Source organism: Onychomys torridus, chromosome 18 (assembly GCF_903995425.1).
Source record: "Onychomys torridus chromosome 18, mOncTor1.1, whole genome shotgun sequence".
NCBI lineage: Eukaryota > Metazoa > Chordata > Mammalia > Rodentia > Cricetidae > Onychomys > Onychomys torridus.
The window spans coordinates 54,193,444-54,265,532 of NC_050460.1; the positions used below are offsets into that span (position 1 = coordinate 54,193,444).

Genomic DNA, 72,089 nt, shown 5'->3' on the forward strand with positions numbered 1-72,089 from the left:
AGGTCTGGGGAAGTTAGTTGTTTAGGAAGCTATTCATTTGCTTCTTTCAAATTTCTGTCATTCTTGCTGTTTAGAGTACTGATTTGGACTGTATTCTTATTCTCTGCTCTCACCTCTTCTGTGAGGAAGGCATCCTGACAGGTCACAAACAACAGTGTTGTGGCAGGCCTGATGATGTAGCTCTTGGTGGAGTGCGAGCCCAGTGTGGAAGAAGCTCTAGGTTTGCCCCAGCACCCTGCAAATCTCCAGAGGTAGACAGTGGTGAATGCTGGTACTCAGCTGGCTTCCTCCTTCCTATCTGGCAGTTACAGTGGGTTTCTTCCACCTCAACTAAACTAACCCAGAACGTCCCTCTATGTAGAGACTCTTTATCTCCAAGGTGATTCTAGATCCTGTGAAGTTGACAGTCAATGTAAAACATCACACTACCTGAGAAGTATTCGGAAATCTCATTTCTTTTCCACACAGAAATCACAGGGTCAGTGTAGCATGTTGAGCACCTAATAAAGTTATTATAAAGATTTCGAGATCCATGGACAAACTTAGTCAAAATGAATAAACTTTCCATGTTTAGCTATTTTAATGGCATTATTAGTACATGAACATTTTTCTTTTTAGAGACACACATTTACATTTTATAAATTAAATGATAACAATAGCTGAAGTAAGCTTTAAGTGAAGAGATGGGAGGAAATGAGCTGATTTTTTGTTTGTTTGTTTTGTTTTGTTTTTTTCGAGACAGGGTTTCTCTGTGTAGCTTTGCACCTTTCCTGGAACTCACTCTGTAGACCAGGCTGGCCTCCAACTCACAGAGATCTGCCTGGCTCTGCCTCCCGAGTGCTGGGATTAAAGGCGTGAGCCGCCACCACCCAGCACTGATTATTTTTAAAGGTAAATGAAACAGGTATTTTTTATATATATTTAAGTCTTGTCCTTATAAAATTATTTAAAGTATTATTATCTTTATAATTTACTTGAAAGAACATCTGGAATGACGTAATAAGATGGACAAAATAATTTTAAATCATCAGGTGTCCTAGTTGATTCTCTGTTGCTATGAGAAAACTTACACAAGATGGAGCTTATGTGGCTTCTGCTTCCAGGTCACAGGCATCATTGAGAAGTGTCAGGGGCAAGAGCTTAAAACAGAAACTGAAAGCAGAAACCGTGGAGGAATGATGCTTCCTGCTTCCCGGCTCACTCTGTTCTGTACTGTTTCTGCTTACCCAAGTTTCTTACACAGCCCAGACCTACTTGATGATATCTGTGGGCTAGACTTCAATTTCTCTCACGGAGGTGCCCAGAGGGCAAGTAGAAACTGTAGTGGTCACGCCCACAAGGCGGGGCAGACTGCGCCATACCTTTGCTAGATCCTACAACCTATCCCTTCATTTGTAAGTTACCCCACAAAATAAACCTCCCTTTTAACTACAAGGAGTGGCCTTAATGATTTCACCAATAAGAAACCCTCTGTTTAAGTCCCCTCTTCACAGTGACTCTAAGTTCTGTCGAGTTGACAATAAAACCTGACCAGAACATCAACATGTATGTCATTTTAAAGTTGAGTTCTACTATATATAAACAAGCACCGGAGTAGTTTTGCAGGCATCTTGAGGAGACAAACCTTTGGGGCACACACTGACACAGACATTTTTAAAGGTACCAAGATCTCTTCAGCAAGAAGAAAGTAGTTTCACTCTCCTGTGTTACTCATTTGCTGGATTCTGTGGGAGAATCTGTCCAGTGCTATGGTGAAAGATCCCCAGTATGCTCAAAGCACAAAAACATGACCAACCACAGCCAATGTTCAGAATTATTTTATGTGTGAGATAACCTGGAGCTGACTGGTGCCCTCCAGCAATGATGCATGAGGTTCAGTTCTTACAGAAGCCTCTGAATAGTCTTATTTGAATTGTGGCTACTTCTGAAGGTAACCTCTCTTGAACCTCCTCATAGCCTTCACCATGTGGAAAACAGGAGCCTAATCTCATAGCTGCAACAGCCACAGCTGTGCTCAGAGACCTGTAATGGGTCACATTCCTCAGCCCTGCGTCTGGAGGAGGGCCCATGTTTGAGTTTTATGTTATTTGACCTTCATATTTATATACTAGTTCCACAAACATCTAGAGTCTAGTCTGTGCTTACTAAAACATTACTGAATATTTGTTGAGCGATCTTTACCCCTTTGTTGTCAAGTTATGTACTAGTTGTTGTGATAGGAAGTAGGTGTATTAAGTCAGAGGGTTAGTAGTTTATAATTCAGGTATTATGGCCTTCCAGGTAACTTATCAAATTCCAGTTATTGCTTGGTTTTACAACACCTGTGTTATCTGAAACATGTTCACTGAGAACTTAGCACCAATGGGACTCTGTTACTAAGTGGAAGCCTTTCAGAAATGACTGGGTTGTGAGAGAGAAGAACATCTTTACTCTCTTTACAAAATCCCAGGAAGTTGCCTTGTGAGGACATTTCAGATATCATCCTTAATCATATCTGAAAATTCCCCTTTCCATGAAGTATAAAACATCCACAGGTTGTGAATTTCTGGTTGGGCACATCCTTGGACACCCATTATTTACTTTATGCCTGAAGCACATTTATCTTAGAACAAATAATGTGTTACTTACCATGAAACTGCAAATCTTTCTGAGAGAGGATTATGAGAATCCCCATGTCAGAGTTGTTTCCCAGCATGTTTTCTTAAGACTATCAAGCTGATAGCCTGAATGTTAACCAAGAGTTATGATTATTTTCTATCGCGTACTGGTCAAATGGTTCTGTGTTATACAGTAAATAAAGTAGAGGCGCTGTCTGTGAAATTATGCTGTGTATATAGACAAACTGCATATATAACATAGATACATGTACTGTGCCCTCACATGGAGCCACACACTTTCACTTCTTTACTACTTTCCAATCATTTATATATTTAAGGAAGAGGCAATTCTGTTATGAAAGTTTTTGATGCATTTTCTTCTTAATGTATTAAAAAATGGACTTACTTTAAAATGTGTATCAGTGCAACAGAGTGTACCCATGCCTTTTGTGGAATATTAGCCCTGGAAGACAATCTTAGTTGCACTCACAAATAATCTTTCTGAGAGATAGAAACAAAAGCAATGTGTTTTCTTAGGCTCATTCCTTTAGGCAGGTAAGTGTTGGCAGAACAAATCCATAGAACATAGCTGAGAGCAGAATGATGTCATTTAGACATAATATTTTACTGAAATGTCTTATTTCTGCAGTTGAGACATGCCATTTCTGAAACTGCGCTGCAAATCTTTTTACAAATTGCCAATGAACCACCAATAAAAGCTCAAGAGAACAACAGAGAAAAGGAGATGATCCCCTTGCCTCCATCTCCCCAGTGCTAGGATTATAGAGTTTCATTACCACACAAGCTTTGGAATGGCTTTTAAATATCTTCTGTTCAATCTGAAGAGAAGGGTCTGTAGTAATGAGTTCTTCCTGATTTCCAGAGGACCCAAGTATGGTTCTCAGCATCTAGATCTGGCCACACACAGCCATCTATCACTCCAAAAGGACCTGACACCTTTTCCAGTCCACAAGCACCCTCACATATGTGGTACACACATTGTCTCTCTCTGTGTCACACACACACACACACACACACACACACACACACACACGCACACACGTGATATTAATAATAAAATAATAACAAACCTTTAAAATATTTTATATGAAGACTGGAAAGGTATAAAAGGACCAACCATCTTGTTGCAGATCTCTCATGTTATGTGTTATGTACTGATTGCCATGATGGTCCAGTCTAGAAGCAACATTGCATGCATGTTTATGTGTGGAAAAAGGAATGAGGGGGCCATTTACACCTTCACAACTCTGCCTTAGTTTTCCCTTCCTCAGTATGTTTACAATAGAGCTTTACATAAAAGTCGAAAATATAATTAGGAAAGACGGGAGGGGGGGGGAGGAGACACAGAATGTGTATAAGGATATGACCACTCAAGAAACTGACTCCTGTAACTTCTGCTCCAGTCTTATTTTGTTACTGTTTTTTAAAAAGTGTACTCGACATTAATGAAAATTGTTAGACTTTTCATAAAACTACGTTAAAACATGGACAAGTACTTTGAAGCTGCAAAGCAGTCTGACCCACTACATAACAGCTTCTCTCTTGAGGAAAGACAAAAATATTTTGTAGGAAAATGAGAAAAATGGGTCTCATTTGAACAGAGAACGTTTCTACAAGCATTTGACTTTAAAGAGAGTTAGAGCATGTAGCCAAAGGAATAGAAGATCTATTTGTTGTCATGAATTACCCACTCGCTGTAGGCCTCATCTCCAGCTGCAACTTAAGGCGCATTGATGAAATTATGACCATGGTAGCATTTTCAAACCCACAGAGATCAATTTTATGATTTGGAAATCTGGTGTGGCAAATCCACAGTGATTAACATCATGGTGATGAATATTGGGATAAGCCTGCTCATCACAGCTCCAGAACGACTCTTCATCATACCTTCTAATTTGGTAAATACAAAATAGATTTGACTGATTCCACAGTAAAATCCTCATCCAGCACTGACTACACTGAACTCAGAAAAATGCTGAGCAAAGCGCTACTGCCATTCACAAGCTCTCCTCACATCAGCACACAAGAATGTGTTGGAAGGTTCTTGGTTTGTCCCTCTGCCCCCAAATTCTTGCTTCTTAGTCTACACGGTTTACTTTTATATTCATTTAGACTTCTTTTGTCTCTCTGGTAAATCTTTACTCATTCTTTAGGAATCGGGTTTAGCATTTATCTATCATTCTGCAGCTTACATCTTACTAGTATTTGAAAGGAGCACCCCGTGTTAACTTGTGGTGGTGATATGGATAAACTAACATGCAAGTTGGTGACCTTTGATCTTTATGGCTTGAGTGGGTCTAGTGTAGGCTTGACTAGGACAGGAAGATGGGCCAGTAAGACTTGCTCAGGCTTCATCTATAGAGTAGTTTCTTTGGTTTTAAGCACACTGCCTTATACTTGACATTTTATATAACAAATCTCCCTCATTCCCATCTCCCATTTTTAGTTGAAGCCATTATTATCTCTTTCACCCCTGCCATAAGTAAAGATGACATCTGGCTCACAGGGAGTATCTCTCTCCCCAGAGTTTATAGAGAAACATGTCCCTTCTTGATGAACCCCATCTTTCCCACAGCCTACTAGTTCCATATGACCCAGCTCTTGACTTTAGCTCTTCTCATGTTCCCCCCCCCTGCACATGCTCAAACAACTCTGTAAATATGTCGGGACTTCTATTGAACATAGTTTTACCCGTGGTTTTCACACCTGCTATGCTCTGGCCCTCACTTATACTTCCTTCTCATTATTCACCTGTCTGGCATTTTCTTATCCTTCAAGGATCTATCCTTAAATTCTACCATGAAGAAGCCTTCCCTGACCACCTGGTATAATGTAGTTCCCTTGGCACTTACTTATATAGATCCCTGTTGCTTTCTTTATTACTTGCACTTTTGTGTTTGTTTACCTATTTCCTTACCACAAATCTGTTACTATATCCTAACATGGTCCCCAGCATGAACAAATTTAACACATCTTAAAATAATATTCCACAACATCAGTGTCTACTAATCACATCAGTGTAGAGTGAGCATATCAGAGTGCAGTACATAATTTTTAAGTGTCTTCAATACCCCTAAAAAGGAAGAAAGGCAGTATTTTTTTTATCTCATCCAAGAGACATGTTCAGTTATTAATTAGTGAAAACTTGCAAAACTACAGAAGAAAACTTCCTGTTCCTAAATGTAGTATCACTGGACTCAACAAGGATGTTGTGTTGGCTGTAATTCCAACAGTCCAAAGTGAGGGAGAATTGAAACAAAGAAAAGACAAGTTTCACATTGTTCCTTATTGATTGTTATTATGTCTGGGGTGAAGTAACTATTGATGTGAACTTGGTGTTAGGCAAGAACTTGAAAAAAAATCAGAGGCGAACACAGGATTTCAAATCCATTTTAACTCCGACTCTAATTTTCCTTTGAGGAAATCCAGGAGGAAGTGGGATGGGGAGGAAGTACAGAGTAGAGGGAGAGGCAGAGAGGGGAAGAAAAAGGCAGGACGGAAAGGAGAAGGGAGAAGAAGAGAGAAATGAGAGATATCTTTTGTGTTTTTCTTTTCCTGACATGTCTGTAGTGTATGTTATCCCTGGCATACCTTACTCATTATCTTTGGTCCTTTGAGTTGGTGATTTTTTTTTAACCTTTGAATGATTATAGTGGCAATTGAAGTGACAATCATTAGCATTTCCAAGCTTTGATATAATGGAAATAAATATTTAAGCACAAATAGCAAAAGGAAAAGAAGGTTTTATATGAAGTTGGACATTAGAGGAACTAAAAAGTGTCCTTGGTTTCCCATAGCTAGAGGGAAGCTTGCAGCAGATGCTTTTACTGGCTGCTTCAAGTTCTATAGTCATGGCCCAGAATTTCAGACGATGTGTCACACTAGGTTCCACTCTGATATTTGAAGAGAAAATGCTAGCGATACATAAAAAAGTTCAGACACTATCCGTTCTTAGAGTTTTGGGTGCTGAAAAGGTCAGTGAGATTGTTTCCTTTATCTTACACTTAAACCATTTCAGCCTGTGCAAGTAATGCTTCTGAAATCGGGCAGCTGGGTGAAGTGGATAAGAAGCTAGGTACCAGTCCCTTGGTAATTCATTGTGTTCTCTCCCTCAAACTCAGTATTGCCTTCTTACAGGGTCAAAGCCAAGGTTAATCTCTCAAAGCCCTAAGGTAATCATAGGCATCACTGCAAACCCTGGCCTCCACCTCCTCTTCCTTACCTCTAAGGCTTGAGTACTCCCAAGAGTTTTGTCCATGCCTTTCCTTCCTTCTGTTCTTATTTTCATTGTGTTTCTATTGATCTAGAAACCTACAAATGTGATGGGTAAGAACGTCATTGCGAAATACAAGATGGCAAAGACAAGTTTCAGTTACATTAGTGCAAAGAGAGGACTCCTTAAGTTCTACTTTGGATTTATTTTCCTTAGGAGAAATACCTGCATTTCCCATTCCCCTTTGTTATTCACTTAGGGACTGTGACATGTATTTCCTGTAGTTCTTTCATTAAAAAAAAAAACAAACAAAAAACAAAACATAGTACAGTTTAGGAAGTAATGTTCCATTGTGTGTTATTGCGTTGAAAAGTTAAATACGGTCAACATTTCTTTATTTTTTATTCTAGTTAACTGCATGTCCCACTTGCAGAGACTCTACTGGGCTTTGGTCCTTCTCATTGAGAAGTTGCTTCAGTTGATGCATTTTTTGCCTAATATACAGAAGCATTTGGATGTCAGTCTCAAAAGACAAAAGAGGTTTTGGTCCCTGTATTAGCTTTTTATCTTTGTGTCCTTCAATAATGCATTTCTTGGTAAAATAAATTAAATGAGATAATCAAATTGCACTTCCTGAAAAGTAAGAAATCCAACTTCATTCTCCAAGACCAAGAAGAGCACAATTCTAAAGTGATTTTAAGTAGCATAATCAAGTGTCTCCCTGGTAGAGATGTGACTTTCAAGATAAGGTGGGAATCCTACTTTGTCCCACAACACAATGAATCCTATTGACACTATGTTACCTGAAATAAACTAGTCACAGGAAAAAAATATTTTCTGATTCTATTTATGTGAGTATATCACAAGTGTCAAACTTTTAGAAATTGGATGTGTTGCTAGGGCTGAAGGAATGGGGAAAGAGAATCTGCTATTCAGTGCCTATCACACTTCAGTTATAAAAACTGAGAAAATTCAAGACATATGCCATGCGATCATGAATGTGGACTTAACAAAAACTTACCTCAGACATTTGCTCAACGTAAGGTTTTATTTTCTATGTTTTTATTACAATTTAAAAAAGAAAATTGCTGTAAAAGATGGCTTTAGTCCATGTAGGCTAGGAAATAGGAACTTATGATATTGATCCAAAATGTGATGAGTTATTGCATGATACTTTGTATTCTGACAAATAAAGCTTGCCTGGAGATCAGAGGGCAGAGCTAGCCACTAGTTAACCATAGAAGCCAGGCAGATGGTGACACACACATTTAATCTCAGCACTTGGAATGAGGAAGCAGGAAGATCAGGAGTTCAAGACCACACGTGGCTACAGGAGATTCAAATCAGTCTAAAATTGAAACAGAGCTAGGCAGTGGAGGCTCAAGCCTTTGATCCCAGCACATGGGAGGTAGAGACAAGACCTCAGCCCATTCAGTCTGAGGATTCCTAGAGACAGGATCCCCTCACCCCCTTTTGATCAGAGGATTCCTAGAGCTAAGAAGTGACTGTTGCTGCTCTGCTTTTCTGATCTTTCAGCTTTCACCCTCAATATGTGACTCTGGGTTTTTATTGTTAAGACAATTAGATTCACGCTTCAATGAGGCAGTAAGCAGAGGCCAATATAGGAGCACCTAGCTAAATGCTAGGTCAACTAGAATCAATAGAAAGTGGCTTTTTCTAACATTTATGTTATATTCTAACATTTATGTTGAAGAGAAGAATAAAATCAACTTCTCCTGTCAACAGATGGAGACCATTACAGAAAACCATAACCAATCAAAATACAGAAAATAAGTGATCTTTTGGTGCCCATTCACAACACAACTACTGCACCCAAGACTTAGGGAATATCTCAAAACAGGGGATGGAAAGACAGTAAGAAACGGGAACAGGATGTCAGCCATGAGATTGTATCTCCTGGAAATGTCAGGGAAGCTATACCCATAAAACCACAACAACAGAGCTGTCCAAACAAGACCTAAAAAAGACCTGTTACCATGCACAGGAGGGAAGCTCATGGGGCCCCAACCTTAGACAAAGAAGGATAGGTAACTAAGGAATGTTGAAAATGAAAATAAATAGCCAAACTAGTGGAAATGCATGAACTGTGAACCATTGGTTGAGGAGCCCCCATGGAACTGGACCAGGCCCTTTGGATAAGTGAGACAATTGATTAGCCTGAACTGTTTTGGGAGGCCCCCAAGCAGTGGAGCTGGGACCTGTCCTTGATGCATGGGCTGGCTTTTTGGACCTGGGGCCTATGCTGGGACACTTTGCTCAGCCTTGGTTCAGGGAAGAGGGGACTGGACCTGCCTTGGCTGAGTCTACCAGGCGGGGCTGACTCCCCAGGGGAGACCTTGCCTTGGAGGAGGTGGGAATGTGGAGTGGGTTGGGGGGAGGGCTGGGGGGTGGAAAGAGGGAGGATGGGGTAATCTGTGGCTGATATATGAAATTAAGTTAATTATAAAATAAAAATATTTTTTAAAAAGAACATAATAGTCTGCCCAGGTAAGAATAGCATACCAATTGGTTATTTAGCTTCAAATGGTCAGCCCTGAAATCACACACATGCACGCAGGTGTGTGTGTGTGTGTGTGTGTGTGTGTGTGTGTGTGTGTGTGTGTGTTTGTGTGTGAACAATTAGAGAAAAAGATGTCAGAGGTCATAAATTGGAGAGTGAGCAAGAATTGGAGGATTACATGGGAAGAGTTAGAGAGAGGGAAGAGAAGAAATAATATAAATATTGTACATGCTGACTAGGATTATGTCAACTTGACTCAACCTAGGGTCATTGGAGAAGAGGAAACCTCATTTGAGAAAATGCCTCCATTTTCAGGCTATAGGTAAACCTGTAGGGTATTTTCTTAGTGATTGATGTGGGGGTCCCACCCATTGTGAGTGATGCCATCCATCCCTGGGCTGGTGGTCCTGGGTTCTACAAGAAAGCAGATAGAGTAAGCCTTGGGGAGCAAGGCAGTAAGCAGCACCCCCCCCCCACTGGCTTCTGCATCTGCTCCTGCCTCCAGGTTCTTTCCCTGTTTGAGTTCCTGTCCTGACTTCCTTCAGTGATGAACATTAATGTGGAAGCATAAGTCAGATAAATCCTTGCCTCTGCAAGTTATTTTAGTCATAGAGTTTCATCACAGCAATAGTAACTCTAAGACAATTATATTTTGATTTTAACATTTTTTAAAAATAAAAATAAAGCATATCACTGTTAAGGTTCAGAATATGAGAGTATCTCAGTATGGAGAGAGTGAAGGAAGGCTAAAGACAAGATGAAACCATTTGCTTTGGGATGGGGAGTTCAAGCTGGGGAAGGTAGGGAGTTAAGAGGAGAAAAAGGTGAAATGAGAAACCCCTGTCTTAATGAATCAATGAAACATTCACAGGGTTTGGAGTCTCAATTCACCAAACAGACTGAATCCTTCACATTAACTTTATCTACATCCTACATTATTATCTCCCCATGATATGCATTGTATTGCATGCATTTGTGCAAGATAAACACTGGAAGAGAAGCAGCAAAAGTTGCCACAGGACAGCCGGCTCCACAAAGTTGTCTTCTGATATTAGCAGTACCTTCTCCAATAACAACAACAACAACAACAATAATTGTAATAATAAATGTGAGAATAACAACATAGTAAGCAATGGGAATACATGATAATATTTGAATTTTAGAAAGCTCAAGTTACAGTGGGGAAAGCATGTGCAAATTCTCTTTTATTAATTATATACAGTTGTCTTTGCATTTAAGAACAAGCATGTTGTCATGTATCATACTATACACTTGCTAAGGGTAATGCTATAGCATTTGTGTTTATACAATTCGTTTATGATACTAGCCTGAATATCATCTTAGATATGTATTTATATATCTTCTTTTGTTGACAATTTGTTCTCAGTTGGAAGACCGTTTTTCTTGTTGTTATCATGTGATGCTGTTGCTATCTGGTCCCCAGTGAGTTTAGAAAAAGAGGTCAGACAGGAATCCTCAACATTCCGTCAGTGGCTTAACATATTTAAAAAAAAAATAGCTGACGTGTTAGTAGCACTTGGAGTGATTGGCTTTGCAAGTCATCAGGGCAGAGGGCGGCAACAGAGATGCAAGGAAGCATCTTTTAGATGCAAGGAAGCATCAGCACAGAAGTCCCAGCAAGGGCACAGACTGCACAAACAGTTGGATGGGCATTAGCTCTGGCACATTTGTAGCCACTGAGTAGATTTCCCTCAAAGTATAACGATATTTTGAAGACCAAAGTGTGTGACCATCTGCTCACAGATGAAAGCTCTGCTGTCCTTCAGTTTTGGGAACCTCTTTCTCTCCTACTCACACATTCCTGGCTTGGGGGAAGCAGACAACTCTGCTGTTTCTGCTGTTTCACACGACTCCCATGTCCTGATTCCTCTCTGACTGCTCTGAAGCTGTGTTCAAGGTTGGATGCAGTCTCCAGAGCTGAGGCTCTAAGTTTCCCACAACCACATTTACAAAGTGCATCATTATAGTATTGTTTAAGATCCAGCGTGCACACAAATAGTAAGGATCATAAATTATAAGGAAAGCCTTGTCTTTAAAGACAAGAAAATATGGTGATAGAATTGACATTAATTGATGAAAATTCTATATTGTTATTAAGACAAGTTGTGTTTCTTTCAGCACATAATGTTAATGTACTCCATTGACTTCATTTCCTCTCCCTTTTTCTCTTTCTTTACTTTCTTTTCCTGAACTCTTCCTCTTTTCCTCTCCCCCATCCTCCCTTCCTCCTGCCCATTCATTTTAATACACTCTTTTCCAATGCTCAGCATTTTCTACAATCACTGACAATGCTTCATAAAATAAAAATATAGTCAGGTGTGGTACCGCCTATACCACCAATAGCAAAGGTATCATGAGCTCAAGTCCCCTTTGGGTGACATAGCAAGACTCTGTTTTGAAAACTTTATCAAAACCACAGCTGTAAAACCAATAGCTGAGTGTAGTGATATTGTGTTCCCCAAAATATTGTGCACCCTAATAAACTTATCTGGGGTCAGAGAACAGAACAGCCACTAGATATAGAGGCTAGAAAATGGTGACACTCACACCTTTAATCCTTGCCTTCTGGAGGCATGGATCTCTGTGAGTTCAAGGCCACACTGGAAATAACCAGGCATGGTGACTCACACCTTTAATCCCAGGAAGTGATGGCAGAAAGCAGAAAGATATAAGGTGTGAAGACCAGAAACTAGAAGCTTTTGGCCTGGTTAAGCTTTTAGCAGCAGTCCAGCTGAGAGCCATTCAGATGAGGACACAGAGGCTTCCAGTCTGAGGGAATAGGATCAGCTGAGAAGCTGGCCAGGTGAGATGGCTGTGGCTTATTCCGCTTCTCTGATCTTCCAGCTTTAACCCCAATATCTGGGTCTGGGTTTGATTTTATTAATATGACCATTCAAGATTCATGCTACAGCTGAGCATTCAGAAACAAGATGGAATCAATTCACTTTTTTATGAGACTCCTCTGTAGGCATAATTCCATACTGGAAACTGTTTAACAGACAACCAGAGACCTCTGGACCTGGAAAAAACAAAAGGCCAACAGGCCTGAGAGTGCAGGAGAGAAAACCAATGCGTTGATTTTCCTGGTTTTTTTTTTTTTTTTTTTTTTTTAAACCTCTCAGATAGCACAGGTGCAGAAGGGGCCTAGAGCAATGAACTGCCAACAGAGACAGAAGAAAAAGGGAAACAAACAAACTGAAAAATCACAATAAAAACAACCTATCTCCCCAGTCCAGGAGACATCGTGGAGCTCCAGGAACTTCGCAGAAGAGGCTGTGGTCTGCCTCTCCAACAGTCTGCCCTCGTTCCTGCCAGCTCTACTCCACACTTTTCCCTGCCATGGAAGCGAAGCCACAGAGATGCTCAATCCAATGCAGAGCTGGAACCGGAAGTGCTCTATCTGCACAGGGCAGCTCCAGAGCAACGCCTTGTCTCCTGGCTCCACCTGAGGGCAGAGAAGACTAAGGTCTAAGGCTTTCTTGCCCTTTCAGAAACTTACCCTGTCCCCCGATCCCCACCCCAGGGCTCCCTGAGAGCAGATGAGATTAACATCGTGAAGTTCATGAGAAAGAGGGTTATACTTTGCAGAAAGAAATCGGAAATCACAGATTACAGTTGGCATCAGAGCTGTGGCTAAAATATAAGACTTAGAAAAAAAATAGCCTAAGAAAATAATGAAAGTATATGAGAAACAGTTAAAATTACTAGGCTGAAACCAGTAGGACTTCAACTTAGAAAAACCAATCACTAAGTGCCAATATAGAAATGAGTCTCATATTGTAGTTTTCTGAAGTATTGTAATAATGCTTTAGGAATCATGTTAATTCTCTCAAAATTAAAATATAAAAAGTCTCTGAAAAAATAGCACTTACATAAAGTGACTGAATGGCATTTCATATCTAATAGCTAAAATAAGTCAGATTATAATGAAATTTTACTTCTGTAAGGTAACATATACCTACATCATATAGTTAATCACTTCAACTGTTAAAATTTCTAAATATACAAATTCACAACAGTTTTAGCTGAGTAGCTTAAAACATGAAAAACTATATGTTATTTTTAATATGTCTACTTTAAGCATAGCATAGGTTAGAAACAAGAGTGTGGAAAATGATGGCCTATATATCTTAATAAAAACTGGACCACTGCCTGTGCTAATCTAAATTAAAAATGGAACTAAGTCAAGCTGGTGTCTACCTAGAGACTTTACCCTACTGATGAGTGAGTATTCATGGTACTGGAAGGTACTCTGCATGCTGCCAGAGAAGAGAGGTAGTCATCAACCAAGTTACAAACCCTTTAATCTGCAATGATGGCCTGCCTGTGAGATCGTGACAAAAAAGTTCTGGTAGTAACCAACCACAACTTTATTGGATTCAAGGTCCACACTTGAGATGCAATATTTGCCAGACACTGCTTGGGTGGCCAAGAATCTGAGACTAGATAGGCCATGGGCCTGGGGGAAAGCCAATTACTATTGATGTACTTAAGGGACATAGCAATAAAATGACTCATAACAACATTCTACTGTACTCATAAATCAGTGTCTTGTTCATCCATAATCAGAGAAACTTCTTATAGTAGATGGAAATAGAGATCCACAGCCAGACAATAATCTGAGAGTGAGAGACCTTGGAACACTCATTCCTAAATGGGATGTCTCCATCAAGTCCTTCCCCTCAGGACTTAGGGAATTCTGCAGAAAAGGAGGCAGAAATGTCATAAGAGCCAATGAAGATGGAAGACACCAAGGAGGTAAGATCTTCTAGATACAACAGAGCTGACATACTTATGAACTCACAGAGACTGTGGCAGCACACACTGCACAGGTCCCAGGTAAATGAGATCCCAGCTCTAAGAGGGAAAGTAGACATGAGCCCACATCCCTAACCCAGAAGCTATCTCCAACTGACAATCACTTGCAAAGGAAAAATTAGTTTTCTCCAATGCACTCTCACTGGGTATATGAACTACACTTAGGGGCAGGCCCCATGCCCAGCAGTACATGGTCAACACAAAATGATATTCTGTGATATTTTTCAAGATTTCTTTTTTCTCCTTCATAATGCTTAGTCTTGGCTGCCTTTTTTTTCTATGACAGCAAAAAAACAAACAAAACAAAACAAAACAAAACAAAACAAAAAAACAACACATTCACAATTGGAAGGTTCCCATGTTCTTAAGTCAATCCCATGGCTCATTATTGCCAAGAAGGCCCTTCCCAGAACTTTATTTGCAGATTGAGTAAAAGCTAATCTAAGTTTGAGGAAGTCTGCTCATAAAAGTCAATTATATACTTTTAATGGAAATGCAAGAACCATAAGTATCTCCAATATTTGGAAAATAAGTGAATCTCAAAGATATATACTGATCCCTTTCAACTATTAATGCAAATATACAGTCACTAAGGCAATGTAATAGTAATTAAGATGCTACTGGCATAAAATAGGCATACTGATAACCAGAAGAGAAAGTCAAAGACTAGATCCTTGTAGATATTTTCCATTTTGTTTTGCACCGAAATGCCAAAGCAATTCAAAGGTGAAGGACAAAAGTTTGGACAAATGGTATTGAAACACTTGAATAGCAACATGTGCAAGACTGAACCTCAATGCTTACCTCACAGTCACACTCAAAACCTTACTTGTTATGTTATGGCTCTAACTCCAGGTATAAGAAATGGGAACTGTCTGGTCTCAACAGCTGAGGGAAAAAAAAAAAAAAAAACCAAAAAACTTTGTATCCTGCTTGTAGGGTCATAGCAATATTAAGTGCATGAACATAGAAACCATAAAATAAAACTGTGATATATTGGGCTAAGACCAATTTCTCATTAATGTTCTTGGCAGAAAACCATTGGTAAAATGAAAATGAGCCAGATATAGTGGTGTGAACCTGAAATTCAAAGATCTGGGAAGTCAAAGGAGGAGGATTGCTTGAGGTCAGAAATTTGGGGGAAACTTCAGCAACACTGTGAGTCAGTTTCAAATACTACGAAAAATTCAAACTACCCAAATAACTAATAGGAATACCTAATACATCATCATTTTATACTATCTCAGTATATTATTATAATGAAATAATGAGCACCAATATTATCCCCATGGTTTTCTTTGGAAAACTAGCATACTGTCCAAATCAAATTGCTTTGGGATACTTAGTGAGAAATGGAGACAAAGAGAGAGGGAAATCATAACAAATGATGTTGCATTTTTATAAACTTTTCAAATAAATCTAACTATTAACTTACCCCAAGAACTCATGGCTTATTTCTCTTATGATTAAATAAAAATTCCCCAGGGGGATTAGGTTCCTCTATAGGAATATTGCAATGGCATCTCAGAGTCAGACATGGATAAGACAGGCCAGGAGAACTCTGGATATTCCCCTTGTCTTTCTGTCTTTCCCAGGACAGCCTGTTTATGGGTCTCTCTTGATGGCGATTGAATGGTGAAACCAAATCAACTTAGCATCTGCCTTAACTATGGAGAGTAAGATGGTTCTTTTCAAAGGGAATGTGGAGATAAGGCAGTACAATATCCCTTTAAAATCAGATAGAAATCAACCAGAACAACCTCTGTGTGATAATCACATCCATAACATTGAGTTTGGGACTTAAAAATCATTCCTTTAACTTTCAAGCTTTCCTAGTGGTGTTTTGGCTCATCTTTGCCAGAAAAGAAAGAGTAAGAAGCTGAAGGGCTAGACTGATTAGGAAGGATTCAGTGGGTTTGAAAAAAGGATTTACTTTTGGGAAGTCATCCTTTCTCACAAGGGCTTGCAATTCAGGTCAGGTGGTCCGTGTCCAAATTGCACAGATGCTGAGCATTGCAAGAGGAACGACAGACTAAATAGGGAATTGAACAGTGTGTGAGGCAGAGTCTATCCATCTGGAACTAGCAACCCAAGACAAGGATTGCCTTAGGATCTGCAATTTAGATGCTAAATATGAAGATCCTTCCTAAAACACAGTGGAACATCTTGGTTCAGAAATTCCAGAACAGCATTGTTAGAGCTAATGTGACTCTAACACCGACCTTCTGAGCATGGTTCGGGGAAGAGCAGTACATTGCTTTCAAGGTAAATACTAAGCATCTGGGCAGCTGTTTCTCTGTTGTGGTCTCCATGAAACTTGAAATTAGAGTTTTAAGTGTATTGATCAAACTGACATTGAAAAACAAGCGGCAGCAATTCTTGACAGGGAAACGCTTTGAATCCTCGTAAATGTTTCTGCAACCGGAAGAGACAGTCTGCTTCACGTTTTACCCCTTTAGACACCTCCTACGTTGTTATTATGTGATGTATTCTTCCCAAGACATTTCTGCAGTTTTTCATGTTCAGCTCTCATTTACCCATGACTCCGACGGGGAACTGACAGGCATGCAAGGTAGCCAAAGCGTTAGCACTCTGTTGAGAGCTACTATGTGTCAAACAAAAGTGAGAGATTCTTTAAAAAAAGTACCTTTCATGGTTTTCAGAAAGAAATGTTCTCAGCCGGGCGATGGTGGTGCATGCCTTTAATCCCAGCACTCGGGAGGCAGAGGCAGGCAGATCTCTGTGAGTTTGAGGCCAGCCTGGGCTATGGAGTGAGTTCCAGGAAAGGCACAAAGCTACACAGAGAAACCCTGTCTCGAAAACAAAACAAAACAAAAAGTCTCATAATCATTTTAGAGAAACATTCCTATCTTTATTCTCTTTAAATAAATGACAAAATTACATTCTCAATTAAGTAATTTATTCAAGGTCATCAATGTACTAGGTGGTTGAACCCAGACTGGATTTGAACATCTTTTATTCCAAAGTGTGTTCTTTGCATCGCCACGGACTGTGTGGCAAGCAAGCTAATTAAAATCTTCTGTAACAGGAAAATCACTCTCTGATGAGATATGCCTCTCTTAGCTAATACTGGGCTTTACTATAGGACAGACATAGAGATTTGAAGTGCTGGTCATTCGGGTGTTCTGATTAGAGCTTTAAATACCTGTGTGTACTGTGACACCCATTCTTTGTCTGAAATTATCAATAAATATTTTATAAACATTTCAATATTAAGAAAAGACATATTTCTTCACATAGTTGCCACAGCTGGTGCTTTCTACTCTTCTGCTCACATTCCCATTTTATATGCCACTTTCCCATATGACTAATGCATTTTAGCTTTCCCATAGAGTGTGGATCTGAAAAATCACTTCCACTTCCACACTAAGAATGCCTTTGGTGAACCATCACTTTGAAGGCCGTTTGCTGCTTATAGAGACCACGGTTGACTTGTCTTTTTAAAAAGTACTTTACAGTTGTTTATCCACTGCCTTTTTATTGCACTGTATCCAACAAAAATCCCTATATTCAATGTTTTTGTTTTTCTACATATGACAATCTTCTTTCTTTTGCCAGTTGCTTATGGTATTTTCTTTTTATTGAAGGTCTTGGATAACGTGAAATAATTATGGTATGAAATGGCATTTTCATTCAGGTTTCTTGTGTTAGGGCAGTGGTTCTCAACCTATTGGTCGTGGCCTTTTAGGAGGTCGAACGATCCTTTCACAGGATCGCCTAAAGCCATCAGAAAATACAGATATTTAGATTATGATTCATAACAGTAACAAATTCCAGTTATGAAGTAGCAACAAAAATAATATGCTGATGGGGGGGAGTCACCAGAGCATGAGGAACTGTATTAGAGTCGCAGCATTAGAAAGGATGAGAACCACTGTGTTAGGGGCTTTGGAAAATTTTGCATTTATAATGAAATTTCAATTTGTTTTTTTTTTGTTGTTGTTACTACTCACTTGTTTCTTTTTTTCCTTATTTCATTGTCTCTCATTTAAGAACTCTCTTTAAAAGTATCTCAAGTTGTGGGAACTCATGTCTCAGCTCATTGTTGTTTTGCCTGTTATTTTAATAAATACCCCGTGGCTCATTTTAAATGGAATGGTTTTTATGGTTTTTTTTTTGGTTTTTGTTATTGTTTTTTGAGCTGAGGATCGAACCCAGGGCCTTAGGCTTGCTAGGCAAGCGCTCTACCACTGAGCTAAATCCCCAACCCCTGGTTTCTATGTTTTAAAGCTTACTGATTTAATTCTCATGTTTCATCTGTTGTAGAGGCCATCTAATTTAGTGGACTATGTCCCTCTCCATAAGGTTGGCTCATCTTTATTTTGTTCCACATCTCTAAACAACGGTTTTTTGGATATGTGTTTATTATAGCATTAAAAAAAAAAATGGCTTTTTGGATATGTTGTTCAACGTTCAACATAACCTAATTTTAGATCTTTTTTTTAGATCTTTTTATTAACCCCTCCTTAGAAGAAACTCTTTATTCCTTTCCAGCTCTTCTCATTAATCTCTCTGTACCCTCCTTCTTGCCCTCTCTCCCACCCCTTGTTCAAGTCTTCATCTACTTTCTACTTGCATAGATTTGCCTTGTTTGGAGATCCCATATAAAAGAAATAATAAAATCTGCAAAGTTTTTTTTTTTTTTCCTGATACCTGGATATTCTTTCACTTCATTTTTTTTTTCAAGGTTCTTTGCTAGTTTACCATATACAAGGACTCATTCTTCGTTATTGCCAATTTGTATTACATTGACAATATGTACACTTAGTTCTTTTCACTCCTACAGCATGACATCTTTGTTCCACTTTGGGTTCTTACAGACTTTTGTGTATTATATGCATTTCATTTATATTTTGATAGTCTATGCTTGGGAAATGGTGGCTCAATCCATCATTCTATATTTCATACTTGGAGGGAAATGCTCTACTGTTTTCAAATACACGTGTCATATTACATTCCCAACAGCAACGTGAAAGTTCCTCTCTCCAACATTTGTGCCCCATCTTGCTTCCTGTTTACTCTCCTCATTCTTTGGAACATATAGATTTACTTACAGCTGCTTGCTTGTCTGCTGTCTTAACATACATTTCAATTCTCATTCATGACTTATTTTTCTAGTAATGAATTTTCTTCTAGTGATGTTGGTAATAACTAAGTGAAGATCAGGTATTGTAAAACGAACATATTGCTTGGTGACTTGCAACTTCGTAGTCAACATTGCAGTTTAGTTGGCCACATATTTAAGGGATTGTTAAATCTCATTCTTTCAATCGGCTAGGCGACACTACAACAGTGCCCCAGTCTTGGGTTAATTATTGCTACTCACAGGGCAACACTTCTTAGAGGTCTATCATCTTACCATCGATCATGCATCTCTCAATCCCAATTTGTGAAAATGTGAAGGCCTACACTTAATTTTACAGGCTCAGGAATATGCCATGATAATGGATACAGAGCAGTATCCTTCCTCCTGCAGACGTTATGTCTGCTGTTTAAAGGAAAGCCTAACAGGATCCAGATACCCCTGCAGACATCCTGTCTGTTTATACAGGAGAGGAAAGCTTAACAGGATCCTGCCTGTTTATGGCCCTTGGAGATCTCTAGATAACCCTGCTGAGCAGTCCAGATAATCCTGTTCAGCGGGTTGTGGTTCCCCGCCAAAAGTCTAGACCAATAGTTTCAAAAAAATCACCTTCTTCTACCCAATCCCAAATTGCCAAATCCCAGCTTGTGGTCTCATGGCCTTTTCGCCGCATTTCCTTCCATGTGCCTTGGGGTGGGGTGGGGTAGGTGGGGGGTGTGTGGGTTGAATATGACTCCTTGGTGGTCTCTGGAGGTTTCCTACAACAAAAAACGGTAGCTGATACCGACTCTGCTTCATCTCCAAGCACCTTTAACAACCCCTTAGGAATTTCCCCTTGATGTTGCTCAGGACTCAACTGAATATTTCAGAAACCTGAACCTCTAGGAACAGTTTTCTCTCCCTCCCACAGTACCCACCCCTCAGTTTCGGCTGCTTCTGCTCGGATCTGTGCGAACGTCTGTAAAAGCACAATGTTTTGAACGCTTATGATTTATTTATAAGATCAATATTCTTCAGCGTCCTGGAGGAAAGCCCCACCTCCTTTCTTTGGCAGCAGTAAATTAAAAAAAAAAAAAAAGCGTGAAGAGTGAAAACGTAAAAACAACGTATTTAATAAAAAAAAGAAAAGAAAAATGCCTTTTCTCTGTCAGCCTCAGTTACCAGGGTTCGGGGTCTCCGGCCCTTCCGGCCTTCAGGGGCCAGGACTCCCTACCACGCAGGCGCAGACCCTCCAGCCCGTCCACACGCTCCAGATGCATCTGCGCGTGCGTCGAGGGCGGGTCCGGAGTCGGCACTTGGCCAATGAAAACAAGGCGATGTTCCTTAGATTCCCGCCCACCAACCCAGCAGCCAATCGCTTGCCTAGGCGCGCAGTTCCGGGAGAATCCAAAGGCGCCATCGCTGCTGAGCCATGGAGGCTGCAGAGAACGGAGCTGATGCTGCTCAAGCGTGAGTGTGGGAGGCGGGCGGCTGGGGCGGGCGGCTGGGGCGGGCGGCGGAGGTACCCGGCGGCTCAGGAGGGTCGGTGTCACCCTAGTTTAGGAGGGCGACCTCTGAGAGACGGTCTCGCTCTTAATTTAGGAGTTCAGGCCCTGAGGGGCGTTGTCACTGAAATTCAGGAGTGCAACTTCTGGGGGATTTATTTCTCTGTTTCAGGAGTGATGCCTCTGGGTGGCTGTCGTAGGTCACCTTAAGTCAGGTGCTGCTTTTGAGGGACTGTCCCTTGCCCGTCCAGAGCCCCTGTGGTGCATTCTAAAAGAATCAGTTCCATTACGGTTTGTCCTAACCAACCTTTGGCATTCTAGGACACTTGTTGAATTTCTATCACAACGTTTTTCGTTGGTGTGTTTTATACTTACATCTGTCCCCTAGTGGATTGTTCCAGCCAGTAAGGAAAGGCTGGGCACTACATCAAGTCTCCTTAGTGTCCCACGTGTGTTCTGAGAGGAGCCCTTGCTAGGATGACTCCGAAGGCTCACCTCAGTTTTGTCTTTTGTCTGTTTCTGTGTACATATCCCTGGATACTTTCAGACCAACTCAGGTAGCTTTTATCTAACGAGACTCTCCCTATTTAAAAATTTAGCCACCTCAGCACCCTCCTTATCCTCCAGTATTCCTGATGGCTTCCTCATGACCTTTGGTGTCCATTGCATGTTCTCCAGGCACACAGCATAGTTCTGATCCCAGTCTGGAGCCCCTTCGGGTCCTTGTGTGGACTTTGGTCAAGTTGGGACCCTGAGCATTGGCACAGCCCCCTGTTGCAGAATATTATTTTAACAAGGCAAAGATGTGTTACATTTGTTTCCGCTGTGGAATATTTCTTTAACTGTGTAAAGGTGTGTGCTACATTTGTTTCTTGCTGCTTTTGTTAACGATGTAAAGATGTAGTTCATTTGTTTATTAATTATGAAAAGATGTGTTGCTGTTTCACCTTGCCTGCTTAAGGCACCTGGTTGGCTTAACAAGGAGCTGAATAACCAATATCTAGGCAGAGAAGAGACATGTTCGGCTGGTGGACAGAGAATAAATAGGAGGAGAACTCTGGAGAACAGAAGAAGAGAGGAGAGAGCGAGGGAGAAAAAAAAGAGAGATGTCTGGGGCTAACCAGCAAACAGAGTAAGACAGAAAGACAGACTGAAAGGAAGGAAGGAAGGATTAACAAAGAAAGAAAGAAAGAAAGAAAGAGAGAAAGAAAGAAAGTAGAGAGCCCCAAGACAAAAAGGTAGGTGAAGAGAAACACATTAAGTTAAAGAAAAAAAAGCTAAGCTAAGGCTGGGCATTCATAACTAATAAGTTTCAGTGTCATGATTTGGGAGCTGGTTGGTGACCCAAAAGGAATTCCGGTACAGTCCCCAGCATATACGCATGTGTATATGTTCTTTAGAGCTAGTGTACTGTGGAATCATGGTGTCACTTGTTTTCTACAGGGTCCTGGCTGAGGTAGCAGTCATTCTAGAGCCTGTAGGCTTGCAGGAAGAAGCAGAGCTGCCGGCTCGGATCCTGGAGGAATTTGTGAGGGTATGTACAAGGTGGAACCCAGCTTTTCAGAGGGTAAGGGCTGGTCTTAGGATTGCGCGTTGAGATTTCAGGCAGCACTGTGGAGGAACAAAATGGAAGACGATCTTGGCGTAGAGTGCCTGAAGGTAAGGGAAGTCCCTGCTTCTGTACTCACTCTGAATAGAACTCTCGGAAGAAGGACAAGCTGCTTTGTAGCCAGCTGCAGGTAGTGGATTCCCTCCAGAATTTTCTGGCTCAGGAGGATACTGCCCAGAGCTCAGACGCTTTGGTCTCTGAAGACATGAGTCGTAAGTAGGCTTGGATTTGTGGTAGGGTCTGGTCTGAAGGGTTGAAGAGGGAGATGTGAGTGATGTCTGTGTCTAGCTAATGGGAAGACTGTGGCCAAGTGTTTTGGAAGCCTTGCTGCAGACCAACCTCACTCATGCTCTCCTTCTTTGTGGCCCATCTCAGGACGCCAGGCAGCTGAAGCTAAAGACCATTGGAAGGAACTGAAGGCCACGTACCAGGGCCATGTGGAAGCCATAAGATGTGCCCTGACCCAGGCCTTACCCCAGGTGGAAGAGGTTCAAAGGAAGTACACAGAGCTCCAGGAGGCTTGCGAGCAACTCCAGACTAAGGTACACCTAGAAGACTTGAGAGAATGAAGGGCAGGAGGAGGGGAGGGGTAAGCTGGGTTGGACTTTAGGCACCGTCTCCAAAATGCAGCCTACGAAGTCAACATTTTCTCCCCACAGAAGCAAGTGATTGAGGAGAAACTGCAGACAGCTCAGAAGCAGTGGCAGCTGCACCAGGTGGGCTCTGACTCTTCTCTAGGCTGTTCTCTGCCTCAAAATGGTGATGTACCTTTTTCTGTCAGTGAGTGTGAGCCCTGAGCTCTAAGCAGGGGCGATTGGGAGTGTGACTCCAAGGTAGCAGCATTCCTTGAGTCCTGTCTGCACCTTCAACCCCATCAGAAACGTCTGCAGAGCCTGGTGAAGATTGCTGCGGAGGTCACGGAAAGTCAGGCAAGAACTCAGCAGAAGCTCGACCAATCAAATCAGGAGCTGGAAACGTTGAATCAGCAAGCAGAAGAGGAGCAGGAGAAGCTGCAGAGGTGAGGCTGGAATCCTGGGTGGGTGACTCAGGCAGTCTACCTGATACTGTTGTCACTGCACACAAACTCTGTCCTTTTAGGACCCAGACCTACCTGCAGCTACTGTGCACCCTGCGAAATAAGCCGGAGGTCCTCGAAGCCAAGGCTGAGAACAGAGACATCACAGGAAACACCCTTCCACCTGAATCTCTCTAAAGGTAAGCCCCATCAGCTGACCATAGAGCACAGCAGAACAGGGAAACCGTGGAGGGGCAGTAGTGTGTTCTTCCAGCTGAATTAAGAGTTGATTTGACAGATGTAAAGAGTAGTTGGAGACTTGAACTGACTCATTGTCCAGATATATATCAAGGCCAAAGGCCCACACCCTCAAGTGATGACTTTCTGGGTGATGATAGCAGTATACATGACTCAGAATTTGGTGTCCTTTAATTTGCAAAGTTGAATGGGAATCCTCTACATCTGAACTCTAGATCTGAGGGAACAGGAAGTGGGAGGGTAGGAAGAACATGATTGTAAGAATTTGAAAAGACAACGCTCCTAAATACATTTTTAATTTTTTTCAGAGAATGCCATTTGTAATAATTGCTATTTTTTTGATTAGACTGGGAAAATAGTTGTAGCCTCAATGTGATCTTTGTTTAATTTTTCCTATGGGTTTGGAATTATTTCTTTTAAAATTGTGTGATGTTTCCTTTGGATTGTGTTTGTTATTTTTTTCTACTTACATTTTTAGTGTGTTTGGGTTTTTTGAGGTCTGAAAAAGTGTGTTCAAGTTTTCAACTATGATTGTTAATTTACTTATTTTTCTTCAAAGTTCTGTTATGCTTGCTGGTATTTTCATCACTTACTTCTTCTGTACCAATCCTTTACCATTATGTACTACTTGCCCTCTATCTCTACACAAATACCTTTAGACTTACAGTGCAGCATTTTAAAAATTAATGTAACCTTGCCAATTCTCTTTGCCTACCTTTTATCTGGCTTACCTTTGTCTGGATTTCAATTTTGAGTTTCAACCTTTTTTAATCCTATCATTTGTCACTTGTGTGCAACATTTTTAGGGCTTCTTTGAAAAATTGGTTTCAGTCATACATTAAGATTTCATAATGCTCAGTTTATTATTATGTAATTTCCATTATTTTAATTTTCTTTGTGCCTTAGTTTTAATGTATTGTCTTGTTGTATCTCTTTTGTCCTTTTTATTGCTTAGAAGCTCTGTAAGTTCAGCTATCATTAGCCTAAAGTTAATGTGTAAGGAATATTGATCCTTTTCTTAAACACAGAAAGAAGCCCAGAAGGCATTACTATTGATATATCATCCCTCTTTTAACTAATAAAATACAATTGTTCATCATACTACTTCTAGCCTGTTTATATTTTCACATATTAAAATTTTAGTCATTCAGTGCAGTATTCACATCTACATATGAATTTACCATTTACTTTACCTTGATTTTACATTTTATTGCTTTCTTATAGAGTAGCTTCATCATGAAGAAATGTCTAATAATTTCCTTTAGAGTTGGTCTTACTTACTTTTCTATTGCTGTCAAGAGACACTGTGCCCAAAGCAATTTAAGGAAAGCATTTAACTCAGGGCTTCCTATGGTTTCAGACCATGGAGTCCATGACCACCATGGCAAAGAACATAACAGCAAGCAGGCGTGGCTCTGGAACTGGCGGCCGAGAGCTTACCTGTGGTCCATAAGCAACAGGCAGAGAAGAGAGACTGGGTCTTCTGGTTTGGCCTTTTAAAACCTCACAGCCTCACTCCAGTGACCCATCTCCAAAAGACCACACCTCCTAATCCTTCTCAAATAGTTCTAGGGACCAAGCAGTCAAGTATATGAGCCTATGGGGCCCACTCTCATTCAAACCTCCATGGAGTACAAAGACTGTATAACTTGAATAATTTGGTTCCTCCTCAAAGTAGTTCCTCATACTTTTCTGACTCTCATTGTTTCCTATGAGAAATGTACTGCAAATTTCAAAGCTCTTTCTAGGGTATGCTTTTCTTCTTTTTTTTTTTTTTTTTTTTTTAAACTTTATCAAAGTAAAATAGAAAAACAGTGTATAGTATTAAGGTATACAACATGTTTTGATATAGGTATATGCTATGAAATGATTAAATCAAACCCAGTAGTAGTTATAACTTCACACACTTTTCTGCATTGAGACTACCCAAGATTCACTGTCTTAGCAATTTTTAAGCGTACAATAATTCAGCTGGGTACTGTATACTCAGATTGCCAGAACTCATTCATGGGTTCTTACTTAAGCTCACTGTCTGCTCACAGAATCTTATGTTTTCTACTTTGTCATTTTATTATGTTGTGAATAGTTTGGGATTTACTTTTACTTGCCATTAATTGAGCAAGTACCAGTCTTTCAACAATTCTAGAATGTTCTCAGCCTAGTTTCTTAGGAATGGACCCTGTTGGGTTATTCTAAAGGAGCATTTAGTTTTTTTAAATGTCACTGTAATTGTATGTTGGTATCCATTATTCAGTCATCTGTTTCTGAATTTTTAATTTTCACTTCAAGATGTTATATTAAAGATCAGTATACTTTTAGTTATTTATTTTTCTGTGTTAAGAATGATGCCCACAGAAATCTTGTCATCATGCTTGGCTAGGTTACTAGTTTACAACCTTAGTACACTGCCAGTATTGCATGCTGCCATTTGTTCATGTTTGAGTAATCTCACTGTGAGCTCTCCTTTTCCTGACCTTTGTCTTTGGCAACACTTTGTGCCTCAAACACAGCTGAAAGGATTCTGCCAGCAGCTAAAGGGTACCACCAGTGTAACGTGTAAAAATTTTAAAGTACATATTTGTGCTATTCTTTGTATCTGCATGCTACCTAGTTTACGTTATTGCTGTCTGGATGTTATTTCTCTTTCTCATTAGTATGTCCCAAGAGGCTTTTATTTCTATTATTTGTCTTTCAAAACTCTAGCTGAGGGTACAGATAATGGTAGAACACTTGCTTAGTATATATAAGGCTCTACAATTAATCCATAGCTCCACAAATCAAGGGGAGTGACAGACATTTCAAACTTTGGCCTTTTTACTGTTTTTTTTTTTTTTTCTTTTAACTCACTCTTCTTTTAATTATTTGTTAGTTCCTTGTGGCATTTATTTTTAATATTTGTATAATTTAGACAATATTTGGTAGGTGAAGAAAATGCCCTTTCTCCCATGTGTAGGGTTATATATTTCATTGAGGCATTATTATTTTATAATTTTGTTCTTCCTAACTTAGTTACCCGAAAGTATACTAAATTATCAGTCATAACATTAGAAATTCCTGCTAACTTTGAAAATGGAAAATCTTGTTTCATATACTGTTAGTCCTTTCCCATTTTCTGGCCTTCCAGAGATGTGTTGCATGAATCCTAATTGGTCTTTTTTTTTTTTTTTTAATTTAATTTAATTTTACATATCAGCCATGGGTTACCCTGTCCTTCCCCCTCCTGCCCCTGCCCTCCCTCTAGCCCCCCTCCCATTCCCATCTCCTCCAGGGCAAAGACTCCTCTGGGGATTCAGCTCAGCCTGGTAGATTCAGTCCAGGCAGGTCCAGTCCCCTCCTTCCAGGCTGAGTAAAGTGTCCCCACATAAGCCCCAGGTTCCAAACAGCCAGCTCATGTACCAAGGACAGGCCTGGGTCCCACTGCCTGGGTGCTTCCCAAACAGTTCAAGCTATTCAATTATCTCACTTATCTAGAGGGCCTGATCCAGTTGGGGGCTCCTCAGCTTTTGGTTCATAATTCATGTGCTTCCATTAGTTTGGCTATTTGTGCCAGTGCTTTTCTAATCTTGGTCTCAACAATTCACACTCTTACAGTCCCTCCTCTTTCTCGACAATTGGGCACCTGGAGCGCCACCTGGGGCCTGGCCAAGGATCTCTGCATCCACTTCCATCAGTTATTGGATGAGAGTTCCAGCACGACCACTAGGGTATTTGGCCATCTGCTCACCAGACTAGGTCAGATCAGGCTTTCTCTCGACCATTGCCAGCAGTCTATAGAGGATGTATCATTGTGGATTTCTGGGGACCTCTCCAGCACTCTGCCTATTCCTGTTCTCATGTGGTGTTAATTTATCATGGTCTGTTATTCCTTGTTCTCCCTTTCTGTTCTTGATCTAGCTGGGATCTGCTCCCTTAAGCTCTCTTTCCCTTGAACCTTGCCCTTTATTACCCCCACTCACATCCAGGTTGTTCATGTAGATCTATCTTATCCATTTCTCTGTCATTGGGTGATCCCTATGTCTTTCTTAGGGTCCCATTTTCTAGATAGCCTCCCTGGAGTTGTGAGTAGCAGTCTAGTCATCTTTGTTTTACATCTAGTATCCTCCTATGAGTGAGTCCATACCATGTTTGTCTTTCTGAGTCTGGGTTACCTCATTCAGGATGATTTTTTTCTAGATCCATCAATTTGCCTGCAAACCTCTTGATGTCATTGTTTTTCTCTGCTGAGTAGTACTCCATTGTGTATATGTACCACATTGTCTTTACCGTAATTGATCTTATAATAAAAACCCGGAGCCAGGTAATGGGGGAAAGATCAGAGGAAACAAGCCATAGCCACTTCTCACCTTGCCAACTCCTCAGTTGCAAAGGGAAGATCCTGCCTCCAAAAATCCTCAGACTGAATGTCCCTGAGTCCTCCAGGGTACTGAACTCTTGTCTTCTCCCACCTTATAGTCCTTTCTCTGCCCAGCCATATCACTTCCTGTCTCAACCTTCCTAGTGCTGCAATTAAAGGCTTGTGACTCTCAAGTACTGGGATTAAAGGCGTGAGCCACCATTGCCTGGCTTTGTTTTTCTTTTAGACTGGATTAATCTCCTGTAGTCCAATCACTGCCTCCTAGGTGCTAGGATTAAAGTTGTGTGCCATCACTGCCTGGCCTCTGTTTAATCTAGTGGCATGCTCTGTCCTCTGATCTTCAGGCAAATTTTATTTGTTAGAGTACAAACAAAATATTACCACAGAGATCAGTACATTTCATCCCTATATTACAGAATCTATGTAACTTGCATTAAAATGTCGTCTTTGTGTGTTTTTTTATGCATAAATTTTGAAATACTAGTGGAGTGTGAAATTGAATACATTGATTTAATCATGATTCCTGGCTCAGTCTTTGAGTGACCCATTTGATACTTGGATTGTTGGGTTCTGAAAAACTCACTGTTTGGGTTCTTAGTCTATTAACTGATAAACATGCTTCACTGACACACTTGGCACTAGAATCAGCATTTCTTAGGAATTTTGAAGCCTTTTTCAAATGTCTTTTGAGAAACATAAATTATCTTACTTTAGTTGAATTAAGAAAAAAGTTCTAAAAAAGTTTTTTTCTTTGTGATACTTCATCTCTTGCTTTGTAGGCCATAATGGCCTTAAATTCTTAGTCTCTTGCATCAGCTTCTCATGGCTGAGATTATAGCTGTTTACCAACACGTCTTGATAAAGACCTCTTCATGGAATCTATAATATGTAAAGATTGGTACCATATTTTTATACATCTGTCAAATTATGACAGAATTTAACTAGTCCAGAAGGTTTTCATACTAAATTTTTTGTCTCATTGTGTATCTCAGCCATAGTTTATGTTCTACATGTATGTGGAAAGAAAATAGTATCTTTGAGGTAGAGCCTGGTCTTGATATATGTGAATCCTGGATTAACTGGATCAGATACTATAATATATAATGAGTAATTTAAAACCGTCTATTTAATGAAGCATAGTATCATATCTTACCATTTGTTTTCAGAACTCCAAAATTGTTAGAAATAGAAGGGCTGTTTCTAGTTTGAAAACCTCTGTTCATAACAATAGCTGCATTGCCTATTTCAACATGTCATGTACAATCTGAGAGGGAATAAGAGCAAAAACAAACACTAAGCTCGGTGTGGGAGTTCAACCACAGAGACACATAATCCATGTACATGAATGGTATATGTCCATGCACACATGTACATGCATTGGGCAGAGAACCATATAAAACGGAGCAAGAGTGTGACAACTTTCTTCATAGTAGGTTTCCTTTTTCAGATTTCTTCTCCATACTCCTATATACAAGACCCTACATACTTTTGTCATCAAAAATCATTATATACTTTGATTTGTGGTGTATTCATACTTGAAAAATATTTGGCAAATATTCATTGTATACTATTAGGGGAAAGCAAACTAGAGAGCTAGGGAGTTTTAGCTCAATTTCAAGCATGTAATTACCTGGAGGCAAATATCAAATATTTATTGAAGGTGCTGTGTGCTGAAAATAAGTCCTGAGCATTGAAGGCCACTGTACTCTCCAAGCTTAAATTTAGGAATGGAAGAGGAAAAGTGAATTCTATCAAAAAATGATAATACCTTCTACCGTTTAAGGCTAAGAAATAGAACGTTTTGGCCACATCCAGGATGATTACACTTATCAGGCTGAAAAAACATTAAGAATGGAATCAGGAATACTAGGAGCCAAGGAGAGCTTGGATCAGAGGTTATAATATGGTAGAGGAAATAGTGAGGCTCTATGAGCTTGTACCATCATTGCTACATAGAGTCAGAGCCTTCACCCAGAATATAGAGAATCTAGTGAAGTTTCTTACTTTGGGGGAATATCTTCAATTGCATTTTAATTTAGGGAAATCATCAGTGGCAGAACAGGCATCAGAAAAAGAAAAAAAGAAAAGTGCTTCCATTCGTATTGCTTTTGGGGACTATAGAATGACAGTAGCTGGAAAACTGAAATCCAGGCAATTAGATACTACCTGAAAGCAACATTGGAGTGGCACCCAGATGGAGCCTCTTATTTTGGAATGCAGCTATTTTGAAAAGCCTACTTTCAAAGAATACAATGTAGCTGGGAACTACAGCATATTTTCTGGGATAATGACTAAGGCAGTTGAATGACACTTGTATTCCTAGATGGTGTCCGTTACCAATTAAAAATAAAAGGTGATACCTCTGGAAAACAGAACTACCTACATTTGCAGTTGATACTCCATGGTAGTAGTCACTAAAGGCTCATGAACGTTGGAAAGCATTTTGAGCAATGAAAAATTACTCATTGTGTCTTATAATAATCTATCAAGGATGTAGGAATTAATTGAATATATGAAAGGAAAAGAACCACCATCTGTATGTAAACATTTAAGTAAGAGCTATGCTTATAATATTATAAATAATAATTTTAGACAATGGGTGCGGTTTGTCAGTCTAACAACTTTAATACTTAGATTCAACAATATTCTTAGATTCCTTAAATTTAAAGCAAAGAGGAAATTTCAAGTGCTGCTGTCATCCTTGGTACTAGAAATAAGCATTTTAAATTATTTTGAGAAATTAAAAATTTTATCCAGTGGCATCAAGGAGATGGCTCAGTTGGTAATGTGCCTACTGTGTGAGCATGAGGACCAGAGTTCAATCCCTTGCATCTGTTTCAAACATGCTAGACATGGTGACAGAAGTTGCTTGTAATCCCAGTATTGTAAAGGTGAAAACAGGTGTATCCCTGGGGCTCATTGCTGAAGGGCATGATGGAAGAGAGTACCACACCTCATAGCAACCAGGTGAGGGAGGGCACATACATGCCTGTGAACACATGCTCTTATTGCTAACACCGCTAGACTCTTTAAGGCATACTCCCAGTGACCCGCTTCCTCCAACTATGAACCACCTCCCAGTCCATTCAGCTAGAGTGATCCCTTGGTGAAAGAAAAGCCCTCCTGATTCAGTCACCTCTCCACTACCAGTCAGGTCCTCGGGCTTCAGCACACGAGCCCTTCTGTGGTCTATTTCATTTCTAGTGCAGAATAGTAACTATAGATTGTGTATCTTTTGAGGAAAGTTAAACAGGTTTAATATGTCTAAAGCATAACTTGTTTTGCATCTAATTAAATTATTTAAATTAAATGTTTCTTTGGAAATTGAGCTCCCCAAAAGTAGTATATGATTTAAGGTAAATATTTATCTCAAATTAATATTCTATAAAATACAAACATGTTTAACATGTTTTTGTATTTAATATTACTTTGTAAACTTAGTTATGAAACTAGTACATTTTATTTTCTCTAGGTGTCCAGTCTAATAGAGAAGAATTTTGTATGTGTATAAAATTACATATGAGTATATACATATGCAGTATATATGTGAACTGTCAGGCATCTTCCTTCTAAATTTATTCTGCTTTGAGGAGGATGGTGGTGGTGCATGCCTTTAACTCCAGCACTCGGGAGGCAGAGCCAGGCGGATCTCTGTGAGTTCGAGGCCAGCCTGGCCTACAGAGTGAGATCCAGGATAGGCACCAAAGCTACACGGAGAAACCCTGTCTTGAAAAACAAACAAAAAAATTTATTCTGCTTTATTCTTTCAAGACTCATTTCAGTGATGAAGATACCTGGAGACTACAGGAATCTTGTCTAACTTCGTTACAGTCTTGATTACTATCAATGGTTTACTATATTTCTTTTTTACTGGGTTTCCTATTCATTTGTTTACAAAGAAACTAAATGACTGCTTGGCTCAATGTTTAATTTTGTGTCAGGAGCTGTGTTTACATTCAATGCTATGGTGTATTTCAAGAGATGTTTGCTTCTTGGAAGTTTTTCTCAATTTACCATCATTAAAGTTTTGTGAGACTATGTATTTTATTCAGTCAGTTGAAGTATTTATAATGTTTCCCACATGGCTGATGGATAGTATAAAAAAAGGATTAAATATGATGCATTTTCTTCAGGAATGACTATCTTCACAGCATGTGCTTTGCAGGAAATGTGGATAAAGTGTCTTCATTCTTACAGCAAATCCTCTAAAGCTTTCCATAATGTTTCATGATGTCCTCAGTTCCTTCATTGATAATTTCTCTGCCTTAATACATTCTCTATTAACAAATTATCTATTGGATTGGCTGAAGCCTTTCTTGATTTTACTTTTCTGGGTGTCTTGAATAAGAAACCAAACTTAGATCTCTCTCAGCTGCTTGCTTTCTTAGTGATATTAATGGATAGTCTGTATATGGAAACACTGACAAGACTTGCTTGCTAATTATTTAACGTATGTTTTCCTGGGTATATCTGGCATGAAAATCATTCTTTGAAGGTAACCAGAGGCTCTGTGACCATTGCATTTTCCACAGTGGAATGGTCCTTGAACAGTTCATGAACTAAGACAGTGAAGAGGTGAGGTAACCTGAATGTAATTATGGAAAACAATTCAAGTACCCTTGAGTACAACGATCTTTGTCTATGGTAAAATTTTATAGTTTAGATTAAAGGTTGCTATAGTACTATGTTGTGTGCTGATTTTTTTAATTGATCCCATGGTGGAACTTGTTCTGTATACAGGGGGTTATCCCTCATGGCCAGTCTCAGCTCCTATCCTGTAGGGATAGGGACCTCAGTAGTCCAGTACCAGTCAGTCCAGTCTTTTTCCTAATGATGCAAGTAAAATACCATCACTTTCCTACCACACTGACCATCCAGCCACTATGGATTAATAGACATTTTCCATAGGAAGTGACTTTGCTCTATTAAATATGCTATAATCGATATAAAATACATATTCCCAGGAAATATGTCAGGGCTTGCCTAACTCCCTGGAAATTGAGTAGATCAAGAAAATATCTTAGAAATGGTGAGGCGTGAAATCTTTATAGAGATAATGCCTTATCAAGGAAGCATTAAAGTATACTTTAAGCACAATAAACATTTGGATTCTAAAATCCAAGAGAGATGGCATAAGTATTTTGATGAACAGTAAGAAGTGTGGCTGGAGAAGCTAGAATAGATGGGCTTGTGCAGCTAGGGGAGAACATTGCTTGACTCAAAGCAGTTGTTGGACAGTGTGGCAAAGGACATCCTGAAGAATTTGAAGATTAGAGCTAAAATCAAATACATGTTAAAGCTTTAAGCTCTTACCTGTCTTTTTAATATTAATTTTTTTTATTATTTTTAAAATGAAAATAACATCTTTTGAAATCCTCCTGGTTTTGAGCAAAGATGATAGTTCATGGTTATCACACAACTTTTGTATTCTGGACATTGAATACTTAAGTATTACTGTTGCTGTTTATAGACCTAGTAACTGTCCATCTGATACTTAAGGTGAAGAGAATTCCAGCAATTGCTGTAATATTCAAATTTAAGGGCAATTGTATTCAAGTTTCTTTGTGCAGGTCATAGTTAACATACATTTGTATTTTTGTCTCGTTAATGATCAAAATATACTGTGTTGAAGGCTTTGGTTCTTAAGATTCAGTTCAGGAGAATTGATGAAAGTTCTTTAAAGCAAGATTGACTATACAGGAGATTTGTCATACCTGCTTCCAAGTTTAGGTCTTGAAAACATTAAACATGTCTGGTGACTGTAATGCTGTGATCTTAGGGACCCAGGAATGGTATGCTGTTTAACAGCATCAACTTATTAACAGTGTCATCTCACTAAATAGCTTTTATAAATACCATTGAAACACTGACTGGAAATTTTTGTCTTGGATTTCTTGAGACAGCTCTGTTTTGTAGTTCAGATCTGTGTCAAACTTGTAACCCACCTGCTTCCACTCACTTGATGGGATTATAGGCCACAACACCCAACTGGTGTGAGGAGGGGAAGAGTCCACAAGTGGAGTCTAGGTTCTCCAGTCTTGTAAGAAATAGCACTAGCAAGGACAGTTGTGCTGGACTGTCTAGGAAAGGGAAGGGGCAGGTTTGTACATTATATGCTACCTCCAGAAGAGTTCTATCACATACAAACATTCTGATATCTCCAAGCAATCATTTTGGAAAAATCCCACTTACTGTCAGTGCTAATTTTTTTCAATATGAGAAGCTACTTCAAGGATTATTCATGTCCAGTTTCAAAATAACAGGATTCAAATGGATTCTGTGTGCATTCACATCTGTCCTCACAAAAAAATGATATGAAACTGTACTGCCTCATAGTCTACTCTACTGTTCCTTCAAGTAGCCTTTATGCTAAAACACAAAACAATATGTGCTTTGAAGAGACCATTACTGAACTGCTTGTATCCTTAAATATCTCATAAGTCACAAAATACCAGTGTGTTCTCAGATACTGAACACCATATTGAATCAGTTACCCCATACTTGGGAAGGTGTCCTAAGTTTATAAACCCCTCACACACTGGGAATTTTAGAGTACTAATGAATGCTACTTCTGATCCCTGACCTGATTTATGATTTGATTGGTAGGTTTAGGTTTTGTTAAAGTTTGTAAAGGAGGGAAAGAGTTGACATGCTACTTTTGAGTTTGAAATATTGTAGCTTCCTTGAGAAAACTGTTTACTCAATTGCTCTGTCTTTGGGGTGAGTCACTTATATATATGTTGATGTAAGTATATAAGTGTACATAGTAAATATATATATATATATATATATATATATATATATATATATATACTATGTATATACTTATATGTACACGTATATGCTTACATATACCATGTACATGTATATACTCATATCCATGCAGTGTCTGCTGTCCTTTGCTTTTCATGTTACTTCCTTGGCTGTATCTCCTACTTCTATGACACTCATACAACCTGAAGGACCATGAGAAAGTGACATCATGAATTACATGACTAAGTACGCTTTTGTATTCTCTTGGAGATTTCATACTCCAATGGAAAATTTCTTTTTTTAATTTTTATTTTTTGTTTTTAATGTGTATGGATATTTTTGCTTGTATATGTGCCTGTGTAGCATGAATCTTAAAGGTTCTTATTAATAAAATCAAACCCGAGGCCAGTTATTGGAGTGAATACTGGAAGATCAGAGACACAGAACAAGCCACAGCTGTCTCACCTTGCTAGTTCCTCAGGTGATCCTTTTTCCTCAGGCTGGAAGCTTCTGAGTCCTCCTCCACATGAATCTCAGCTGAACTATGTTGCTCCAAAGCCTGAACGCTTAACCAACCAAATGCTTAACTAACTACATGCCTTACTCCTTTAGTTCCTGGTCCTCAGGCCTTATATACCTTTCTCTTTCTGCCCCCACTCCCTGGGATTAAAGGTTGGGTTTCTGGGATTAAAGGCGTGGGTCACCATGCTTAGCTGTTTCTAAAGTGGCTTTGAACTCAGAGATCCACCTGGCTCTGCATTCCAAGTGCTGGGATTAAAGGCGTGTACCACCACCACCCAGCTTCTGCTCTGGCTTGCTCTGACCCATTTTCTAGCCACCATTTTTGGCTTTGTTCTAGTGGCTGTCTGCTCTCTGACACCAGATAAGTTTATTTCAGGGCACACACAATATTTTGGGGGAATACAATACCACATGCCTGTGTACAATGTGTGTACTATACCCAAGGAAGCTAGAAGAGGGTGTTGAATCTCCTAGAACTGTCGTTACAGAGGACTGTTAGCAGCCATGTGGGTGTTGGGAATTGAGCCTGAATCCTTTGGAAGGGGAACCAGTGCTCTTAACTGCTGAGCCATCCATCTTTCTTGCCCCTTAATGCAAAGTTTTTTAATCTTGTAATGATGTCCTTTTGTCTACTTTCTAACCACAAGGGGTTCGAAAATACTTTGAGTACTTTTTTGATTGTTCTTAAAAATTTATTTTTATTTTATGTGTAGGAGTGTTTGCTTGATATATGTATGTACTCTTCTGTGTTCTCCTGGCACATAAGGAATCCAGAAGAGATCATTGAGTCTCTTGGAACTGGAGTTAGAGATACTCATGAGCCCCCAAATGGGTGCTGAGAACTGACCAAACCTGACTCTTATAAGGCAGCTAATACTCTTGACTGCTGATCCATCTGTCTCTCCATCCCCTTATTGTTTGCTTTGTCATATTGCTCTGCTTCAGCCCTGTCTGTCATCTTTCTCTTCCCTACCTCTCCCTAAACAGAGAAATTTGTCACGTGATGTTTACAGAAAGTTTTCCTTGTTTTTGACCCTGAGCTAATTGATCTGGAAGATTTTTATTTACCTATAAAAATCCCAAATGTAATGTCTGTGATTAATAATTAAAGATGTTGATTTTTTACTGTCATTTCCGAATATCTCAAAAAAATTGAGTTGCCATAAAATACCTTAGAAGTGCAAATGCAGGGAAATCTTTTAGCAAGAGATACCTTTACTGTGTTCCTAAATGTATTGTCATTTGGGGTGTGTGTGTGTGTGTGTGTGTGTGTGTGTGTGTGTGTGTGTGTGTATGTGTGTGTATGCACTCACATATAGCCAGCCAACTCTTAAGACTTGAATTAGGTAGGTACAGTGATATTTGAAAATAGGGCAAGATGTGGTAGAAAGTCAAGCCATTGGTGCCAGAATAGCTTCCAGAAATGTGGAGGAAATACGAAAGCAATAGCATTGAGATAGTAGAGTGCTTCATGTCTTTGGGGAATGGCTAGAAGGCTGAGAGTGAGAACAGACTAAGGAAATAAGGAGCATGAAATGATGCCTGAAAAGCTCAGAGCCAGGTCATATTGGGGCTTTATGACTGTAGTTGGGAGTTTAGGTTTCATTCTGAGTTAAGAAACTAGCAGGAATTTTGAACAAGACAACTATGTGTATGCAATTTAAAAGCGCTTAAAGCTGATGTGTGAATAAAAAAATATAAGATGAGGCAAAAGGTAGTATCTGATTGAATCAGTCATACCTTTAGAGGGAGTGATAAACAATAAGATGTAGATAAATGTAAGAAAAGAGATAACAATTGTGTACCTTCTGGATTTCTGATGAAAAGACAGTGATGTTAATATTGGATGGCAAATTGAAAGCCTGCAGTGGCCTTGTCTTATTTGACAGATTTTATCTAGTCAGGGTCTTGATGGAAAATAAAAGCTAACAGCAGGGACCACCATAGAGTCTCCTAAATAAGATTTTGCTGGCCCAAGACAACCTCAGGATGCTGCTCTCAAGCTGCCTTTATTCCTTTTCTAGAAGTCTGCTTGTCTTGGTTGCCCACAGAGGACTTTGATGGGGCCAGTGATACTGCATGTGTTTGCTTGGCCTTGGTGTTCAAGTTGGCAATGGGAAGATAGTGGGAAATGCAAGCAGACAAACATGTAGATGGGGCTCTGTTGGGGAGAGGCCCTGCTGAACCTCCAGATGGAGGTCATCTCCCACAGCTGCACTCCTCAGTATGGAGGCAGCTATTCTTCCTGATTTGTTAGACTTCTCATGGGATGTTTGTCCTTGACACTCAGAGGTTCTATTGCTTAGAGTCAGTTCTGTAAAGATTATTTTATTTTATTAAAAAAAAACCTGTTGTGTGTAAATATCAAAGGTAGTCCTTTGCAGTCACTAAGCACAGGCATAAGCATTTACACCTTCATAGCATCTGATGGCCTATTGTTTCAAGACTTGATCTAATTTAGGACTATTTAATGAAACATGGTTTTAAATAACCTTGAACATTGAATTCTGCTGTGGAACAATGTTTGTACACTGTAAATGTGTATTACTTTCATTGGTTAATAAAGAGCTGACTGCCCTATAGCTGAGCAGGAGAGATTAGGCTGGAAAGCCAGACTAGGAAAATTCTGGGAAGAAGAAGAACAGAGTCAGAAGAGTTGCCTGGAGATGCAGAGGGAGCAAGGTGTGCTGAAGGATGGGTAAAGCTGGGAGCCACATTGTCAGCACATAGATTAACAAAAATGGATTAATTTAAATTGTAAGAGCTAGTTAGTAACAAGCCTGAGCTATTGGCTGAGAATTTATAATTAATATTAAGCCTCTCTGTGGTTACTTAGGGGACAGAAACCACCTATAGAATTCAATTTTTAAAAAAAGATATTGTGTGTGTGTGTGTGTGTGTGTGTGTGTGTGTGTGTTTGTGTGTTTGTTTTTGTGCATGCATCTGTCTTTCTTTGACTCTGCACTTGAGTTGCAGGTATCTTCAGAAGCTGGAAGAATGTGCTCTTCTTAGATCTGGAGTTTAAGGACATTAGTGAGCCATCTGACTTGAGTTGGGTGCTGGGAATGAAACTGGTTCTCAACAAAAGCATCAAGAGCTCTTAACCACTGAGTCATCTCTCCAGCTTTGAATCCCATCTTTAACATAACTCATGTTCTTTAAATTTTGTTGTTATTGTCTTTGGCACCAACTGCCTCCTTAATTGGTCAAGGTTCTGAAAAACAGTTTTACATCTTATTCTTCACGTGTGTGTGTGTGTGTGTGTGTGTGTGTGTGTGTGTGTGTGTGTGTGTATGTATTATATGTAAATAACAGATAAAATTTGTAACATGTAAAGAATTTTAGCAAAATTATAAGACTAATTCAAGGTTAGTTTTAGTATCAAAACTTCTTTCTGGGACATGACTGGAAGAAATCACACCTGTCCTAAGTCATCTTGGGGTTAATGTGTGAGATAGTGCATGTATGTAGAGGGAGAATGTGAAGTGCGCATAAGCATCAATGATATTGGATAGGATATTTTTGAGTCTGTATTTTGTTAACCTACTCTGAGAAGTGAAAGGAATAAGTGCAGAAGTATAATTTTCCTCAAACACTATGAGAAGCATTTGTATCCTGGCTGTGATTCCTAAGTTTTGATACAAACAACCCAGAGTCTGTGTTCTCTAAATGTGTTTGCAGAGGAAGCACTATGCTAGAGTTTCTTCATTTTCTAAGCATCATATTTACTGTTTACTCACTTGTTGAGTTGCTTTGCAACTTCATTGTGTCCTGTCATGGGTACCTCAAGTGAGACTTTCAGTTGTACAACTAATAATAATACATTTTTTCTTGCTTTTTTTAAAATTTAAAATTTGGCTTTTGGGTAAATTAATTTCAAAAGTAACATTCTTACATATAAGGCAAATGACTAGACCTTTGGTTAAAGGGACTTGGAAATGCTGGCACAGATGCTGAGAAACATGTGGATTAATTTCGTGGCGAGCTGGTGCAGTGAACATTCATGAATGCTCATGTGTAAGCTGCCAGGTGGCTTCCTATTCCTTTTTCTCCTAAGACACTTATCCATAAAGTAGCATGAACCTCTGCTGTGTGCTGTTTTGATCTTAACACAAGTTATAGTGAGAATCTTTAGTGTCACTAATGTGTACAGTAGCTTTCTCAGATACCCATTTCTATGAAATATTGTACTAGTACACTACATTCATTTTCATCTACTAATAAGTTAAAATTTAAGGTAGTTTATATTAAAGCTAGCTGAACTGGCACAGAGGTATTGAATAATCTTTTCAAAAAGACTAGATGAGTAATAATGCCAGAATTTAGATACAAAATTCTGACTCTAGCTTCCTGTGTCAACTGACTCCAGGGAAAGAGGAGACTATTGTAGAGCTGAATATTTGGCAGTTATATAATTTAGTAAGCTGGCTAAGAGTAATAATATGGTGACTTTCCCAAAGGTCTGTCTCATTGTGTCTTCTTTTGGGAAGTGTATTTTTTCCCTCTTCTCACATTAACTTCACGACTCATTATTTGTGTTAGGAGAAACACGTGTCCACTCATGAGGGGGCCTTGACTTCTCTTTTTGAAAATAACAGATGTGATGATGTGTAACCATAATATTTATCCTTGGAAGGCTGAGACAGGAGACTCACTGTTAGTTTAAGGCTTCACTAAGCTGTGTAGTAAGTACCAGGTTAGCCTGGGATATAGAGTGAGACCCTTTCTCAAAGATGAGTGTGTACACACACACATACACACACACACACACACACACATTAAATAAACCAAAAGCTGCTGCGATACCCTCTTCAATAACTTGGCTCAGAGAGGCTGGCTTGACTGCAGGTCGCTTGCCCTTCTACACTGCATTTGTAGATCATCTTGAGAAAAGAAATCAGTGCTGCCAAGCCATTCAGTGATGAAGGGAATGAAGATATAAACCCCCAAATTAAATCCACCCACTTTACAACTGTCCTTGGTCAGTTGGCTACTTACTTGGCCTGCCACATCCTGCTGGGGAGAATCGAGCTTATTAACAAAAGCCAGGAGTGTGGGATTGCAAGGTCTTACCAACAAGCTATTGGCTGGGTTGTTCTGCATGAGTGAAGGCCACCGCTGCTGATTCATACCAGACTTACCCATTAGCAGAGTCTAGGGATATGCTTGACAGTCACATACAGAATGACAAATAATAGCATATTTTCCCCCAATAATAGCTGCTTTCCCAATTAGAAGTTTGTAAAAATGACACAGATGAAAATAGTTTCTGAAGTGTTACTCAAGTCATGTAAGAAGATACTTACTCTTCCCTAAATTCATTTTTTTTTAATACTAGAAAGCTTCCTCCAAAGTTAATACTGAAATGGAGTTGAACCTGTTAAATTCTTTAAGTATTATTACAATGCAGTCATTTTTTTAGGCTCTTTTCCAACTTTTGTATATAATTTATAACTTAAAAAAATGAATTCAAGTGGACAAACCTTGGCCTAAATAATATTAGAAAATATGCTTTTCCCTCTATTGTCATGTTTTCTGGCCCCGTTTCCTCCTATTTCATCTCCTAATACTAGAAGCTCATTAACCACAACTTTCTAAGTGATAATCATACATTCCAAAAGGTTCACCTTCTTCAGCGTCACACCATTGACACTCTAGCACAAATAGTGAAGTAAATATAGCAACAAAAGTATTGAGTGAAAATACATCAGTGAAGGAACAATATTCCAGGGGGAAGGGGAGTTCCCATGGGATGGTGTTCGTTATCAAAGTACATTAAGTAGAGGAAGATAAGGAAAAAGAACACACACACACACACACACAGTGAGGGCTGAGTCATGTGAGTAAACATGGGATCTGTCTGACTAGATTCTATAAAGGATTCTATGAAAGGGGCTTATTAAAGAAATAATGAGAGTCACTATATGTGAAGAAAGAAAGAGAGAGGTAATAGATGGACCTTGATGACAAAGCTTATAGGACACTGGATTGGAGCCACTGAGAGAAACGTCAATAAAAAGCTTTGAGTATATGACCTGATTTATATTCACAATGACCACTTTGTCTTTTTCATACAGATTAGACCAGGGATGATAGGTTTGAAATACAGTTATTTTGAATCTATGAATGTATTTAATAAGGCTGAAGGATGACTAAGATCTGGGCCAGGTATTTTTGGCAGAAAAGTGTTAAGTCATGTGATTATGGGTACTTTTGAGCATCTGCTTTACCCCATTGATGGGCATTAAATGTTTGAACTATATGTCAGGGGAACTCCAAAGTGCCTTTATTCTGAACTGGTAGGATCCACTTCTATATTGAGATGAAGAATAGACAGGGTATTGGCCAGGAAACAAAGCTTAATTATAGTTTTACTAGGTTTATAGTGCCCATCCATTCAAGTGGCACATTTAGACCATTGTATTCATGTGTCTGGGAACCATAGATCAGACTGTAATTATGTAGCTTTAATGCTTCAGTGTATGCATCTTAAAAGACTGGAGTAGCTAAGAACTCAAAAGAAGTATGGCAACAACTAAAGTTAGGTTGACATCACATTCTTGTATCACACCTGTTTGTGTTTTACAAGGAACCAAGAAGAATACTGGTTTGGCATGGAGCACCTTATCTACGGAGAATCAGAAGTCTCATGATAATGCTGTGGCTTGAGAAGTGAGATGGTATAATGATGTCTTCAAGAGCTAAGGAATGTGGATTGAAGAAAATCTCGTTAAGATTGACTGCTGGTTGCAAAGCCTGTTAGCTGATCTTCAGGACATACTGAAATGCAGCAAACCTGAACTGCTGCTGAAGAACTTGTGACAAGACTCTGGCCTGGAATGTTAACCTACTATGTGGAGATGGAGTTCCTGGGAAACAGATTGTTGGGTACCTTCCTGGGAACAGGAATCAATCTTTCATTAAATCTCTCACTTTTTTTTTTCACAGTGTAATCTACCTTATTCTGCCTTATTTGAAATAAAAAAAAAAGATCATATGAACTGTAGTTGGAGTTTTGTCCAGTCCCACTCAGGCCCCTGCAGTTCCGCAGCCCACTTTCAAAATAATCACTCAGGAGCTCATATTAATTAAAATTGCTTGGCCATTAGCTCAGGGCTAGCTAACTATTGACTAGCTCTTACATCTTAAAATTAACCCATTTCTATTAATCTGTAAGTTGCCATGTGGCTTATGGCTTACCAGTACTTTTACATCTTGCTTTCTCTGTGTGTGGCTGGTGACTCCTGACTCAGCCTTCCTCTTCCCAGAATTCTCTTCTCTGCTTGTCCTGCCTATACTTCCTGCCTGGCTACTGGCCAATCAGCATTTTATTTATCAGTCAGAGCAACACATTCATAGCATCCCCACCCAGTACTTTCCCTTTTCTTTTTTTCAAAAGGGTAGGTTTTAACTTTAACATAGTAAAATTACATATAACAGAACAATTGTCAAGCAAGAATTTACAGTTACAATATCTAGTCTATTTATAATATCTAGGCTATTTGTATTTGGCAAAATTAAAGATATCCTATCTTAGCCTATATTTGTGAGTCTGAGGTTTCATATCTAACTTATCTTTTATGATAACTAAGGAATTCATAACTGTCTAGTCTTCAACTACATCAAAGACCTCAGAAAGATATGCTATTACCTGAGAAACAGGAGAAGGACACAAACAACTTTCGGGAGTCTTGCGAGAGTAGACAGACAGCTGGCAGCCTGAACAGTCATCCAAAGTTCTCTGTGAAGTTGGGGCATCTGTCTTCATCCCACAGGCCTAGAGTCTCTCAGTCACTTCTCTGTGTCCTGTAGAATGCCTGACAGTTTCCTCTGAGGAGTAGGAACCTCAGGGATCATTTTGCCAAGCAAAGTTCAATGGTTACCTTTCTATGGATCCTGCATGTCCAGTCGATCAAGCAGTCTAGGCAAGAAGAGTTTCTTGCTCAAATAGCTATTTTTGTCAAGAAGAAGATAAACTCCATATAGAGTGTCTTTGATACCCATCCTACTCTGAAGTAAATTGGTGCTGCCAGGAGCAGACATGTCTCACTGTCTACAAAGTCTAAATTATTTAAAACATTTTAAATGCCATATTCTGTAGGTCTTTGAAGTGTTTGAAGATTACCTATCTATCTGAACTATATCTATGTATACCTAGAAAACCTAACTAACACAGTTACAAGTCTGACTATCGTAGAAGACTATTAATCTTTATTTCTTAATTATCCATTACAATCTAAATGAGTTACATAAACAATACCTCAAACAAGAGTAGAAATATACATACAATATAACAAAATCAACTTTAAATTTATATCAAAAAACTAAAATCCATACCAATGTAAAACATTTTAAATAAGTTGCTCTTTAAAAGTAGGTTCAACAGTCTACCCTTTTATTCTATCATCTGTATCCTATATTTCTAAATTATATACCCCTTTCTTCTTTTAGAAAGATAATTGAGCATGACCAATAACAATTTATAACCAACAGCCTAAACAAAGACAAACATCCATAATCTTATTTTTGGGACAGTGGCGTAGTTTTCTAGGCTACTTCCTGCTGGATGAGGGCATTGTATTCTTATGGGGACATAAAGAAAATTTTAGGATTATGGAATAATCTACGAGGCTCTACTGTCTGAGCTAGTTGCCTTGAAACCGTTCTGGATGGATCATCTGGTCCATGGTGTCATCAGAGACCTTTCAGGTGGTCTTGGCTGGTCAAACCTGATGTATCTTAATCTAGAACAAATCCATAGCCTCTGGCTTTCTGTGGAAACAAAAGCAGAGCCTCCTTTCCAAAGCAACATATCCTTACATCCAAATTTTTAAGTCAAGGTATCTTTAAAGTGTACATATTGGTTTAACTGAGCAGTTTTTACAATCAGATGTCTTTCTGCAGTTTAAAAATTGCAAAGACAACCCAATTCAGATTCTCTATGTAATATCCATCTTTATGTGGCTTATTTTTTATATTACTTTTACTTTTTAAAAGACTTTTTTAAAACTTTCTCTTTAATATAACTGTCTATATATTGTTTCTCTTCCAAGTCTATGTACATTTTTACACACATTGTAAACCATTTAGAAGTTTATCCCATCTGAATCTGTCTTCTTGTGAATCTATTGCTTTAAACTAGCATTTCCGCCCACCTCAGTTTCCCAACATTGCAGAACTATGTTTACAGCCAGTTGTGGGAACCATGTTCCCACCGACTCTGGGAAGCAGAAGGTCTATGTTTCTATCAAAGCAATGTGTAGCCCAGAAACTTTAAAAAAAAAAAAAAAAAAAACCTAGCAAAAGCTGTATCTACCATGCAGCATACTGTGCAACTTGTAATCAGCCATGTTGCATGCAGGTCAAACCTGCACTCTACGAACCTGCCATAGAATAGCTCAGGCTCGCATGTTGTGGCGTCTAGCTGCCCACATGAGACATAAAGTAGAAACCTTGTTTTGGCTCTATTTAGAATTGCTTATTAAATATTTTATTAATAATTATTTAACTTAATTATTAATTTAATAATAAGGTGGAAATTCGAGCCATTGGGTACCATTAGCAGTTGAAGTTTTCCTGTGTCCACCCAGCTCCTGTGTCCTTGCATTTCTGCAGCCGCTCAGACCCAGATAAACACACACAGGCTAATATGATTTAAAACTGGCCATTAGCTCAGGCCTAACACTAACCAGCTCTTACACTTAAACTCAGCCCATTTCTGTTAATCTAGATGTTGCCATGTATTCCGTGGCTTTACCTGTGTGCCTGTTGAATGCTGCTCCCTGGACAGCGGGCTGGCATCTCCTGAATCAGCCTTGCTGTTCCCAGATTGAACAGTGTTTGAGATAGGAGGAACATGAAGATAAGAAAGAATAAATTGGAGAGCTGTTATCATAGGAGGGTTAAGTTGCCAAGAATTGTGGAGGTGGAGAAGATTGAGCCACGAGACACAATGATCACAAAATGGGTGACAAATTGTGTAGACAATTGTCATAATACGCCAGGGTTTTTCTTTTTTTCTTTTGTGTGTGTGTATGTGTGTGTGTGTGTGTGTGTGTGTGTGTTTAGAAAAATATAAGCTTTTGTTTCATTTCTGATATTTTTTTGAACCCCCCAAATTCTCCCCAAATATATTTTTAAATATATATTTTTTCTTTTCATTTGTCAGAAGGCATGTGCACTACATTTCTAAGTTGAAAATCCTCATAGTAAATCTTGGGATAGGTTAGTTATGTTTGCTAAAACTTAGGCAGTCACATGTATGAAGTGTGGCACAGTCGTGAACAGATTATGATAAAGAAAGCCTGTTTGTTTGTTTGTTTTTAATTTTATCCACCTACCTGTTCTGCTTCTATGGTTCCTTTGGGAAGAGTTTTTACAGGTTTAAGTGCAGTCAGCTATGCATGACCAAGGTTTGAGGTGGTCACACTCTTTTGTTTGTTTTCATATTTACTCTTAAGTTTGAGGTTTTCTTTTTAATTTTTGTTCTTTTGTTTATTCTTTATGTATAATTCTGGCAGTGCCTGCAAGCCCATGTTGTCCAAACGGAGGTCATACCTTGGAAGCGGTGAGGAAGGTGCTACAGTTGGGGTTGGGTTGGGGGCAGTTGTAGTAGGAATCTTAAAAGTTCTTATTAATGAAATCAAACCTGAGGCAGATTATTGGGGTGAATGCTGGAAGATCAGAGAAGCAGAACAAGCCACAGCTATCTCACCTTGCTAGTTCCTCAGGTGATCCTGTTTCCTCAGGCTGGAAGCTTCTGAGTCCTCCTCCACATCAATCTCAGCTGAACTGTGTTGCTCCAAAGCTTAACTAACTACATGCTTTTTCCCCTTTAGTTCCTGGTCCACACGGCTTATATATCTTTTTCTTTCTGCCCCCACTCCCTGGGATTAAAGGCATGGGTCACCATGCTTAGCTGTTTCTAAAGTGGCCTTGAACTCAGAGATCTGGCTAGCTTTGCCTCCCAAGTGGTGGGATTAAAGGTGTGTACCACCACCGCCCAACTTCTGTTATGGCTTACTCTTCCCATTTTCTAGCCACCATTTCTGGCTCTGTTCTAGTGGCTGTCTGTTCTGTGACCCCAGATATGTTTATTTCGGGGAACACACAATATTTCAGGGAACACAATACCCACCACAGGCAGTCACAAGAAGTAATGAATACTTTCATAGTCTTCATGATGGTGGTTTCTGGCACTCCATATTGGTTGTTGTTTGATGTATAGCCAAAATCCTCCCCACTTGCCTCCATTTCCTGTGCTCTCAGTGTGACGTCTTTTTCCAATTTTTTGTCTAAAGACACCAGTAATGTTTAATTGGGACTCACCCTAAAAATCTCATTTTAATTTGATTATTGCTATAAAGCCCTATTTCCAAATAAAGTCATGGAGTCACGGAAGGCTAGATTTTAACAAATTCTCTTTTTATAGAACATACCTAGTAAACAGAAAAAAGTGTACTACATGTTCAAGAGGTAGTAGAGATACTTATTAAAAAAGAAAAGTTGTATAAGAATATCCTGAAACTTACCTGTTTAGTTACTGTTCTATTGTTGGGAGTAGGCACTATGACCACAGCAACTTCTAAAAGAAAGCCTTTCATGGGGGCTTGGTAATAGTTTCAGAGTGTTAGTCCATGATTATGGCAGGAAGCAGGCAAGTATTGTGCTGGAACAGTAGCAAACAGCTTTATATACTGCTGCACAGGCAGCAGGCAGCAGGCAGAGAGATTGGGCCACCATGGGCTTTTGATATCTCAAAGCCCACCCCCAGTTGATAGACCTCCTCTGACAATGCCACATCTCCTAACACTTCCCAAACATTTCCACAAACTAGGGTGCAAACATTCAAACATGGACCTATGGGGGCCATTCTTATTCAAATGACTACCCTTACTATCTGACAGTGCCCAGAGGATACTATGTGCCAACTGTGTCTTAGTTACATGGGTGCTACTGATGTAACAACAATGTCCATGTAACTTGCAGTTCAATTTGCATGGCCAGAATCCATTAATTGGTGTAACATGTCATTGTTAGGAAAACTTAATGTAAAAAATCATGCCGTAGCAAATTAATATAATTATATTGTTATAAAATACAACTGTACTGTATGTCTCAATAGCTGGATTTGTGTACAAGCTGCAGTGTAAGTGATGCTCATTGATCAATATAGCCTTGAATCCATTACATGTTGACACTAGCTCATAAGGTAGTTGAGCTTTAATATGATCTTGCCTAGTGCTATAGGTACATAATTCCCTAGCTTTTTACTTTTTAATTTGAAACTTAACTGTGGGGGAAAAAGACATGTGAGAATATACATTAGACAGTTGCTTTCATCACTGTGAATACCTTTGGGTTTCAATTGTGTTGTGGTTTCATTCTCTGCCTGTGATGCTAGATTGATAACCTAATTAGTGAACCAGAAACACGGTCATGAAAACATGTCCTCCGGGAGGAACAACTGAACGACTCTGCATTTAATTTCAAATTCTTCCTTGTCAGTACAGCTTGCATTTCGAAGAACACCTGACACCGTATGATCAATGATCCTGATCAAGCATCCTGTCAGAGAGAGGCATAAAACTGATTAAAGGATGTCCCACTTCTTTTAGAACCCAAGCAGTTTTGGGGAAAATGCTGAAATAATTCTGATATTTGACTGTAGTCCTGATCAAAGGATCACATAGATGGCGGGTAGCATGTCTCTACATTTCACAGAGTGACTTTAGGAACTCTGGGGTTTGAGTTCAGTAAGCTGAAAAAGTACAGAATATTTACTATGTGAAGGTGGATATTTTAGAATTCATCAACAGGATATGGCAAAGCTTTTGTGTAATTTAAACTTAAAATAAGGTGTAGCTTCTGGGTGATACCAGTAGACATGCTAATTCGGACAGGGGAAAGCTCAGGAGGCCTCAGCCCTAGACAAAGTGGGCATGCTGTGAGTTGGAAAAATGTCTTCTTCCGCAGGGAAGAGCACACAAATTGATTCTCCAAAACCAAATCGTCAGTTCTGAGTTCAGACATACAAGTAACGTGGACAAAGCAGGTTGCATTTATGTATTTATGTACCTGTATACGTACACACACCAGCAATTTTTAAAATTTTAAAAATCGATGAATGTAGAAGAAAGCAAGAGCAGTGGAATGCATGCAAATGTTGGAGGGAGGGAAAGCAAGGGGGAAATGATGTAACTCATCTCAATTAAAAAGAAAGTGATAAAAAATGAGGTCAATGTGTTGTGGGCCCTAATGCAGGCGTTAGAATTCTGTGATTATTTTAATGCATTCAGTTGTACATCCTGTGAATCATGTGCTGTGCCACTGGAATTGCAGCATGCTCCTGAATGTGCAGGTGCCTGGCTTAATTGAGATAAATGACGCTGCTGGGTGTTCTGAAGTTCTGCAAAAAAGTGTAAGTGAAATGGAGTAAGTAAACACAGTAATGACCTAAGGAAAAGTAGACGTGGTTGCTAAGTTGCACAGGGCTCAGGGAAACTAGGAATATAAGGAGCCTGAACTTGATTTAGGGATGGTTCAATATTCATTCATGTAATAATGCATATGTGTGTAGTTGTAATCTTACACAATATCTAATAGACATTGTGGTAATGGTTTCGGTGGTAGATCTTTAATTAAAACAACCCATTGAGTTTTTGAGTGTGTGTGTGTGTGTGTGTGTTCAAACGAGGGAAAATAAAACTAATTCTTTACTGAGTTGCAAAAGATGAGAAGTTTCATTTTAACACTATGATAGGATTGGCAATCATGGTCTTTGTACATGGTTTACACCATAATGATATGAGATTGTGGAGTATAAAGGAGCCAGAATCCAGCTAGCCACACAGCTAGTGTGAGAAGAAAGTGGATTGAAGATGACAGCTCATTTGTGGTGATGTTTTCGGCAGGGATTGTGTCCACACAAACTGAGTTAACGCAGTAGTGAAAGTGTCAATGCTTGTAGGGCTTGGAATGCGCCCCGGAAGCAGCTGTGCCACATAGACTGTTGCCCAGGCTGCTCTAGTGCTGACAAACTCCTTTTCTAGTTACATATGTAGTGACTGTCTCAACCGGGACTTCCCCAGGTTTACCTGACACCCAAGACTATTGAATGTTCATTATGTGTTGTAAATGTGCTGGAGTCACAGAGGCAGCAGTGAAGGACAAGGCCCCCCACAGCTCTTCCATGTTCTGACTGAAGTGATGGCACCAGGAAGCTCAGTGTGGGGATTTCCTCATGAAACACTCCTCAGGGCTGAAAGGAAAGGCATGCTCTGCTCTGAGAACAGACAGTTCCAACAAAACTGAATCTTAAATAAAATACATAAAATAATATTCGGGTTGAGCTGACAGTCATTTTCAAATGTAAATTTTTCTTGAGACAGCATCTCATAAATCCCACTTTGGGACTAGGCATGTGACTGGGGCTAGCCTTGAAGTCCAAATCCTCCTACCTCCCAGCCTGACTGATAGGTATTGAGGTTTAGGTGTGAATCACTTCCAGCTTTCCATGTAGAACGTTTAATTCAAGTATTTAATAAAATGCATGAATATGTTAATGTTTTGTTTTCCCTTTTGGTATCATGGGTACACTGATGATCTGTGCCTGTTTAGCCTTGTTCCTTAGATTTTAGTGTGGGAGAAAGAACAGAGGGGTGAGATTTAGCCACTTCTATTGGAAAAGACTCAAACTCTCTAGCATGTATTTTCTTTATCAGTAATATGGTAATGGCAATCAGTGCTAGTATAAATTAAGTTTGGATTTCATAATTTGATTAATTTCTATTTCTTGATGAGAGGTGACTTGTATTCTCTTCTGGATGACAGTTTATACCAAATGTCCAGTCCACTTCAAATTAAAATAAACTCACTGAGAATACTTCTTAAGATTCAGGGAAGGATTTAATTTATCGCACAGGAACTTTTGACATGTCGTGTAATTAATTCCTTCTTGGGCAGCCTCCTCAGAGTGCAAAGTTCAGCATCCCCATTTCCCATTAGGTTTCTGTGATCCCTGAGGATCTGATGGCAGCCTGGGGTTCATGTATGGGGTGTGGGGACAGCAACAAGGAAATTTGTTGGCCCATACCCTGTGATATTGTTGTTCAGGAGGCTGAGGCAAGAGGATCTCTTGAGTTCCAAGCCTTCTTCGGGTACAGAGAAAGACCCTGTCTCAAACAGAACAAAGCAAAAGGCAACAGAAGTTTATACTGTAATTGTGAACCTTGGCAAAAGAAGGTGGCTAGAAAGTTACTGATGACTGAATTCCACATGGCAGGGTAATTTTGGATTAATATTGACTGCAAGATTGAGTGGCATCGCTGGGGCCTCGGTAAGAACTAGAATTAAAATGTCATACAAAAAAAAGTTCAAACAGACGCCCATCTTTTGTTAGTGAGATCTCTTCAAATACAAGATTACCAATAGCAAATTACTAGGCCAAAATGACAGAGGTTGTGGGCTGTGTTATTGTCTGGTGTTTTCTAAACACTTGGTGAATGATAAAAAGAAAAAAAAAATTAGGGATCAGAATTCTTTTTTTAACATTTTAAAACTTTCTTCTGAAATCACTGTAATTTGACATATTGAATTGGAAAACTTGTCCAGTAGATAATAGTTCACAGGGTTTATAATGCATCAAGGCCTTTATAAACACTTCCAGTAGAACTGTTAAGTGCCATCCCCAAAGCCATCTTTTCATCTCTGCTCCACTAGCATGAATTCTTCCATGCCTTTATCACTATGATGGGCTGAAATCCCTCTGAAGTAATGAGCCAAAGGCTAGCATTCAGAAGGCAGAGGCATGAGGATCACCACCAAGTCTTGGGCCAGTCTGCTCTGGTTAGGGAGTACTGGGCCAACCAGTACTTCATAGCATGTTGCTAGAGTTTTCTCTCTGAGTCCTGCCAAGCCCTGGCAGTCTGACAGACTACTTATAAAATAAACACACACTTATATTGCTTACAAACTGTATGGCCATGGCAGGCTTCTTGTTATCTAGTTCTTCTATCTTAACCCATTTCTATTAATCTATACATTGTCACGTGGCTCGTGGCTCACTGGTATCTTACATCTTCTTTGTCATGGCAGCAGCTGGCAGTGTCTCCCTGCCTCAGCCTTCCACTTCCCAGAATTCTCCTCTGCTTGTCCCGCCTATACTTCCTGCCTGGCTACTGGCCAATCAGTGTTTTATTTATTAACAAATTAGAGCAACGCATTTGACATACAGAGCATCCCACAGCAATAGCACACCTGTCTGAAAAACAGTTTACAACAATGAGGGAAAACAAAGCCAAAGTGAGTCTTTCCCCCTCGAAGGTGCTTCGTCACAGAGATGAGAGATGTAGCAAATACTCCATTTTAACATACAAAAACTGACTGGAGCTTAGCATCTTCATTGGTAGTCACTAAATACTGAGTTCAGAACTCATATCCATATGTTTCTGAGTGAACTCATTCTATTAACTCTGAGTAAGTACTTGGTAATTGTTCATTGATAGAATAGAAAAAAATGCTGTGTTGGTAATCGAATTTGAAACAACACACGTGACTGTCAGATCATCCAAAATCCTTGTAGCATGCTGTATCCTTTAGAGTATATTTAAAATACTGTCCCCTCTGTCTCGCCTTTCAACCAACGACCTCTGTTGGAAGGGATCAGTCAGAAGATTGGTTAGTGGTATGGAAGTTCAGCTATTAAAGGTGTGTCCTTGTAACTGCAAACCTCTAGAAAGTGAAAAGATTGAGAAGAATCTAGAAACAGCCAGAGGAATTCTTTTAGTTTAAACATTTGTGGAGCTGATTAAGTTTGAAAATAAATATTGTGTGGTGATTCAGCATTCCGCTGAAACACAAGTTGTAACCAAGATCAACATGCAAAGGGAGAGGCAGAGCAGGGAGTGAAGTTGGGTGAGCTTAAACACACTGTTTGCCTTCACTGTGATCTGTGAAGTTATGTTTTAGAGCACATATTAATATATTATCATGCTGTTACCCAAATGGTTAGCAAAAAGTACAGTTTAAGGATCTACAATAATATATTCTCCATTCACAGCAATTAAAGGTGTTATATTTGAGATTAAATATTTTGTTGTAAATTAAGTAAAAGCTACAACTGCCAATGAAATCATTACTCCCTAAAGTGAAAGACTATGACTAACTAATTAATGAGTGAATAATTAATTAATGAATAATTAATATATTATTGCTAGAGATTGAACCCAGGGTCTTCCACGTGTTAGGTAAGTACCCTACTACTGACTACTATCTTAGTCCCAGGATACCCTACTTTTAGGTAGGCTTTCATAAACAATAGTCTATTTAAACTCCAATAACTCTTCTGTAGGATTAAATACAAGTGAATTGTGTTACAGAAGAATGATTCAAAATGAAACATAGAGACCCACATATGTGCATACACATAAAATATTCACATAAACACATGAAGTCATAAACTATTATAAAACACTGCTACAGCAGAAGCTGAATAGATTCATGTCCTTTCTAAGTGGATATGATAGATGTATGTGAAAATTGTAAAGAAATCTGGTGTCCAGATGTAAGTTTCCTGGGGTTAGATGCAAAACCTTCCGTGACAGCTGGAGACACAAAGGATGCTAGGGCGCAGATGATGGCAATAAGTTCACTCCGCACAGAACCTCCTGACAGCCAGAGACTCCGGCTCTCATCTCATTGCACTGTCACCTGCTGGGCCTCTAAACGTGACAGCAAACTTTCTTCAAGAAGTTTCATTTCATTAAGTTTAACATAAATGCCACTCAGACTCCCAGGCTTCTCCTAAGCATCCCCTTATGGCTGCTAGATGACCAGGGCCCCTGTGGACAACAGATCCACATTGCACATACTCCAGTCTGTGCTGCTTCTGCCAGTATTCTTTTAGTCACAAAGGTAGGCTGGCTAGTTTTTAAGATGCAAGTTAGAATCATTTTGGAAGTGGAACCTCATAAGAGAAAATGCCCCCCCCCGCCCCCGACTGAGCCTGTGGGCAAGCCTGTGGCACTCTCATTTTGTGTTTTGTTTGTTTGTTTTATTGTGTATGCTTGAAGATTGAGGTGGCAGGGCACAGCTCACACTGGTTTGTACCACCACATGGTTCTGGGTGCTGTTAAGCAGCACTCGTTTGTGGTGTTTGCATCAGTTCCTGCCTTTACTCACCAGGATGGTGAACTACAAGATCTAAGCTGAGAAAAACACTTTCCTCCCCAAGTTGCCTTTGGTCATGGTGTTTTATTACTGCAATAGAAACCCTGACTAAGACAAAAAGTGGTACCGGAGATTGAAGTGTTCTGACAGACCTGGCCATGTTTTGGCGAAGATTCTGGAAGGATTTGGGAGCATGGAAAATCAACTGGGTGCTCGGACTCAGTGGGGTATTCTGTGGAAGTTTGGAAGAAAGAATGTGGAGAGCGATGCAGATGGTGGCGGCTTGTGAAGCTTCAGAAGGAGATTTTTAGAGTCCCTTAAGGACTCTCCTGGGCCATTTGTGTGATGTTTCGTGTTAAGACTCTGTGGTGTCTGGTCAGTTGGAGCTGAAGAATCAGTTGTGATTAAGAAGACCCCAGCACGACTGAAGTAAGTCCTTTGCTTTGCTGGCACAATGGATGCTTATTCAGCAGGGACTAGAGAATCAGCTGTGATTAAGAAGAGGCCAGCATCTTCTGGGAGACAGAATCTTCTGGGAAGTGTTTCCTCATGGTCAGCATATGGATGTTGTGATCCAAAGGTGGCAAAGGTTGTACCTTGTGCTGGCAGCCAAACTTGGTAGTATAAGAGTCACCCATGAAGGCATGAAGGTTTCATAAAGAGAAACTGAGGCTTGGCATTATGTGGTGGGGCTGAAGTCTCTGGAGAGAGGCTAGGACAGACCATTGGCAAGTGAGCAGCCTCAGTTACAGTGAAAGGCTTAGGATTAAAGGGGTCATGGAGAGAGGATGAAGCTTTTCATTATGGGGCAGGGATAGAGGCCCTGGAGAGAGCCCAGGGGAGTGTAACCTGATTGCAGTGCAGATCAGAGCATTATGGAGATACCAATGCTATGGGACTACCAACCAAGGCCTGGAGTGGAGCTGGCTTGAGCCTAGGGAATCACACAAATATGTGCTGAGGAGGGTGGGGCCAGAGAACTGGCCGCAAGCCCTCTGGAGGAGCCCAGAAGACTGTGAATGAATCTGGAAGTCTGACACTGATCTTCATTTTGGTTTTTCTTTGATTTGATTGTGACCATGCCCTGGTTCTTCTCTTTTGAAATAAGAAAATACTCAACTAATTTTGATTTTACAAGGGCCCAAAGTTAGGAGACTTTAAAGGCTATTTTGCATTTTTAGAGAGACTAGGATATTTAGAGACTTTGGATATTCTGAAAAGACTGAACCTCTTAATTGAATTTCTAAAGACTGTGAACTTTCAAGTTTATAGCATGTTTTATTTTGTGATATTTATTAACATGACATTTTGGAAACAACAAAAAAGAAGGTTATATTATAGTATGTGATATGCTTGTGTGCCAAATTGACATGGGGCCTGTTCTACTGGCTAATTTCATGTCAACAAGCTTGAGTCATTTTGGAAGAGGGGACCTTAGGAGAAAAAATGCTCCCAGTAGATTGGCTTGTAGGCAAGCCTGTAGTGCATTTTCTTGATTGAAGATTGATATGGGAAGGCACAGCTTACTGTGGGAGGTGCCACAATGTGGGCAGGTGACCCTATGTGTAGAGCAACTGAACAAGCCATGAGGAGCAAGTCAGTAAGCAGCACTCCTTGGTGGCCTCTTCACCAGCTCCTGCCTCCAGGATCCTGCTTTGACTTCCTTTGCTGATTTCGCTAGATGATAGACTACAATCTGTAAGATGAAATAAACACTTTGCACCTCAAGCTGCTTTGGGTCATGGTGTCTTATCATAGTGATAAAAACTGTAAGGCACAATTTGACTTTGATGTTTCAGGAGTTCTTTCATTTTGAGTTGGTGAAGAATGGAGTTGGTGGGGTCAGAAGGATGAATGTATGTGTATTTTTTATCCTTAGCCTGCTTCATCTCCAATATATTCTATCTGGACACGTTGAGCTTGTGGGCATTCACTGCCTCTGATTTCTTCCAAGCTTACACTTAGTAGACATAGCATATGGGAAGACAAGAGAGATCTAGATTCCAGGCAGGCACTTTAATGTGTAAGTGGTCTGCACTTGGCTGGTAGCTAAACTCCCATTTTCTCTCCTCTCTTCTGAGGGAGTGTTTTATTTTCTATGAAATGGAAATACTGGGTCAAAAGGCACATAGTTGGAGTATGTAATGCTTTAACTCAAGAGTTCTGTTCTAGTTCCAAAGAGTAAGGAGTAAAAGTCAGATTAAGTGCAGGCACCTTGAGGGCAAAAATGACTTTTTCTACTTTTATTGTGTTCTCCCTGGCCTGGTTATTTCTCTGCATATCATATTTCCTTAGCTTCCTTAATAGAGTGTTGAAAAACTAATGGATAATAGACATAGTAATGAAATATCTACTGCTAGGGACTTCCTTTTCTACTTCATATCTATAAGAACCTAAACTGAGTCCTCAAATATCCAGGCTTTCATCAGAAAATGCGAAGCTGGAATACAAAACAAACAAAAACACTTTACAAAGAGAATATCGATCATTTGAAAATGCTATTCAGTTATAATAAGAGCGTGGGCATATCTACATTTCAAATTTGTTTTTCTAAACTGCCTAGGAATGCATTTCATACAGTAAAAGTGCTCAAGACATTTTTGTTTTTATGCATTGAATTAGGCGCTAACAGCACTTGTGTTAATGAAGGAAGTTGATGAGGCAGCAGTTGGGCAGTTACATTCAAGGTCATAATCCTCCTTAGTGGTTTAGATTCAGGCTTTATTTGAAGTATCGGGTGGATACATTTGACCTGCTTATGTGTAGATGTTCCTGATGCCCCCTTCTTGTATCATGTAGGACAGAAATTCCTACACAATACAGCAATGATTATTTTATCGATAAAGCAGAAACAGCAACCTGCCTACATTGTTTTTATTCATGAACTTAATCTTCTGGCCTACAACAGGATCATCTCCCAAAGGAAGATACAGCACCAAAAGTATTGGTAGGGGTTAGAGAAAGCAGCAGTAGAGGAACTATTTCCTAAACAGCATGCACACAGACACATCTAATAGAAAACACTTGGGACTGTGTTTAGTCAAATCATGAATGTACCAAAGAGTCTTACATGGATTGAAAATGCAGTACAATAGGGGGGAATCAGAATGGGGGTATTCAGTAAGCCTAGACTAGATTCTCACTTGTGCCAGGCACACATTGGTTAGCATTACATGCACCAAGAAGTGATATCTGGCTTATGATTATAAAATATTTATAAAATTTTGAAGAGGGATGACTGACCTCTATAGTAATTACCCAAGATGATGACAAGTCCTGAAAGAACTTCATTAAACTTAAAGGAGTTACTTTCTGAATTAGGTGAGCACTGCTGAATACCAGTGTTTTGATAACTAATGGGCTACACAGTCTACTTAGTATAGTTAACACTTTCTGGTTATATTCTCTAAGAAAGCATTCTAGGTGATTTGGGACAAAGGCAATACATCAAAATGCTTATAATTTATTAATAAGGATAACAGGGAACATGAATTTTTTTAATTTGCATGATAGACAATTTGAAATACTCTTACTGGGAGGCACATTTGCAAGGTTAGATATTGTGAAGTCTAATTTTTGGGTGCTGAAAAAAATTAGGTTCTTAAACAGAGATTTAATTAGACCTCAAAAATATGCAAAGCAATTTTCCCTGGTTCCTAACATCTTTCAGAATTAATTATAGATTCCCCTACTTGTTCTAAAAAGCATTATATATCATGACCCAAATCCACCTAATTTCTACCCTTATCTCTCCAGACTGCCTGTGTATATGCCCAATAAAATAAAATTTACATTCCTATTCCCTAACTACTCTGCTTTCTGACACAGTACATTGCCTATGCACTGGGATATCATTAACTTTACTAGACTTTTGTCTCTTTCAAGGTGGGAGTCAATGCCTCCAACCTTATTGGATTTTTATTCATCTTTGAGGATTTTAGTTGCTTTTTAGACTCATTATTGTAATGTACAAGTTGTTCAAAGGAAAAATATTCAGATCTCTCTCTCTTTCTCCCTCTCTCTTTCTCTCTTTCCCTCTCTTTCCTCACTCCCTCCTTCCTTCTTTCTTTTTCTTCTTTGTCACATAGAACCCCAATTTTTTGTTTTGTTTTGTTTGTTTTTGTTTTGATGGTAGATGTGCTCATCTCTGGCTTGGACATTACATTATGTGAAGCAATTGCATGGATGCTGAAGGCCAAGGATAAAGAGGAACTTGGTGTGCTCAATGTGAGACTTCAGATGTTCAGCCGGGTATCTTTAGGAAGCAGTTAAATCTAGAAGTCTAAAAGAAAGCTGTTCTATAAGTTTTCCTGGAGAGGGATGAAGCCTAGACTAGACTCCAGCTCTAATTCTAAGCCACTTGTGCCTGGTGAAGGTGATCTGTCTAAAGAAAGGACTGGTTCCTCTTTTTGTTTCTTATTTTCTTCCTATTTCAGTTACAACAATTTGTGACTTTCTAAAACATCCACCAAGTGGATTTATTGACTGAGAGTAGCTCTGGGGTATGGGAAGTGATGATTATGGTTTAAGAAAAGAAATTCTGAAAGCCACACGATCCTTTGTTCAAATCATTGACACATTCTCGCCTGCTTTATTTTTCACTTTAGATTAGAAAGACACATTATTTAAACTGTGATGGCTAAGTTGCTCATTCTTAAGAAATAGTTGATCTTTTAGGTTTCTGTTATATAGTGAGGAATAAAAACCAAATGTGTACAACCTGTTTATCAGAGGTTCTGCTGCATCTAAGAAGCTAGGAAAGTAAATGACATTTATTTGCTGCTGCTGCTGCTGCTGCTGCTGCTGCTGCTGCTGCTGCTACTACTGCTGCGCCTGCTGCTGCTGCTGCTGCTGCTACTGCTGTGGCTGCTGCAGCTTCCTCAACTACCCCACAGGCACCAACAGCCCCTCCCTATCATGATCCGGATCATTGTGCTGGGCTCTTTTCCTAGTGCATCCACGTGACATGGGTTGACAGTAGGAGAAAGGTATTCTAAAAGAAAGGCCTTTAGCCCCTTCTAGTAAATGGTATATGAGTCTCTTGAATATGTTTCTTCCTAAACATGGGTGTCTATTTCAAATACTGATAATTACAAAACTCTTCTCCCCTTCTCTAAGAAAATAAGAATATGTAAAATTCTAAAAATGAGGAACAAAAACAATGCTTCCCCTCTCTTTATATAACTTCAATATTTTGTGCTACAGTAAAATTCTAGCAGGATTTTCACTCATGTATTTTGAAGATATACTTTAAGTTATTTTTGAAATCTGCTATGGACCAAATGAATCACCTTGCAAGTCAAAAGTGCCTTTATATGCATGTTCATCCATGATCCCAGAAGATTCTTTTCCAGTCTAAATAACAGAACTCAATATTAAAGAATTAATAGTGATAAACATACAAACTAGTATTCATTAAAGCTGTTGATTAAATGCGTTCAGAATTATGAAAAGGCTGTCTGATTTGTGTTGATGAGATATTGTTGTCATACTTAGAAAACACGGGAGTGTCTACTCTATCATAATGGCTATATGGAAAGACAGGCTATCTCTTTATGGTGCCTTTCATCATTGACTTTTCAGAGATCATTATAGTTTCTATGGATCTCTGAGAGAATGGAAGGATAGGTGGAATAAAGATGGATGGTTTTCCTGAGGGAGAGGGAGGGGGGAGGGAAGGAGGGAGGAAATAAATATGTGTAACAATGCACTTAAGGGAAGGCACAGGGAGCTTGAGAAACAGGCGCTCATATTTGTTGCATTGGTTAGGAGACTTTATGTTTCTCATTTTTCTGAGAAAATATTGACAGAAAATTTCTATAAATCATGAGCAAGAATGGCAGTTATTAGGACTACAAATTGAAACAGGCAGAGAAATTTTGTTGCATAGCAAACAGGAAAATAAGATACATATTAGAAACTGTTTTAGAGAGGTTTAATTTAGAAATACACACAATGTCATTATATTAAACAACAGATTGGTTATCCCTTAACTCTAAAATCATCATCTCAAAACTTAAGAATGTCTAATGATCATCATCCAATCCTAATTCACCACTTGACAATGACTAAGTCTTGTATATTAAAAGGAAATTCATTTTTTGTGTATTCTTAGAAGGTATTTTAAAATAAAGTCAGGAAGAAACTGAGTTTTACTGGAAAAGGAAGCAACCTGTAAAGCTTTTGATTTTCTTAGACTTAAAAGGGAAATAAAACAAGTTAGCTGTTACATAGCACTTTTAAGAATGAAAGGCCATACGTGGGGCACATGTGTAGCGCCATAGAAGTACTACAGCCCAGGCTATACAGACTCATGCCCTGAAGAACTGTGTGTCTTTAGAGAATTTCCTTGCTGTCTCTAAACACACTGTTCCCATCTGCAGAAATGTGTATTATGGGACTGCTATAGTATTGAATGTTACAAATGACACCATGGTTTTGTTTTGTTTTTGTTTTTGTGAGATAATCATATTGGAAAAGAAATCATAGTTCTTTGGGTTGCCAAAATTGCTTGCACACATGGTGGACTGATTCTATTTTTGTTCCAAAAAGTAGATAGTCATACCAGCTAAAGATGATCATAGCTTCAAATTAATACTATATTTCCCATTTCTTCAGCATTAGAGTTACTGTCAGGTGTTCAGTCACACACTCTCTTATTTAGAAATAACCACCACACTTAGACTGTGATTCCACTCATATGGGTTTGGAAAGAGCCCGGCTTTCTGATATTAGAGAGACAGTTCAGCTAGAGATGGGAGGCCTGAAGAGTGAAAGGCTTAACCATTCACACGACACGTCCTGGGTGTTCTACGTCCCATTTTCATTGTCTTTCCAAATGTGTTTGTTTTGAGGTGACTCATTCTGATCTTCACATCGCTCGTGTATTTTTACTTGCACAAACTCCCTTTAGTGTTCAATTCTATCCTGTGGTCATATTACTGATCCTTACTGCATTTCAGATGTAAGTAACATCAGTATACAGAACGGTATGTGGTTTTGCCCTGTTCACAATCAGAATGATAGGTTTGAAAGAAATTGATGTATAGGTCTTTAAATAAAAGCAAATGCTTCAGATGCATGGTTTGTTCATAAGGCAACCCTGCTGTCACAAGCAACAAAAACACAGTGCCCTGGATATTTAAGGCATCACTGCATGCAAAGCTGTCTCTATGGAAACCCAGTGTAGAGTTACTCCATGTTGAGTGCTAGTCTGCTCAAGTGAAATCTGGTGACCAATAGATTTAAAACCAACTGCAAAGTAGACTTTACAATTGGAAATTTGACAGGCTTAGTAAGTAAGATCATTTTGTCTGTTATTTTTGACAACACTACATCAAAGATTTAAATTTAGCTTCAAAGTTTCCATCTTGAAGAGAATGGAGATTGGATTTCTGGCACCCACAGGGCAGCTCATAACCATCTGTTACTCCAGTTCCAGAGGATCCAGTGGCATCTTCATACTCTGCAGGTTCTAGCTATGCATGAAGTACACTTACTTGCACACAAAAGGCTCATACAAATGAAATAAAATAAATGAAATCTTTTTTTATAAAAACATTACATTAACTTCAATGGGAATAAATATCAGTTACTAAGTAACTGATTTTGTAATGGGGAAAAGGTAAGACCCTAAGACTGAGAAATTAGGTAAGATTAATGATAAGCATTTTTATCTGACTTCTCATTCTTGATAATTATAATCACATAACTTGGGAGCAAATATTATAAACTTCAGTGAATTATTTTAAATAGGAAACTCTGGAGTCTGATATTTGAATTCCACACCTGTTTCAGTGCCATTTGCTATGTGGCCCAGTGTGCGTGTTGAAGCCACCTCTGCCGTATTTTTCTCGTGTGTATTTTGATAAGAATGGCACCATGTGTTTAAAGCACTAGTGGATTAAGAAAGATGTGGCTTCCATGTCACTTTGTTCCTTTATTCTTTATCATGCCCAACATTGATGACTTTCTTGTAAGCTGAACTGAAGTCTGGCATCAAGGTTCATTTTTTAGTTGTCAATAATATTTGGCCCTTTATTTGTGATATATGTGTTTACATGCATATGTATGTGTGCATGCATGTGGAAGTCAGAGGACAAACCTACTACTGTCCTCCCTAGGAAAGATGTCTACTTCTTTTGAGATCAGGTCTTTAATTGGCTTGTAGCCCACCAAGTAAGCTGAGCTGAGCACCAGGGATTCCCAGTCTCTGCCCATCCAGCTCCGCGATTATTTGCATGTGTCACCACATATTGCCTTTCATGATATAGCATATTATATTTAAATACAGCCATACAGTACATAGTGATCAAATTGTGGTAATTAGTATTGGTTTCTCCTTCAATGATATCCTTTCTAGGTGGTTTATCAAGTCAATTATACACTTCAAAATAACTAGAGCATTAGCTACCTTGAAAGCTTTCCCATGACCTCACTCCCATCCTGTAAAGATATGACTTTCTTTCCATTACATCCTAATGAAGAAAGAAAAGGGTGAGAATCTGTCATTATTGTGTTTGAGCTGACACTTAGCTGGGACTATCCAGGTATCCTGTCAACTGCTGCACTGAACTCTGCATGGACTCATATTCCTATGAGTTTAACAGAGGCCAACTGTAACATGTTTCTTGTGCACCAGGAAATGACGTGCCATGAGTGTATCACTCATTCCTCAATGAGACTGTTTGGAATCCTGGCACTAGTTGATCAGTTAATACCCAGTGTGCTACTCATATTGTCAGTCATTGCCTTGCTTACCTTAATGTAATTATATAGTAATTCAACTTTTACATGTGTACACACACACATAGATACACACACACACACACACACTCACATGTTCTATAACTATAGAGTTCTTAATATGATGGTTTCTAATTACACCATTTTCTGGAAAAATGACACAATTTCACCCTTCTTTGTGGTTGAATAAAAATTCCATTGCATGTGTACACAATATTTTCTCTGTACAATCACTTGATGATAGGCATCCAAGCTTATTATTGCGAACGCTGTTGCAATAAACATGAATGAGCGGTTATCTCTTGGTATGGTGACTCAAAGTTTTCATGTATATTCCTAGAAATGGTACAGATGGATATATGGTAGATAGATATACTTTTAGGTTTTTACGGAATCTTCATACTGATTTTCATTGTGGCCAGACAAACTTGCGTTCTCATCACCATGTGTAGAACTTAACCCTATGTCCTTGCTGGTGTCTGTTGTTGTCTGATGAACTACTTTTTGAAAAACAATATATAAGTAAGAACCCATCACCAGTGACTACAAATGTGAGAAAATCATGCCAGAGTAAGATTTGTTTAAATATAAAATAAATGATGGTTGGTACTGATCAATAATAACAGGTAACCTATTGAAGGAGATAATTAACTGAGATTGTATGGATGGTGAGTTCATTAAAGAAATGTGAATTAATTACAACGATGACTCAATACATTGCATATTTATAAGAATCATTAACAGGAAAAGGAAAAATCACACTTATGTGATCCTGGGCATAGAAGTTGTGCATCAGATGGCCTGGGTGTGCTTCTGGTTCACCCCTAAACTAGTTATATCATGAATATCTTATATGCAAGATAATGAGATGCAGGTACCTCTGAAATTGAAAAAGGGCAACTCTGTCTCTTTAAACAGGCTGTTCATAGTGCTGGGTGGTTACTCCCAGTTGCTTCAATTTTTTTTTTTTTTTTTGAATTCTATAGTGGAAATTTATTTGTACCTTTTTTTTTCTTTATTATTATGTGTTTTAAATTTTATACATCAGCCATGGGTTCCCCTGTCCTCCCCCCTCCCGCCCCCACCCCCACCTTCCCCTCAGCCTTTCCCCTCCCCTCCATTCCCATGTCCTCCAGGAACAAGGCACTCCTGGGGATTCATTTAAACCTGGTGGATTCAGTACAGGCAGGTCCTGTCACCTCCTTCCAGACTGAGCAAAGTGTCCCTGTGTAAGCCCAAGGTTTCAAACAGCCAGCTCATGCAATTTTGATGAAAGGAATTTAAATGATTTTAGTTTGTAATCAGTCGTGTGCAATCTGCAGTGAGTAGTGCTTTCAGGGGACTTCTCTGCTTCTATGTTCTAAGACTGTCTCCTCTACACAGAACACAAGGAAAGCCCATTTTCCCTGGGCTCCTTGCTAACTAGGATACAAGTCAGCAAATAATTCTGTTTAGAGATAGTGTGATGCCCAGATTTCTCTTTAAAGATAAAGATAGAAATGCATGAGGTAGAGCTCCAGCCTGACTTGTTAGTCACTGGGATACTACACAAATAGCCTGGTAATTTAGGATTAGTCTTCTAGAGGCCTTCAGTATAAATGTTGCTTCTTCATTGGACTAAAGTTGGTCACTTCCTAAGATAAATTTTTATTAATACTATTTCTTTCACCAGGATGCATTTTTTTGGTGTTGTTTTATTTTGTTCTGGAGTCAGAAGTCTCACTATATATAAGCAAGGCTAGCCTTCAAGTCACTAGTTGACTCAAGCTGGCCTTAAATCCATAGGAATCCTGATGCCACAGCCTTCTGAGTGCTGGGATCTTAGGCATATACCAGGCTTCTGGTTAAGACACAATTTTAAAAACTAGTTATGCCGGGCGGTGGTGACACATGCCTTTAATCCCAGCACTCAGGAGGCAGAGCCAGGCGGATCTTTGTGAGTTCAAGGCCAGCCTGGTCTACAGAGCAGGAAAGGCTCAAAGCTGCACAGAGAAACCCTGTCTCAAAAAAACAAAACAAAACAACAACAACAACAGCACAAACCCCCAAAACTAGTTACACATACACAATGCATACCAGCCACTCTCTGCTTTCTGACATTCTTGTCTGCCTCTCTCTTCCCACAAACCCTTCTCTTTCATTCATGCATATTCATTTTGTTTACCTTTGTTATTGAAAAAATAAGCATTGTGTTTTATTATTAAAATTACTTTCCCATTGATATAATCTCAAACATTTTTCAAAATGGAAAGACAGTCCTCACTCTTAAGTTTTGCATTAGCAACTTCAAACTCAACCAGTCAGAAAACATAAACACTTAAAAACAATGTATCTGTACTTGGAAGGCATAGTTTTTTTTTTTTTTTTTTTGTCATTTCTCATTCAGCAATACTGTACAGACTATTTCACAACATTATTCATTGTGTTCTAATTAAAACGAATGAGTAGATGATGATTAGTAGGATGTTTGCAGACAATATGCAAATACCACACCATCTTACACAGGGACTTGGCTTGACGAGATGTCATATCCCAGGGCTTCTGGAATTGGTCTTCTGTGGCTATAAGTGAATGGCTAATATTATAGGCATTAAAATCAGAAACTATGCAACCTTTACAACAAAGTAGATGGAATCTCCAAAATTTTATAGCAATATTCCTCAAACTTCACTCAAATATTTACTGATAATGATTTTAATTTTCTGTTTAACTTTAATTCACTTTATAGAACTTTTAATTAACTTTATATAACTGCTATTATGTAAAGGTATGTTGCTTCACTGTGACAAAATGTCTGAGAAGGGCAACGTGAGAAAGGGAAGACTGAGTTTGGAACTTGCTTTCAGAGAGCTTCAGTCCACCCTGATGAGAAAGGCATGGGAGCATGAGACAAAGGCACCTCACATTCCCACAAGCTACAAGAGAGTGGCTGGAATTGGAACCCAGGTCCTAAGCTTCAAAGGCATATTCCAGTGTCCTGTTTCCATCATACCTCCTACCATTCTACAGCCTTCCCACAGCACTACCAGCTGGGAGCTATGTATCCCAAACAGGAGCCAGTTGGGGACATTTTATACTCAAATTATCACAGTTACAAAAAGATTTTTGTAGTATATCACAATTTACATCTTTCAAAGATTCAGATTGTTGCTCTACGTTTGGTATTGCATAAAATCCCAGTTTTGAAAGTTATAGTTTTATTCTAATAAAGAAAACTAAAAATATTAAAATAATGCTTATGATATAAACTTAGAAATACTATAATTCACTTATACTGTTCACAGGAGGGCAAATACTAAGTGGTCAGAAGGAGCTACATGCTTTGTTTCCTGAGCTTCCCTTTGCAACACCAAACAGAACTGCTCAAAAGCACAGAGAACTTCCTTTGAGGATCTGCTTTTTAATGCTTTTAACATTCAAATCTCTCTGTCTCTGTCTATCTTACTCTGTCATCACTCTGTCTCTTTGTCTCTCTCCCCTCTCTGTCTCCCCTGCATGTATGCCAGTCACTGTGTGGGTACCTGTGGCCTAGAAGCCCAGATGAGGGTGTTGGATCCCCTGAACTGTGGTTTCAGGTGGTTGTGAGCCATCATATTGGTGCTGGGACCCAAACCTGTGTCCTCTGGAAGAGCAGCCAGTTCTTGTAACTGCTGGGCCGTCTCCCCAGCTGTCTCTTTTCTCTCTTGATAATGGGAATACATATGACTGACTGCTAAGACATCATACATTGATTTCAACTTGGGCGAGAAATGGCTATATTTGAATAATAATTAAAAATTCAGTGACTACAGTGTGTTTAATAGCTTTATTCATTTGTAAACATTCTATATTTAATGCAGAGTTTATATTTCTACATTTTCCTGGATTTCAGTTACTGCTAGAAAGGGCTTTTACATTTTGGAACGTTTCTTTCTCTATGTCTCTGCTTTGGTGTGTTTTGGTTGCTCCTTGCCTCTGTATCTGTCTTTATGTTTCTATTTCTGTTTCTCTATCTTTGTCTCAGTGTCTTTCTGTTTCTATATCTTCCTCTTGGTGTGTATTTCTGCTTCTCACTTTTATCTGTTAGGAAATTTTACAAACTTGTTAAATTAAAATCTCTAGCTAAATATGATGGCACAACCTATAATCTCAGCACTCCTGTGGTGGAGGGAGACAGGAGGATTCCGGTAAGTTCTGGACCAGTCTGGGCTCCTTAGTGAGACCCTGACTCAAATAACAACAATGCAATTGATTGCTTTAGAACACTGCTTATTTCAAAGAAAAAGTGAACATGGAGACTAAGAACATTACCCAATGATACAATCTAGAGTTAATTAGACACAGAGAATTCTTCTTCTCCTTGTTCTTCTTGTATTATTATTATTATTGTTGTTGTTGTTGTTGTTGTTAAAGTAAAGGGTTCTAGCCCAGCATGCCAATGTCCCACACAGATCAATTATACTGTGCTTTGGAGTGGAAACGGAGGATACCATTAGGTTTCAACAAACTTAGGTAATTTTCCTCTATTGAATAAACTGCTTACATAAACCTTTAGTGGGAGACAGGTGCTAGCCAACACTTTGGTTTCTGTAATTTTTCTTTTCAGTCTCTTCATGGATGCCATGTTTTAATTAATCATTATATTGAAAGCTTGAAGGAGTCCAAAAAAAAAGAGACAAAAACAGCACATCTTTATGTGTTTCTCTTATTCTTATGCACTCTTGTTTTATACCTTATCTTTCTCAGAATCATTCCAGGTAAGGAGATCATTGGAGTAATAAATAGACATTCTATAGAGAAAACGAGGAATTACATTAGCCCTCCTGCTATAGTTACTGTGGATTTGGAGTGTTATGTACTGTACTGCTTATATTTACCATTTAATTATCTCCATACTAATTCATTAGTATTTCTCCAGCAGTGCCTTACCTTACCAAATAGCAGTAATAACAGTTCATGGCTCTGTTGCTGAAAGTACACCATTGAGACTACCTTGTAACAAGTGTGCCACCTATGGTAAAATACCCAGACGTAATAGCTCATAATGAGTGGAGCCTCAGACACACAATAAAATAATAACATATGATATATAAGCATGCATAGCATGAATTAGTGAAATGCGTTTGTTTCTGGTAGGTTAACTCATTAATCAAATAGGTCTTAACAATAGCTTAAAGCAATACACATTTACTGTTACCATTTTAGAGTTTATAATTCTAACTTTTAAGTGGTCGGCCAGGTTGCATTTCGTCCAAGGCTGCTGTATCCTTGTTCTTCTTGGATTCTAGAGGTCTGCTATATTCTTCAACTGATGAACCATCTTTCATTGCTCCAGTCTCTTGATTCCCATACCACAGCTTTCACTGCATCATTTTTATAAGGATTCTACTTAGGAGCTGGGACCCACCCACATACTCCAGGGAAAGTGTTTCACCTCAATGTCATCCACTACATCTGTCTATAAAGTCCCCTCGACTGTCTAAGGTACCACTTTCAGGTATTTGGCGAAAAGGATGTGCACCCCCCTGGGGTCACTGTGTGGTCCACTCCGCATGGGTATGTAGGGAGGGAAGCATTCAGCCTTGTGAGGTAGAAGCATGCTGAAGGTTGCATAGTAGTGACCTCTGCTGAGATAAACCATCAAGTACGAAGAAGAGCAAGCATGAAATAGCTCATCATGGGGTGATCACGACTCTTCTCTCGAGTCACTGATAGGGAAACTTTAATCCAGACATTGGCTGAATCCAGACTTTCATAGCGCTTGTTGTCAGAGGGTGAGACCAGCTCATGAGAGTCCAGTGATCACTACTGCCCCCTGTTGGTCCTGCTGCTAATGAGAAATTGGAATCAGGCCTGCCCCTAAGACAAGAGGTAGAAATGGCTATTAAGCAACCACAATTCCATTCCAACCAACTTTTTTCTGTGTGTGCATGTATGTGTATGTGTTAATTTTGGACTCCAAAATTCCTTCTACCTTAGCTGCTTTCCCCATCATCCTTATATTTCAGAGTTAATACTTACAAAAATCTGATACTCACTAAGCTTGGTGCCATTCACCTTTAATCCCAGTCCTTCAGAGACAGAGGGAGGTGGATCTCTGTGAATTTGAGGCCAGCCTGGTTTACATAATGAGGTCAAGACATACAGAGCTACATAGAAAAACCTTGTCTCAAAAACAAAACAAAACAAAACAAAACAAAATAGACAAATTAATGAAAACCTGACAGTCATTATTTTATCCTCCCTACTGGTATATGTGTGTGTGAGTGTGTATGTGGGGTCTCTAAGGCTATCATTATTTCTGTCTTGCTGAGCACAGGGTTGAGAAACTGCTTTCTCTCTCTGACACGAGTCTAATTTCTCTGTAAATACACTTGACTCACTTACCTAATGCTAACGACACTGCTTGGGCAGTGGAGGCTAAAAAGACGTGGTGTGAGTGGGCTTTCCCCTTAGTCTGTGCATCAACTCCTCTTATAGAATAGCACCATTACCTAGTGTGGAACCGAAACTTCATGGTTTACTTTCTGAACCAAAGTTCTAACACTCAAGGGTAGAGCCAGGTTTGTGTTTTGTAGATGTTGCAACCCCTGGAAGTTCTTCAGATCATGCCAAAGTAATCAAGACTGGCCCTGTCTGCAGCTGAAGGCTTTGAACTAGAGTCCAGTGTGATTGCATCTCCACTGGAAGATGAGAACAGGGTGCAGAGGTGAACCACAGCACAGATTAGTCAACGAGAACTTCAGGAAAATGAAGAAGTGAGTGATCTTCAGGAAAGAAAGCACAGACCGAGTTATTTGACCCTTTAGCCAACATCTCATCGGCCTGCCCCAAACATGTTATTTTATGAGTCCACAACATTTCAAACTTGTCATAATTAATGCTGTACTGCCATGTGGTATACAAAATAAAATCTGAGATGCTGAGTGCCATTGCTTATAAAGTACAAGGTTAAGTGGTGTTTGGTTGCTAGAAAAATGGCAAGGTGCGATGCACTGGCTGAGGGTTAGTCTATGTTTCTTACAATTACAGTGTGTGATGATTCCAGTGATGAACTTCTGAGAGTGGGAGAATGGCATGGGTGGGAGAAGAGTTGGGTATGATTCATGCCTGATTCATGCATGTGTAGATGTGCCATAGTCCGCCATCTCATGGTTCAATTGTTAGATTAAGAAAAGAGAGCAAGTAGCCAGAGCAGGCTAGATCTCAACAGCACATCCTCCACATGGATCTTGGGGTCCTAGGATCATGTGACTGAATGAAGATTATTAATTTTGAGATTCATTGTTTATTGAGATTGCAGAATAAAAGAAATGAGTTTCCTTCAGCATAAGAAGGAAGTATCTATAAATGTCATCTGTACTGCTTTCTGTAGTGGTGGTAAATTCTAAGAAATCTGGAAAAGCTGATTATTTCAACAGAACATTCAGCATTTTTCTTCCATTTTACATGATTAGGTTTTATCGATACTTTGTGCAATGTTTGAAATTTGTACTTAGCAGCTATTCACTGAGAGGTGTAGAATGGGAAATATGAGTTAATCCAATAAATATAGGAATTCAAAATATGATTGATGAGTAGCTTAAAAATAAACATGAAGTGTTACAGGCAGGTGTTTCTGACCATCACACTGTAATTTACCAGTGGAAGTAGGTTGAATATCTAAAAATAGGAACTGGAATATGACAGTCAGCCTATAACAAAAACGTCATCTCAATTCATCAGGCTCAAATGACTGGAACTTTAGAAGTAGCTTGCATATCACTCAGTTGTGCTATTTATAAATCAAAGACTATCAGAGGACTTAGAATGCTAGGAGACATTATGCATTGACCACAGTATTTGGAAGGTTTTTTTTCCCCCCCAACCTGGAAATGAGTGGAAATCCCCTTTTGCAAATTGATCATCAGAAATACTGTGTAAATACACAGTTTTTGTATGACCTACAGTATTATTTGTTATTTTCATGCATTTCCTTGACATAAAGTACTTAGTTAGTAATTTAATAATCACTTTACCAAGAGAGCTGTGGGAATATCATGGGACGTAGCTCAGCTGTGTACTGATGCTGGCAATAGTGTCTAGATCTTTCTTTTCTAAACTTTGTCCTTTATAACAACAAGTAAATAGACTTTTATTTTTCTGGAATTTCTGCATAATGTCATACAGATAAATGCCTTTGTTTGTGCCAGATGGTCATAGGAATCTTTCTAAAACAGTTATGGCCTTTTAAGGGGACTAACATGGCAATCAGTGTCTCAACATCTTTATGGTTATTTTTATGGGCAATTGTCATGTACAGAAAGGCTTTTTAGCAGTCTTTTATAATAGTAATAAATAAGTCATACCTTCAAAGTTGATGAGTACACTTTTTATTGCTGTTATCCTTCAAGGTTGGGCCACTCAGGATCCTTGTTAGAGTTATACAGAGTTGTCGTCTCCTTTTTCTTCAAATTACACTGCACGTACTTCAGTTCCTCCCCATTTGCAAGGGCCACTTTGCTTTAATTTAGTGAAACTGGGAAAAGAGATGAAGTGTGTTTTTTTCACACACACTACTAAAAGTGAGCATCTTATAATACCTTTGTTTTACTTAAAAAACAAAAACAAAACCCATTGTTTCCATGAATGTTGTCTCATAGGATCAAAAGTCTCTTGAGAAGAATATGTCTTGGTTTTTGCTACTGGTTTTCCTCATAGAGTGCCAAAGGCATAGCTTTTTTTTTTTTTTTTTTTTTTTTTTTTTGTTGTTGTTGTTGTTGTTGTCCTTAATACAGGTCTGTTGACACTAGCCACGTCCACCATGCCCCAAGTTCAACTCTAGTGAGATCAAGATTTTGTATCTAAAGAGCAGTGCTGAAAAGGCCTGTTCCATGCCTACCTCCTTACCAAGCTTAGCTTCCTGGTAACTCCTCAGACAGTTGGTGATGGCAGCAAGTGTCTAGAGCATCTGGACTGGGGAGCAGCTGACTACTCCGTGCAAGTCCAGACTCAGTTTGTTCTTCTGCCTCTACTCAGCTCATCAAAGGCCCCCGGGAACCACTAAGAGAACTAAACAGAAGAACATTCATTTAGGAAGATGCAATCCTCCTGATGGGATTACAAACACATCTCTACAGGCATCAGACCTCAGATAAAGAACTCCCTGGAGCTCTTAAAGAAATCCCAGAGACTGCCCACTCTATGGGCTGCAATGTTGAGGACTATGCTTCATAGATGAAATCCGAAGTACTAAAGTGGAATGCCAATATAATTGTGAAGGGCAGATGAAAATATTTCAGCAAAGGTCCATATGAAAATTTAACCATTTTTTCCAGGATTTAGAAGCATTACAAGCATGTCCATGCTTTAGATAAAGGAGCCATCACTGTACACTTGTAGAGGGGTGTTTTGGTATTGCTAGTTTATCCTAGTACCTCATACTAGCTACTTCTCTTTTGCTGTGATAAAACACCATGACCAAGGGAAATTATAAAAGGAAGCATTTGATTGGGCTTCCAGTTCCAGAGGACCAGTGTCCATTATGTCGAAGTTAAGACATGGTGGCAGGAACAGCTGAGAGCTGGTATCTTGAACTCTAAGCAGGCAGCAGAACAACACACTGGAAATGACAAGTCTTCTGAAAACTCACATGCTCCCACAAGGCTGTACCTCATAATCATTCCAAAATAATGACCAAGTGGGGATCAAGTATACAAATTCTATTGGCTTCTAGGCGGCATCTCATTTAAACCACTACAACTCTGTGTTTATAATTTCTCAGCCATATAGCATGAGCTAGCCAAAATCACTGGACTGTGGTTATTAAGCTTATAGGATAGGAGATTTACCACCTTTAACTTTTAGTGGTCAGAGAAGTTACTTACATTTTTATATTGGTGGTTATGAGTGTCCATAAGTCATAAAT

At 39.2% G+C, this 72,089-nt stretch overlaps 1 protein-coding gene across 1 annotated transcript; it reads left to right on the forward strand.

Moving 5' to 3' along the window:
- The first annotated feature begins 20,681 nt into the window (after positions 1-20,681).
- Positions 20,682-42,271, forward strand: Zwint (ZW10 interacting kinetochore protein). Its single transcript, XM_036167966.1, has 8 exons — positions 20,682-20,744; positions 22,223-22,313; positions 22,477-22,600; positions 22,764-22,930; positions 23,048-23,104; positions 23,267-23,406; positions 23,487-23,603; positions 41,880-42,271. Exons 1-7 carry the CDS (start codon positions 20,707-20,709, stop codon positions 23,599-23,601), a joined length of 732 nt encoding a protein of 243 aa, XP_036023859.1. The 5' UTR covers positions 20,682-20,706; the 3' UTR covers positions 23,602-23,603; positions 41,880-42,271.
- The last annotated feature ends 29,818 nt before the right edge of the window (positions 42,272-72,089 follow it).

Coding starts and splice junctions, on each gene's coding strand:
- Zwint (XM_036167966.1), top strand. CDS start 20,707: ATGGAGGCTGCAGAGAACGGAGCTGATGCTGCTCAAGC. Junction 22,931..23,047: donor GCGAGCAACTCCAGACTAAG/GTACACCTAGAA, acceptor TTCTCCCCACAG/AAGCAAGTGATTGAGGAGAA. Junction 23,407..23,486: donor GAGCAGGAGAAGCTGCAGAG/GTGAGGCTGGAA, acceptor CTGTCCTTTTAG/GACCCAGACCTACCTGCAGC.